At 38.1% G+C, this 72,089-nt stretch overlaps 1 long non-coding RNA gene across 3 annotated transcripts; it reads right to left on the reverse strand.

Moving 5' to 3' along the window:
• Positions 1-3,851: 3,851 nt before the first annotated feature.
• LOC132492674 (uncharacterized) lies at positions 3,852-46,975 on the reverse strand. Of its 3 annotated transcripts, none has more exons than XR_009532849.1 (5): positions 46,874-46,975; positions 26,026-26,152; positions 9,398-9,616; positions 7,792-7,880; positions 3,852-4,202 (listed from the first exon to the last, which is right to left on the reverse strand). It is a non-coding gene; the product is annotated as an uncharacterized LOC132492674 (long non-coding RNA). The 3 variants fall into 3 exon arrangements; XR_009532848.1 differs by having other exon boundaries at positions 9,398-9,619; positions 46,874-46,974; XR_009532850.1 differs by lacking the exon at positions 26,026-26,152 and having other exon boundaries at positions 3,857-4,202; positions 46,874-46,967.
• Between the last annotated feature and the right edge of the window lie 25,114 nt (positions 46,976-72,089).

Consider the following 72,089-nt stretch of genomic DNA (forward strand, 5'->3'; position numbering starts at 1 on the left):
AGAGATAACCCCACACACATATGGTCACCTTATCTTTGATAAAGGAGGCAAGAATATACAGTGGAGAAAAGAGAGCCTCTTCAATAAGTGGTGCTGGGAAAACTGGACAGGTACATGTAAAAGTATGAAATTAGAACACTCCCTGACACCATACACAAAAATAAACTCAAAATGGATTAAAGTCCTAAATGTAAAGCCAGACACTATCAAACTCCTAGAGGAAAACATATGCAGAACACTCTATGACATAAATCACAGCAAGATCCTTTTGGACCCACCTCCTAGAGAAATGGAAATAAAGACAAAAATAAACACATGCGACCTAATGAAACTTAAAAGCTTTTGCACAGCAAAGGAAACCATAAACAAGACCAAAAGACAACCCTCAGAATGGGAGAAAATATTTGCAAATGAAGCAACTGACAAAGGATTTATCTCCCAAATTTAGAAGCAGCTCATGCAGCTCAATATCAAAGAAACAAACAACCCAATCTAAAAATGGGCAAAAGACCTAAATAGACATTTCTCCAAAGAAGATATACAGATTGCCAGCAAACACATGAAAGGATGCTCAACATCACTAATCATTAGAGAAATGCAAATCAAAACGACATTGAGGTATCACCTCACACTGGTCAGAATGGCCATCATCAGAAAATCTCCAACAAGATTTATATGGGTGAACCAGTTGTGGTATATCCATACAATGTCATATCATACAGCAGTAGAAGGACAGAATTATGAGGAATGCAACAAGGATGAATCTCAGAAACACTATGCTGAGAAAAAAGCTAGACACACAAGAGTATGTACTTTATGTTTCTGTTTATATGACTTTCTAGAAAAGGAAAAATGAATCTATGGCGACAGAAAACATATCAGCAGTTGCCTGTATCAAATATGGAGTAGAGAGTGACTGCAAAGAGGAAAGGGAAAACTGCAAAGGGGGGTAATAGGAAAATTGTCTACCTTGATGGAAACAGAGTTACAAAATATTTACATTTGTCAAAATTCATTAAAGTGGACATTCAAGTTAGTATATTTTTTATATTATACCACAATATATTTCTTTTAATAAAATAATTATGAAGAGTAGGTAAGTGGGCAAAGGACCTGAACGCCAGCTTTAGCTATGTTAGAGCTGTCAAATCAAAAAAAGATCAAGTTGCCCCTAATTTAAAAACCAAGAAAATGCATAGAAGTTGAGGAATAGAGATTTTAACTTATTTTAAGAGTGAGTTTTCTAACAATTAGAGCTTCCTAAAAATGAAATAAACTTACTTTGAGTTGGCAATTTCTTTCTCAGTGAGGACATTCAAGTACAAGATGACGATCATTTTTCAGGTATGTTGTAGAAGTGCCTTAGAGATTGAAATTTGCATTAACCAATATTTAAGATGATTCAATAACATCAGAAAATATGCTATATTTATATATGCTCTTTTATGGTAGAGTTCTGTCTATAATGTTTTCTAAAATATCCTTTGAATTAATATTTCAATAGTAGTCTCCAGTGCTGCAAATGTAGGCCAGAAAGTTAGATCTGTGCACAGTCGATTTTTTAAGAAGCTTGTAATCTGGAAGAGAAGACAGACAAAAATGTTGTAGCAAAATGCAGTAAGTTTCATAATAGAGATATCCTCATGCTCTTATATGACATGGAAGCAGTGTCACATTCTTAATATGTCATCTTTTTCTGAAATACTTCAGTATTAATTTCTAACAATGATAATAATTAATTAAGGCATGAATTATTTACGGAGAGATACTAGTTATTCCTAAAATATTTGGAGATTGTTTTAACATGAAGGTATTTCTTAGAATACCTCCAGTAAAGTTCCAAAACGTGTCTTTCAAAGCCTAAATGTGTTTGTACGATCCTGAAAACCTCAAGGAAAAATGTGAATGTTGCCGATTATCCACCATTTAAAGTTTTCTAGGCTTTGGCATTTTTCTGTAAGTATAAATAATTGACTATGAACTATGCAGAGAGTTGTTTTACCTGAATTTCTTTGAGATCCATCAGAGGTGGCCATTAAAATGAGCCAATCTCCTCCATTAAAACTACTCACTGTGCAGGCTTCTAGTCAAGCATTGGTGGAGATAGCGCAGCTCAATTTAAATGTAAAATTCAAGGTAATGTAACTAAACAAGTTAGTCCTATCCTTTCCCCCTTACTTTCCCTTAGAGAGTTTTTGAAGTTAGGGATTTGTAAAATGAAAATATTAAACCAAATTTAATAGCAAAATGTCATTGATATCATTAGTGAAACCAAGCCCAGTTTCCATTTACCCCAAAGTATAAATTGCCTATCTGAGAAGCAGTTCAAATTTAAGTCATGTCAGATTGGTGGTCTTTCTGAGTTTCAGTTTGGAACTCTTATTTGAAGTCATTGTTTCATTCAAGAGCATCTCAATATCAATAGCAGGTTTTCTACTTCAGCAAAAGCCTTGATGTACATCGGTGCCATTGGGTCCAGAGGATAGCCTCTTTGTACGTTTTTTTCTCCCAGTCTCACTGCAATGTTAAAGTCACTGATATCACAGAGCACATTTCTAATCCTAACTATATGCCCTAATTTTGGCAGAAATCCACTCCTCCACTTTTATGCAATGTATTAACAACCAGAAATTTAATTGTATTTGTTGAGACTGTAATATCAACGTGAAGCATTCCTGTTTTGAAGCTCAAATTCTTAACACTTGCTTTCCCCTTTGCAAGAAATACTTACTCCTTTACTTCCTTGTCCCCTTAGGCTACCTACGTCATACTTCAGTTAAGAAGACATTTCACAAGGGATGCCTTTCCTCATCCTTCCAGGTGAGAAAGGCTCCCTGTTCCATGGCTCATAGTACCCTATCTATATTTACTACAATTAGTAATTCTTCTTTAGACTGCAGGCTCTAAGAAACATGGACAATGCTTGCTTTTCCACACCTTGTATTACCAGCACCTAATGCAGTGCCTGGGACCTAGTAGAAGTTCTATTAATATGTAATGATTGCTGAATGAATGAATGAATGAATGTGTTAGTAACAAGATAAATGCATAAATCGTATTTGTAAAGCACAATACAAAGTAATTTCATTAATATTCACCCACTTATTTGTACCTTTATACCCTTCTCTTCATTTATATATCTTAGAATTACTTTTATCAGCAGGGATACAGGATTTAATGATGAAATTTTGAGGAAATGTATTAGAAATATTTGTGAGTGAGTAAGCACTATGCCATGGTGAGAGAGAGAAAAAAATAAAAGCTATTGCTATATTCTTGACTCAAGTCATACTCAATATTATTTGTTACATATTATATTACACACACAAATGCATTCTCACTGGCATGGTATCACCTACATTATTATAATTTCCATTTCCTTCCCAATCCCTCTAAAGCCCATACCTGACCCTTAGACTTATTAAATTGCATCGTTTTAAACCACTTCTCCAATTTGTCAAGGTCATATTACGGTCATGTTGAATTTTGATCTTGACAAAGTATTAATCAGTCTTATCAACTAAAGAGAACTGTAAATGACTAAATCCACATGCTTTTCTATCATCCTAGACTTGATGAAAATATTAAATAGCCTCTGGCCTAGGATTGACCTCTACATATAAAACTTCTGTCCACTTTGGTTGAGGAGGAACTATAAATGAGTTTCATTGTTCTACCTACTTTGTTTCCAATAAATAGGTCTCTGGTGCTGATCTATTTTTATAAATTTGTGAATGAATTCGATTTGTAACATTTTTATAATATTAATATTTAATGTCTGATTTCAAGTCGTGGATGAAAAAATGCTAACATCAATGAAAACTACAACTTGCCCAAATAGAGTAATAATAGTAAGAACAGGTAAAGTAGATTTAAAACCTACTGTCATGTTTATTTACTTTCCTGAATTGTTCCCACTGTGCCACTTCCTTACTTTCTGAATATGACAGGTTCATGCATGACGTCCTCCTCTAGATGCTGTGCCATTAAGAAATCTCACTGATTATAATAGGTGATCATCTATGATGGATAATAAATATGCTTGTGCATTTTCAATCACAAATGCATGTCTTGCACACTGAAATGATTTTACTTGTTGCTTGATCACGGGGACTTCTTCCTCTGAATAAATAAGACTTGACTTTGCCTCTTTATGCAGTCATCTGTTCACAGTTCTGCCTCTCTCCAGTAGACTGTGTCTCCTTAAAGACAAATGAATATTCATTCATCTTTGATCCCCTTTGCTTAGCATGCATAGTAACTGTTCAACAAATATTTGTTTAATAAGTTAAACACCAATATGCCGTGAAGTAGGAAAATCTGGAGATGTGAGTGGTCAAGATGGGGGGTGTGATTAAAGGACCCCTCTGAATTCTAAGAACAACATACTTAGGAGGGAATGCATGAATAATCAACGGGGCTGACTACTTGACAACTAGTATGTATTCAACTTTCAAATTCTATATTATAAGCATCCCTGAGTGTAATTTGAAATGGATAGACAGGAATTTTTATTTTATTTTTTCTAATGAGGAAGCAGTGTAGGTCTCTATTCTCATGGCCTCTGTTGCTTCCTATGAATATTTCTCCAATATCTTGACATAATCATTTTCAGGAAGCCAAGAGAGTCCAAAAGAAAATGACAAACAACAGAAATTGCTTTCATTTTCTAGTGTTTGGAAAAACATAAAAATAGGTTTAAGTTTTTCAAACATACTTAGATTTCATGAGATTTTACTTGGTTTATAATCAATATGATAAGATGCATATATATGTATATAGAATCATCATTCATTTTAAATTGGAAATAATGTGTATCCCCATGGCTGATCTGCAAACTGTCAATAATAAGAACCAAGCTTATGTCCTCCTAAGTCTTTTGTAGCCCCATTTTAACACATTTTCTGAAAGTTATTTCACTTCAACCACTCTAGATACTTTCTAAAAAAACAATAGATGACTTTTTAAAATTTTCCTTTCAAAATGAAAATATTAAAATATGCTACAAATGGGTGCAATAATGGAAGCTACAACTTACCATGTAAGTTTGTTTGTAATTGAGCAAAATATGTTCCAATAATTTTTGCATTGTATTTGCCTTTCTCTCTGTAATTACTAACCCTTTTTCTTTCACTATGGAATGTGAATTTTGATTTCTCATCTTCAAATTTGCCTTTAAATACATTTCTACCCTTATTTTTCTTCCATCTGGAAGCTAAGTTTTCAAGAGAAAATTTCTTGCCACAAATATTGAATGTCTTCATATTAGGAATAATTCTAATGCAACTACTTTGTACTTGGAAATGTGCCACTGTGTTTAGGAAGGCTAAACACATACTTTTGGGTAAGTTCAAAAAAGATTACTCCAATGATTCAACCAAGTATATCTCAAGCATATTGATAAGAAATTTCAAACTAATTGTGTGTGATAGCCATCAATTAAAGACGTAAAATGAATGCCTGCTATTTTAAAACATAGTTAAGCCAAGGAAAAGCTGTGCATAACTAGCATGTTCTGTAAAGATAATTGGCTCACTAACTAAATTCTAACAGCCCATTCACATTTCTAGATTTTAATTGAAGAATGGATGGAAATAGTAAGGTGAGCTCATTGCCCAATACACATAAGCATGTGACAATTTTAATTTCTGCAGAGATGCCCATATTGTATGAAATCTTATTAATATTGTGATGGAATACAGTGAATCATGCTGTGAAAGAAGCACATATTTGTTGTACATGTGTTCACACACACACACACACAAACACACAGATACACACACATTTCTTTTCTCTCCTCTCTATTCTCATTTCAGTCCCATTTTTCCTCTTCTTAGATAACTGGTATCATGAATTGAACATAAATACTTTGAATCCATGCTTGAACTTTTTACTATATGCAAATGAATCCATGAAAAACACATGATTGCTTTGAGTTTTAAAAATCTGTATACATGTCATCATGCCAAATATGTAATCTTAAAAATCATTTATCATGTATGTAATTAATTATTTCGAGTGAAGTATTGCATTGCATCTTAAAAATAGTTTATATATGTCTTTTTTAAGCAGCATAAACTGGAATTTTTAAATTTATTTTTATTGTCTCTGTGATCAAATGTATTGTGATTATTGATCTATTTCTCCTTTATTTTTCCATGATTTATCCCTCCCGGTACTAACTTCGTTTAACACATTTTTCATTCTCTTTTTATGGTCTACCTTTTTATGAATCATATATGAAGTATTCATTTTTAGTGTTTTCTGAAAAATTTGACATATATTTCTAACTTGGAAAAAGTCTAAAACTAATTATCTCATCTTCCTCCTAAGCGGTTCATGGACCCCTCAAATTTTAAATCTGATCTCCAGTATTTCAGTATATTATCTAGTGTTTTAGTTTTACTTTGTACATACCCCCATTGGCTATTATTTTTTACACTCAACCGTTATTCAGATTCATTCCAACATTACAAATTTCTTTGCTGGTCACTGTTCAGTGCACCTTCCTACTTCTTTTTATGCTTATTTTCTTTCTTACTGAAGAACATTCTTTGTACAATGGTCTGCCTAAAACACATGAGAATTATGTGAGAACTTTTTAAAGCTCCCATTACTGAAACACCGCCTAGATCCCTTTGGTTAAAAAAAAAAAAATCTCCAAGTATTGGCTTCAGGCATCAGAATATTTTTTAATGCCTTCAGACAATTCCAATAGCTGCTGCTACTGCTTTAGTCATTTTGTTGTTGTTGTTGTTACAGTTTGTGGGTGGTAATTCCTCTTTGTCTATGAATGAAAATTTCTTTACTTCTTGTTCTTGAGTAGTTTTTTAAAATGAGGTGTAGAATTTTAATTTGGACAGCTATATGTGCTCAGTACTTTGAAGATATTATTCTATTGTTTTCCAGCATCTACCTGTTTTCTGATAAGACAACAGCATCTACCTGTTTTCTGATAAGACAACAGATATTTAAAGCCAGCCCTCAAAAACAAGGCTTATTATTTCCAGGGCCCCCTTGAATTTCTTGGTTTCAACTCCTCCTCACTATTCTAATGTTGAATTTGTTTTTTCTCCTTAAATTCTGAGACTGGGGATCCCCCCCATTTTTTGTAAGCTTGTTCATTTTCTTTTTATGTGTTGCTACATGTAAAAGCAACATATAAAAGAAAACACAAGTATAACAAACTGTGTGTTCATATTGCAAGAAAGGATTCTCAATATCAGTTCAGCCTATCCTATTGACTGAAAGCATTTACCTTGTTTCTTTTACAACTAACTTGAATATTATGAGTCTTACATCTAACATACAGTACTCTTCACCCTTCTTGGAACGTCTATGCTCAATAAGGACATTAGTTGATTTGTCACTAATATTGCTTTCCCTACATGTGAGTGCATTCAGAGTTCTATCCTGTCCCATATACATAGCATAATCTTATATTTTGTATCTAACTGGCATCAGTTTTCCTTTTTTTTTTTTTCGATTTACTTTTAAGGTTTACTTTTAGCAGGACTGTACTGAAACACTCTTACACCTTAATAGATCTAATTGTCTGGACTTAAAATAATAGATTTCTCTATCACAGGGGCATTTGTCTGTACAGATACTGATTTCTGTTCTCTGCACATGTTTTCATGTTATATGCCCAGTGTAATATGAAGCGAGTTAATTTATTGTGTTGCATATAGTAAAGAATCCAGCAGAATAATGTTATTTAGGGTTTTTTTCATTATTTCTATGAATAACAACAACATCAACAATAATAGTAATAGAAAAGATAATTTCTACCTATAGCAAGTCTCAGTTTTTTCTTAAATGCAGTAGAAGGCCCTTCACACTCTATTTGTCAGCTTGGCTTCAGGTTTTCATATTGTTGGCTAGAAGACAGATAAAGGGGATTATGGACAGAACTGAGCCTGGTTTCTGCTAATCTCCAACTTGAATTCTTTCAAGGGTTGCAAAATATGATTCAAGTATTTCACAGGCCTTTATAACCTTTGTCATCTGTCTGGTATATGTGCCATCATGGGTGGATTTGGAACTGACATTTTATATCTCTGATCTCAACTGTATAAATATTTGTTTAGACTGACTATCAACATAGAACACAGACATTCTCTTCTGATGTATGGATGATAGAATAGTCCTTAACTGGGCCCCTAAGGATGGGGCAGGCACAAACTAACAGAGGGCAATGAGGCAAATTTTCAATGAACTCAGATTTTATATTTTCCTTTAGGTAAAAGAGTGGTTGCTTCTATACCAAAAAACTATTTCTTATAATTTGGGTTACATTAAAAATATCTCATATATACAACCATTTGTCTGAATCTATAATAGTGACTTGGTTTTCTCAAATACATTATATATGGAGTCCTTTAGACTGGAATTAAATTAATCATGTTTTTTTTTTTTTTTCTATAGACTTCCCAGCTATTTTCCCCTAGGAAAACTCTCTTAAATAATCAAGAGAAATATTTTAGGCAACATTATGTAAATCATCACCCTTATTAGATGAATTAATATTCTTGAAGTTATAGCTCATTTCATGGAAATCAGATTAACCTGATGTTATGGGCATTGTCATTTATCAGTAAGTTATTTGTTAATATGCTCAGTATGTGACATAAAATATGTAACTTTAATAAGAGAATGGATCACCTCAAATAATTTAGCAAATCTTGAAAATGATAAGGATTAAAATTGTGGATGTATAAAGGACACAGAAGCTTGGAGAACTTTAAAACCATCTATTTCTCTCCTGTTTCCCTCACACAAGGAAATGAAGGCTGACACTTTAGCATGGTTTGGAAATCCTTCTAAAAAGTATCTGACTTTCTCTTAGAATTAACAAGTAATTTAAAGTTTTAAGAACTGCAGAACTGATCACATGAATTACCATAATTTAGTCAAGAATTTTTTTGAATATCCACCTTTTGACAAACATTGTACATATATATACCAGGTTGTAGAGATGAATAAAATCATCCTTAGTCTCAAATAACTGAAAGAAAAATCCCCCAAGATTAGTGAATACTGAGGAATTAAGGATGATGCTATGAGAAAATTTTTATAATGTGAAATTTATTAAGTTAAATAAAATATTGTGCTTTTGAGATTAGAATGACTTGGTTTTGTTCTAATGATACTGATGATAGACAGTGGTTGTATTTTGCAGAAGTTTTATGGGAGCAAAATAAAAACTTGATAATGTGATATAAATTTGGTCCCCCAAGGCGATTTTTATTGTTATTTCTATTGGTGTTGTTAATGAGAGAAATTTCTGTGAGCTATTAGAAAAAAAAATGTGGATATCAATATCTAATCAAAAAGAGGGACAAAATAATGGATAATTAGAGAATATATATAACCAGTAAGTTAAAAATATACTCACATGCTAAGGAAGCACAGTGGTGGAAGTTTTGCTCATCATAAAGCTTTAACAGTGAGTAGAAGGTATCTTGGTGTCTTGGGTGTGGGAAGATATGCTAACAACCAGTGATAGATCCGTTGTAAAATTTGGAACTGTTTCTTTGGTATTAAATTTCACTTAAGACCTGTGCTTCTGGACAGGATGGAGTAATAGGAACTGGATTTACTCTCCTGGCTTAAACTGCTAAAAGTAAAAATATATATATATTAAACAATACTTTTAGACATTGAACAACAAACAGCACAAGACAACGGCTGTATAAAGCTGTTAATTATAATGATAACCCATAAAAACCAGTGGCATAATGTTTTGTGTAATACAGTTAAATGTTGGTGTTTGAACAAGTCCCTGGTCACCTGTGAAAAATAAAGGTGGATTCTCTTCTCATACTTATTAACAAAATGAATTTCATAGGGATGCAGTATTTAAATATGTTAAAATACTACAATTACTAGAAGAAAACATTTTTGTTTTATTTAATAAAAGTTAATTTTTAAAATTTTTTATATTTTTATGTGTTGCATTTATTGCTTTAAGATTATACAAATATGTTTTGATATAATTTAATACATGCAGCATCAACTAGAGTATTCAGTACACAGAGTATTCAATGGGTATAGGCTTAGTAGTGGGACCAAATTAGCCCTAGACTAAATTGTTTCACTTGCAGCCTAATAAGGCTTACAAGGAAGCCTCAAAATGATCAAACTATTTCTTAACTACCTCTTTGAGCAAAGTTACAAATATTAAAAAAAATACAAATACGCCCTGCAACCAGTCAAGTAAAATTCACAATATCTGACATGCAATCTAGAATTACTAGGGATGCAAAGACGAAGGAAAATATAACCCATAACAAGGAGAAAAATTAATTAATGAAAACAGACTGAAAAATGGTACAATCAGTAAACAAAGACATTCAAACAGTTATTATAACTAATTTTCATAGGTTCAAAAAATTTAAAGGAAAGCGTCAACATCTTAAATAGACATACAGAGGATATAAAAATAACCCAAATTGAGTTCCTAGAGATGAAAAATATAGTTTCTGAGATGAAAAATAAACTGGATGGGATTAAAAGAGATGAGGCAATGCAGAAGCAAAGATTGACCTCCCTGCAAAAGCAAAATTTTGTTATTATAATCTGTCCCACTGAGTAGTCCAAATATAAAGTCTGAAATGCAAAATGCCAGCTTGGTCATCTTTTTCCATTTCAACTTTGCTTTACCCTTTCTGTTTTGTGCTTCCAAAAATAATTAAAGTATAAAATTATGAAAATTGTATTCAATGATATTAAAATTAAGCATCTATCCATTTTATGGATTGCCCTGCATAATGCAAATATCTAAAATCTAAACATTATGTGTATATATACATATATGTATACATACATATATGGATATATATCTCACTAGCAGAATGAAAAGAAAATATGAAAGTACAACACAAGTTGTGGAGGAATATAGTAAAGGAAAGTAAAATGATAGTATTTTTGTTTTTAGATATAGTTGCCCTACGCAGTGGAAAAAGGATATACGGATTAGCATATTTTATTTTCTGAGAAGCATGAATCCATTTAAAAGATGAATGGGCAGATGAATTTAAAGAATCATTAATTTAAATACATAATCAGTCTTCAATTTTTTTGTTACTGACAACATCCCCTTTAAGATTTTCAAAATGCTGAAAGGTGGGATTCCAAGATTTTTAGTTGCTATAGAAGCAATTATTAGCAAATCCTTTCTTCTAATCTCATTACAGAAAATAGTGCCCTTTGTGCCCAGAGAACTCCTATTAGAACAGATAGCTAGTGGGAAACAGCCACATAGCACAGGGAGATCAGCTGGGTGCTTTGTGACCACCTAGAGGGGTGGGATAGGGAGGGTGGGAGGGAGGGAGACGCAAGAGGGAAGTGATATGGGAACGTGTATATGTATAACTGATTCACTTTGTTATAAAGCAGAAACTAACACACCATTGTAAAGCAAGTATACTCCAATAAAGATGTTAAAAAAAAAAAAAAAAGGAACTGCATTTCGGAGCAGCTCAGAACATAGGGTGTACCACTCTGGAGCTATCCTACATTTCCTGTGTCTGATTAAATATTGTGTATATATGCTATGTATTTATATCTCCATCTAAATATACATCTGTATCTCCTAAAATACTCTCTCACATATAATGAAGTCACAGTTTCCAGATAGTTGTTCTGGTAGTCATTAGACAAAATATAGTCTCATTTTTTAAAAAAATGTGAAATGAGAGAAATGTATGAAAAACTTGATCCATCTTCTGACTGAATTTGTGGTATTGGTACCTTCAGAAGAGGAAATAATTAATTTATTGTAAATTATTTTATTCCTCGTTTATTAGAGAGGAAATTTATAAACTGAAACTGTTAGGGCTTAAAGGGTTTTTTTCCAGAAGATAATATCTGTGGTTCTCACCTTACGCTGAGCAGTATATCACTAGTAAACAATCAGAGAAATATGTACATTATTAAGTTATTTTATTTTCACCTGGCTTTTTAATACTATCATCTGATATACATCATATTAATTGACACTGCAATTTCTTCCTTGATTTGTATATTTTTTTCTACAAACACTTTGCATTCCAACTTCCACGTATCTGATTTACTCATCCCTGTGATGGTCTTCATCTTCAGACATCTTGCTGTCTGGGCTGTTCAACCCTGTGACAGTAAAAGCACACTCACTAGGGACTAGGAGTTTGAGAAGGACTTAGAAAATTGTTTGGAACCTGAAAAAAATGGCTCCAGAATATGAAAACAAATCTGCAAAATGGAGATCAAAACTTGTGTAATTAATATTTTCAATTAATATTACTACAACAGCAATGTTACTCAGCTTTCATATAGTTATCTATAAATTATATTGGATATGTGACTTGGGCACATTTTAATGCATTTGATAACATTTAGGGTAAAGCTTCTAAAAGGGCAATTGCCTAGGACTGAGGAAGGTTTAAAAATGGCCCTGCACAGAATGAACTAGAAGTGACTTCAGTGGGAGGCTGAGGCAGAGATGCTGGACCCGGAGAGTGACAGAGCAGGCGTACATTGGAGAGAGCTTTCCTATATAGGAGAGCCAAGAATGTGTTACTTATTGAGGGGGGAGCATGAAGGTAGTGGACCCTATAATGAGAATCCTAGGATTGCTCCTAGATTTCTAACTTGGATAAATGACAGGACGGTACTCTTTGGTGAATACTAAAGGAACAGCAACAGCAGCAAAAGTCTAAGAATGGAACTTTAACATATCACAATGCCACCTTTAAAGTAAATTTGGCATTCTTCCCTTTTTGAATGAATGAAAATACATTAATTAAAGACATACACGGGCTTCCCTGGTGGCGCAGTGGTTGAGAGTCCGCCTGCCGATGCAGGGGACACGGGTTCGTGCCCCGGTTTGGGAAGATCCCACATGCCGTGGAGCGGCTGGGTCCGTGCGCCGTGGCCGCTGAGCCTGCGCATCCAGAGCCTGTGCTCCGCAACGGGAGAGGCCACAACAGTGAGAAGCCCGCGTACCACAAAAAAAAAAAAAAAAGACATACACATTCACACACCTGCTAATATCTGCTCTTCTGCAATCGTGTTTTCTGTATAGTGTCTAAACATCTATTCCAGTTGAAGTAGTGCTTAAACACTTCAATATGCCTCTTTTCAGCCAAAAAGAAAAACTGTCTATGACTGTTTCAACATATTTTAAATATATGTATAATCATTGCCAACTTGTCTGCTTTGCAGATTCTAGTTTCCTATACAATATTTAATATCTCCCTTTATTGAAAATGTCATTGCTCAGTATTATGATTGTTTTTCATTTTTATTATATGTCTGAATATTAGACTTATTGATTAATCTCTTTATTAATGGAATAATCTCAGCACAATGTTAAATACACTTCTTCTCTACCATTATTATATGTTATTTTAAAGATTTTCCATACAGTTACTTTAAATGGGATTTTCAGAGTTTTCAGGCTTTTTGAAGTCAGTAGGATAGGCTCCAGTGAGTAAAAGAAATGCTGAAGAACAACATATGAATTAAACAAATTTAAGTAGTTAAGAAAGCACTAATCTAGTCATTGAGAAATGTATACTAATATTTACATAGTATGTATATATAAATCAATAGTTTCTAAATGAGATAATCTACTGAACAAAATTTCTTAAAATATGAATGAAAAGATGTTGTAAAATCTCTATATGATTAAAGTACAAAAATTTTTATAAGCTTGGAATATAAATAATAAGTGCATTTTTGTCTGGGAGACAAGTTGTTATCTGGGAAACCTCAAGACATTTTGTAGATTATTGAAATCACTTTACTATCAATCTTGAGCATTTCTCCTATCAACTTTATAATTAGTATTGGAAATTACCATGATGACTCTATTTCACTATCAGGAACACTGAAGAAACTATTTAAAGTGCCAAACATTGGTTTTAACAAATAAAAAACAATTCATCTGAAGAAGATGTTACAATGAGCTGAGGAATTAAAAGATCTCAAAGTAGAGAAATTTCACTGACTGCAGTATAAACAACTTGAGGGTAGAGAGTGTCTGTTTTTCCTGTTTGCCCTCCAAATTTGGGAACAGTTTTATATGCACGGTGCAGGGTAATAAGCAAATGTTTAACAAATGAAAAGTACTGAATTCATTACCTTGTGGTACAAATTAGGATTTCTTTTGTACTGTAACTAGAAGATTTTAACTTCAGCATTATGAATTATTAATGTCTTTATCTGATTCCCAGTTCTGTGTCAACCAAACTGATTTGAGTGATAATGAGAGGACTTCATGTTTATCCTGTCTTCTAGGATTTCACTTTTGCATATCTGTTAATTCATAATTTTGACATTTTTATAGCACAACCAAAGACTATAAAAACACACAGAGCAAGCACTTGCCAAAGAACTCTAAATAAAACACATCTCAGATATGAAATTAGATCCATGCTTGGTTATACTTCTAAGTGCTTCATCTAAAGAGAGACGTGCAACACTGCTGCATGAATTAGTCACCTAGGGTGACTTTTAAACCTACCAACAGCTGGCCCCTCTATCATATCTGATTTTATTCAATAGTCTAAGTGATAATAATTTTTTGATCAAGAACTTTATTTTACTGGTTGTAAAGGTGGGCACATGCACACGCACACAATCCCCAGTGCTTTTAAAAATTGTGGGACAGAATTAATCATAACTATTGAGTTTAAATGCCATTTATCAACTTATTAAAGTGCAAGCATGCAGGGAAAATAAGCTAAAGACAAGACTTTCGTTTTTCAATTTATTTTTTAAAAGTCTTGTAGAAATCTTTATGAAATTAACACAAAATGGTGGTACCAAAAATCTTTTTGCTTTGTTTATTCCCTAGTCTGTGGCAATGTAAAGAGTGGAAGTTAACCCGGAATTTAAGTTAAGGAAAGCTATATTGTATTAAGTTTAGCCAAAATTCTCTAACTTGCCATATTTTTTCAAATAAATAAACTTTCTATTCTCTTCCCTCTCTCCTCATCTCCCTTAAGGTATGTCAACTCTAACCCCGCCCCCCCATACACACACCTTGTTGCCTCTGATATTATCTCCTCTGCTAGAGGCGCTTTTGTACTTATTGCTACACGATAGTTCAACAATAAAATGTGATAAATGCAGGCAAAGGTGTTTCAAGAAAGAAGGTAAATGTCCTTACACATTTTCAACATAGAAACAAAAAGTTTACAAAACAGCAAAATTAAAAAAAAATAGTTATAGATAAAGTTTGCAGATAATGTTGTCATCCCTCTTAAAAGAAGAGGGATAAGGCACAGAAGAAATGTAGTGTTGAGGACAATGAAAATCAGCAGTTATTGCAATCTATTTATGCTGCATTCAATGGATTTAGAAGACAGAGGCTTGAGTGCTGTCGTTATTACTTGTTTGCCATTTGATGGTGGGCAAAATATTTAATTTCATTGGGTTTCTCTTTCTATGCCTCTAAAATGTGGATTCCCAGGCTAAGAAAATATTTCAAATCTTTTCTAGGTCTAAAAGTCACAGACCTTAGTGTACCCTTTATAAAGGCCACATTTTCACAAAAGATAGCATTCTTGTAAAACACCTTTATAGAAAGAAAAAGCTATATTTAGAAAGCCCACTCAGTGTCCAGGGTTTTCTGAAGTCGTACTGCTGTTTGTAACCAGGTGTAGGCCAGTAGCACAACACATTTGCTTTAATAACTGTCCAGATTTCTTGGAGTTAAAGGTAAGTTTTTCATTATTCTAAGTGTTGACCTAAGAAATTATTGAAAATAAGAATTGTTCTAATTCACTTCTTGAATTGCCCAGTTCTTACATGGCCTGACATGAAAGGCGATTTAAAAGATTGCATTTAAGTTTGGACATATAGCCTTCATCCTGCTGTTTCATCACAGACCTCTTACAAGATAAGCACGTGCAACCATTTTGAGTTTCTGAATGGGAGTGCTCCTTATAGTATTTTCCCCTTATAAATTTCTTGCCAACTTACTCCAATTTGAATGCAGGTAGAAATTTATAAATTTCTCCAAGAACTTATTTTTATTTTTATGAATCTTACTGATTTTGTTTTAATACTGAGGACTTTATCAAATTCATAGACATTTGATAGAATAAAAAGCAAAAGCATAATTCGGAAAAATCCAAAAACCTCAAATAGAAAATAAGATGCTATGTTGTTAGTAACAGAAATTAGCACAAATAGACTGAAAAACTGACCACCATTGTAAACTGAGCTTTTAACTATGGCAGTCGCCAGGAAAAGGAGGGTTACTCCTCTTTTTTTTGCCTTCTTTTAACAATCTCGAAAATTAAAGAAAGATTGAAATGACAATAAAAATAATTTATTTCCCAAACCATTTGAGAGTAGTTGCTAACACAATGCAATGTCTCCCCCAAATCCTCTAGTATTTCCTACAAACACATATCCAAATATAATCATGAAAATAAGGAAATTAACACTGACACATGACCACAGAGCTACTAATCCTCAGACCCCTTTCAAGTTTTGTCAATTATCCCCATCATGTCCTTCATAATAAAAGGATCAGCCCAGTGTCACATGTTGCATCTAGTTGTCCTGTCTCTTTAGTTTTTTAATCTGGAAAATTTTCTCAGGCTTCCCTTGAATCTCATGAACTAGAAAGTTTTAAAGAATATGGATCAGTTATTTTGTAGGATTTAGCTGTTTGTATTTGTCTCATGATTATTCAGGATATGTGTAGTTGGCAGGAATAACACAGTGGTGAAGCTCTGTTCTTCTCACTGCTTCCTATCAAACAATTTTGGCAAACTTTTAACCTGTAACCTTACTGGAATATCATGTTACTCATTTGATTAAGGTGTATCACCCAGTCTTCTCCATTGTAAAGTTATTTTTTTCTCCTTCATTATTAATAGTTTTTGTGGTAAGGCACTTTGTAATTATGTAAATATCCTGTTCCTCATCAAACATAATTTACTCAATTTAATTATTTAAACCAGTATGAATTCATAATAGACTCCTATTTTATTCAATTGACTATAATACGTTTCTGCCATTATTTATTTTGAGGCTGAGATTGTTCAAGATTTGTCCAGTGGAAACCCCTTCAGTTTGGCTTCTATATCCTTTGATGTTTCCCAATTATTCTGTGATATCTCCCTTCTTTTTTTTTTTAACATCTTTATTGGAGTATACTTGTTTTACAATGGTGTGTTAGTTTCTGCTTTATAACAAAGTGAATCAGTTATACATGTATCCTCATATCTCTTCCCTCTTGCATCGCTCTCCTTCCCACCGTCCCAATCCCACCCCTCTAGGTCACAAAGCACCGAACTGATCTCCCTGTGCTATGCGGCTGCTTCCCACTAGCTATCTATTTTACGTTTGCTAGTGTATATATGTCCATGCCACTCTCTCACTTTGTCACAGCTTATCCTTCCCCCTCCCCATATCCTTAAGTCCATTCTCTAGTAGGTCTGTGTCTTTATTCCTGTCTTACCCCTAGGTTCTTCATGACATTTTTTTTTTTTTTAGATTCCATATATATGTGTTAGCATACGGTATTTGTCTTTCTCTTTCTGACTTACTTCACTCTGTATGACAGACTCTAGGTCCATCCACCTCACTACAAATAACTCAATTTAGCTTCTTTTTATGGCTGATCCCTTACTTCTTGAAACAATAATATGTTCTAGGGTCATCTTATATTTTCCCTGTAGTGGTTCTAGAATCAGCCATTTCTCCAAAGAGCTTTAGTTCCTTCAGTTGGAGAGCTGTATTTAGAAACCAAGATCTGGACACTAGGTGTATTCATTGCTCTTGGGAAGCAGTGGTCCCAGGTACTCTCAATAGGCAGAGCTAGGGGATTTATGTAAATATATACATACACACATAGGAAAACACATATTCATAACCATTTACACATATTCACAAACACATTCATAAACATATGCATACATATAGTCTAGGTTTTTTCTATAATGTCTCTATATTGAAAATCATGTGTTCACATTAACATCCTCCATTCCCTTTCAACACCCCTTCATTCTAGTTTTTGCCCTTTTCATATTTTAACTCCCTCCACAGATATTAAAATAACACTGATTACCATATTCTTAATATCCTTAATTATCTGATCAATCTTCCTGTATTTAAGTAAATTCTTGTAGCTGCCACTTTCCCATCCACACATTTTCTCCACCTGGCACGGGTTAGGACAATCTGTACAGAGTAGTTGCCAAGGCCACTTCCTCATGTGGATGCCCTTTCACACGAATCAGACTTCAGCAGTCAACTCCAGGCTCCCTTATGCAGACATCCTCTCCCCTTTCTCAGACTCTGAGACCCAATGCCAAGTCATTTGGTTCCTTGAATGCCCACCTCCCCCATGCTGACAAAGGGTTATTTTACCTCACTTAACGGACTAATTTGTTCAAGAAGGGAAGGGATCACAACACTATAAAGCAGTTATACTCCAATAAAGATATATCAAAAAAAGGGAAGGGACAAGGAAGGGGATGAAGAAAGGGAGGTGGACAGGGATGAACAGGTATCTTTCCTTTCTAAACAATATTTGAAGAGGCCCTTCATTTAGAAGTTGCAAAGACATTATGAAGTATCAGCTGAAGAACTGAAACAATGACATATATTTACACATCTGTATCCCTACATCTATGACACACAATGTACACCTAATTTTATAGCAACCAAAATATAATTTAACAAAACTTATGATGCTTAGCCATACACTTTAATACTCAGCAACTTAAAAAAATGTGCAGTGCCATTTGGCTGTTAACTATCATCCATTTATATGAATGGATTTGTAAAACTCCTAGCCAAGAGTGCTTGGGATAGCGTCTCTACTGATCCTTACTGGATCCTCTTCTTCTTTTGTCACTCTTTTCAGTCATTTGTTGATTCTCGATTGTATCTCATTGGTGACTTGCATGACCATTGGTAATCATATCTGGGCAAATACCCCAGCTTGGTGTCTCTCAAAGGGCTGAGTGAAAACCACCTGCAACAGAATCGACTGTGGTACTACATAAAATTCAGGTCCACAGGCCCTGTTCTGATTTCCTGCTCAGAAGCTCTTTAGAGAGTAATGAGTATTTGGAAAATACCTTAGCTAATTCTCACACATTAACACTGAAACCATGGTGGAGTTTGCATGTCTACAATTCCTCAAAGTTCACGGTTTAAAACACATAGGTCTCACCAACTACAGTTCTTTTATTTTAGCTTCATCAATTCACATTTGTTATTTAACCAACTTGGAAATTGCCAGATGTGTGAATAGCTGCCAAAGTAAAATGTATCTATCTTTTGCAAAAATGTCTGCTACCAAATGTCTCTACAAAATGAAATGTAAATACCTTCTAAGATCTTGCTTGGAGGAATCTTACAGATTTTTTAAATCTTCCAGGTTTTAGGGAATAGCAAGTGCAAAGGCCCTGATGTTGGGAAAGCCACTGCAGAAAGAAAATCTGGATGTGTGTGTGAGAGAATAGTAGTAGTAAACGAGCTTGGAGAGTAGGGCAGAAGAGATACTGAATAAAGCATGTGGGACAGGTAAAAAGTTTAATTTTTATTCTAAAGTGATGGGAACAGGTTTTGGGAAATAATGTGATATGATTCATGTTTTTTGGGGATTATTCTGGCTATTGTATTGGTTATAGACTATAAGGATTGGGGCAAGAGGGGAGGAAGCAAGGAGGTTGTGGAAGAGGCTGCCTATTGCATTAGATGAGGCAAGCAATGATGGCTTGGAGTAAGTAAAGACGGCAAGAGTAAGGTGAGAGGTAGGTGGATTCAGGATGTATTTTCAAGTTAGACTGGCAAGAATTTCTGATGGACTGGACACAGGAATTGTGGGAAAGTGAGAGTTTAAGGATGAATCTAACATTTTTGGCCTGAGCAACTGGATGAGTTATGGAGCCAGGAAAAACGGGAGTGCAATGGATGGATCAAAGCAAAATATTTAGTTTTATTTGCTAAGTTTGAAATGTCTATTATGCATAGATTGGAGATATTTAGTGGGAAACTGGAATTAGGAGTCTGGAGGTTAGGTCAGTGCTTAGGGCTAGAAGTACGAATTGGGGAAATCATAAGTCATCTTCCCATTAAAGTAATGGGACTAGATTAAAACTCATGAGTAGTTAAGGTAGATGGAGAGTGAAGGGGGCCAGGAATGAGCCTTAGGGCATTCTAAAAGACGTTGAGGGATGGGAGGCATCACCAAGGGAGACTGCCAAGGAATGGTGAGTGAGGAGGGGAGAAATCTAGGAGAGGATGGTGTCCTGGTAGCCAGTGAAACAAAATATTCATTCTGGAAATGATGAGGTTCATTTCCCAAAGTTTCTTGAATTGATGATCATTTGAAACTTGGTATTTTAAAAAGAGCTTTAGCAAACAGAAAAGAGAATAATTTTCTATCATGAGTGATTGATTACAGTAGCATGGGGAATGGAAATGTTGTGAAAAGGGAATCAAGAATCTATGTAAAAGACAATTTTAAACAAAAGTATTCATTTAAAAAACAAGTACACAATATTTAGACATTATATTTTGTCTTTGTGTCAACAGCAGCTACAGCATGCTGTAAGTGAAAGATGAAGGATTACAGTTTAATATCAAATCAGGGAAAAAGGTGAAATAGTTGAATTCTTTGTAGATTTTTAATAGATTTCAAACCCCTATTGGTTTTGAATAATGTCATATTTCAAACATAATTTTCTAAATAATCATAACAATTTTAGAATCAGAATAAACCTTATATAACCTTATATAAAACTTATTTAAATGCACATATAGTTCATTTTTACGGGTAAAACTAGGACTCTGGTCTTCTGATTACCAGTACTATTTCTTATTGCAACACACTGTTTAAATGTATAGATGATTGAAAAAAAGAGCATACCAGTGATCTCTTAAATGTTTTACAAAATATTAAGTAATTACAATTAGGGGAAATAAAGCTCATGAGGATTAAATTACAGGAAGAGTTTATAAGAGGGCAAACAAGTAGGAGACGTTTTTCCACACAGATAAATATGAGGTTTTAGTAGACAATGACCAAAACTGCATTTATAAGGTCATGATACTAGCTAAATGAAATAAAGACAACCATCATGTAAATAACATATAATTTTGAAGGTGAATTTTGAATATGGAGACTGATACAGATTAACATCTGATTATAATAAAAATCAGACAGGCAGGGTAACAAGGTCTTCTTCATCCAATCACAGCTTATCAGGAATAAGGGAACCTCTTGATACTTTGGTATGTGCCAGTTTAGGACAATGAACTTGGTACAAAGTGAACACCTGATACAAGAAATAGTTTAGAAACATAAATATGATTCAAGAAATTCATGGATGGTGAAAGCTATGTTGGATTATTTCAAAAAGTTAGGGATGACTTGGTTAAGTAACTTCTCTTTTTAATAACAGAATAACTGTCACATAAAAGATCTCCCTATGCCATTGACAAAGATAAAATCCCGGGACGCCATGGCTTCACAGTCTAATAGTCTAGAGATACAATGTCCAGTATAGTGTCCATTAGTCACAAGTGGCTATTAAATACTTGAAATGTGGGCAAGTTTGACTTAGGAACTGAAATTTTAATTTTATTGAACTTACATTTAAAAATTTAAAAACACATGTGACTAATGGCTGTAGTTTTTGACAGCACTAAGAACATTTCCATTATCATGGAAAGTTCTATTGACCAGAGCTGACCCATAACCTTTTTACTTAATTTTACATTTATTCCTCTTTGCTAAGAAAATCCTCTCTCTTACTAAAAAACAATATTAGCAAGATGGCTAGATATAAGCTCAAGATGCAAAAATCTATTGGATTTCTATAATCCAGGAACAAAGAGAGAGCTTAAAAATTATTTAAAATGGAAAAAAAAAACTACCTAGGAATAAATCTAAATAAAAATGTGCAAGACATTTATGGAGAAAATGAAACTTTATTGAAAGATATTAAAGAAGTCTTAAATAAATGGAGAGGTACATCTTGTTTATGGATTGAAAAGACTCATCATAATGGTGTAAGTTTTCCCCAACTTAATTTATATAGTCAATACAATTACAATAAAAATACTTAATAGAGGTTTTACAGGATTGCCAATTCTGAAATTTATGTGAATGGTCAAGAACAGCTCAGACACACCTAAAAAATCCATTCATTCCAAAATGGTCCTGGAAAACTTAATTATTCATAAGAAAACAAAGAAATTGGATAATACAGACAAGTCGATTGTAAGTGCATTAATGGCTTGAATATAAAACAAAGATACACTAGAACTTTCAGAAGAAAATATACTATATCTGGGTAGCATTAAACTAGGGAAGGACATTTTAAGTAGAACAAAAAGACACTAAGCTAAAAGATAAATTTGATTTCATTAAAATTGAGAGCCGCTATTTATCACAAGACAACATTAAAAATGTTAGAAGGTATGAAATAACTTATTTGTGTCATATATAGCTGACCAAAGATTATTTGCTTGTATTTAAAAAACAATACAAATAAGTAAGAAAAAGATAAACAGTAGAAAAATGGACAAAAGATATTCTCTGGACTTCACAGAATAGGAAACATAGGCAACTGTTAAACAAATGAAAGGATTCTCAGCCTATCAGTAATTAGGGAAATACAAATTAAAATTGTTATGGACTGAATTGTGTTCCCTAAAATTCGTATGTTGATGCCCCATCTCCCAATGTGGCTGTTTGGAGACAGGGACTTTAAAAACATAAGTATGGTTAAATGAGGTCATAATGGTGGGGCCCTAACTGATATGACTGGTGTCCTTGTAAGAAGAGAAAGAGATAAGAGGGATGTATACACACAGAGAAAAGGCCATGTGAGGACATAGCAAGGCAGCAGTGGTCATCTGCAAGTCAAGGGCAGAGGCCTCAGGAGGACCCAAAACTGCCAACATCTTGAGCCTGGACTTCCAGCCTCCAGAACTGTGAGAAGATAAATCTCTTGTTTTTTAAGCCACTGAATCTGAGGTATTTTGCTAGGACAACCTGAGCAGACTAATACAAGGAACAAAAGACTAGAATGGCCATTCTAACTGGTGAAGCTATAGAGCAAAAGGGCTGAAAATTGATTCCATAACTTTGGAAAACATTTTGACATGAATTTTTAAAGTTGAATATTTGAATTCCCTACAACTCAGCAATTCTACTCTTAGTATGTCTACTCTTTTACTTATGTTAAATCTTGCACATGTGTACCAGGAAACATTAAAATAAATGTTCATGGAAGTACTGTCCGTAATAGGCCCCAAACAACCCAAATATCATTAATAGAATAATAAACACATTTTCTTGTATTTATACAAGAAAATATTATACAGTAGTACAAATGAATGAACACTAGTTAAAGTAAAGTGGATGAACCTTAGAAACATAATGTTGAGTAAAAAAAGCAAGCACAGAAGACTAAAGTATGATATCAATTTTATAAATCTCAATAATAAGCAAAATCAGATAAAAATTATGTGGATGTTCAACATAAAGCCAAGATCAGAGTGATTTCCTTGGTGAAAGCAGGAAGGTGGGATCAGGGTAGAGAACAGAGAGAAGACTCAGCAGTTTTGATTCTAGTTCTTAGTTTTGGTGGTGTGTTTGCAGGAGTTTTTATTATTTCTCATAACTTACATACAATTAAATATATTATTTTGTATATTATCTAATAATATTTAAAAAATCAAAATCCATTATATACCAAAGATAACCCCTAGACATTAATTATAGAGAGTCCACTTTGAAACAACATACATAGTTACTCATAAATCTTCTGTAGTTGAAAGCTTTTAGCTATGAAATTCTTCCCCCTTCATAGGAGGACTTTATGTTCCATAATGAAGGAAAATTGTTCCTACTTTAGGACAATTTGCCTTCTTTATTTAAGTGATACTAGTCCTTTGGCTGCCTAGAAATTTTAAAAACAACTGATAACTACATCTACTGCCTGCAAGAGAATAAAGGAAAAGGAGCATAGGAGGCAATCTCATACATTATTGATAAACACAAAGACAATATTGGTACAAAGCTATTTCTCCATATAGCAACTCTGAATTTTATTAATACATATATATATATATATATATATCAAACATTAATAAAAGAATAAAATCCAATATGAGTACATTTGCTCTTTTTTTGCAATCAGTTCCAGGATTCTATTTTAGATTATTACTTCATATCTGCGAGAGTTGGGTGTGTGTTTGTGTGTTTGGTTTTATGGAAGTTGCATTGTGCTAAATTTTACATTTCTTTCTAGAATTAAATGGCTTTTGTTATCCCTTGGGAATACTGAAGATAGCAACAACAGATTACTACCTACCGGTGGAAAAGTATAAATAGCAATTTTAGCTGCTAGTGATTCTGAAATTGCCCTTAACTTTGTCCTTCTAAAAATGCTCCAAGAATTACGTTTTGCAAATCCACAGATTTACTATCCATATTCAAGTCATTTACGTGGACAAAGAATGTAGCCTGCGGTATCAGTACAAAGGATGTTATAGCCATCAAGCCATCAGCCACTGAAGCCACCCCCAATGCTGCACCCTGAGGGGATTCAGGATGGAGAAAACAGGATACTGGCCCTAGATAATTAAAGTGCATATCAAGGGAATGATTTCCATGAGACCACATTCTTGCATCTCACCATATATAGAAAAGTGCTAAATTTATTTAATTAAGATGTCTAGTTTCTTTAATTAACAGTAATCTTTTGATGTTCCAACTACCTGGGTTTTTTTTTTTTCAAGAACCCCTAAATATCCTGTGCCCTCCCTTACCTCTTCAGAACAGTCCCTCAGAGCTATCTGAGAGGTTGTCTCCTGATTTAAGTCCTCAGTATGTCCTCCAAATAAAACATAATTCTCAACTTTTAGGTTGTGCATTTTTTTTCAGTCCACATTTAATTGTATGGCTCACGAAGGTACTATGCCTAGATGTAATGGGATGAGCTGTAAATTATTAAAACTAGATAAATTCTGTCAGCTCTACCACTAGCTGAGATCAGGCTTTCTTCTCTGGATACTTCTGTCATAGACCATGGTAGATATGGGGTCTGTGTTGGTCTTAAAATTATTCTTAGAATTGTGGGGACTCATTCATTCTTTCAGCAAATTTTATTGCTTATATTCTATGTGTCAGTTACAGTGCTGGGTCTTGAAATACAGAAGTCAACACACGAAAATACAAGGATAAAACACATTTTCTACCATATTAACTTTTTTCATTCATTAATTCATCCCTAAATCATTCAACACGCATCTTCTTATTGAATACTGATGAGGGGTCAAATGCTATGCTAAACACTGAGTATATAACTGCAAATGAGATGGATAGGCCCTGATTTTGATGTCACTACTATCGTTTGTCCTGCCATATAATGGCACAGCTTCATTATTCCCTTTACCCTAAGTTTTTATCACAAATTGCTAATGAAAATAAAACTGTTAGTGGAGTTTCAACATGCATAGGTAAATGAGAACACAGAACTCCCCTTTCGCATGCCCCATTCTTCTCCTAACTCCCTATGTAAACCCACTTTGTGCCAAGACCAAGAATTTGTGCCCCAATAAGAACCAAGCTGATTTCCTCACACTGACTGGGGCTATTACTCACTTAGAAGACATGATGCTTAATTTTGATAAGCAACTAGAAGACCATGGAGACAACCTATAAAAATGATTTGTATTGGGAGAAAATACTAAAAAGGGTTAATGTGCTGTTCCACATGTCTAACCTCCTGGGATTAAACCACAGGCACCAAGATCACCAAGTGTACTTGGCAACAATGAGCTAAAAATGAAAAAAAAAAGCATCATACTGTTATTGTATTCATTTTCCCCCAAGGCACTCTCTGATAAACACCACAACCTCTAAGGGAAATGAGAACAGCTTCCTTGTGGGGTAGGTTAGATATGCATCTTTTTCCAAGCAGTTATATCATATCCAGCTATCAGCACACCTTATTTAAGGTGATTGTAATGTATGAGATTAAATGTTCCTACCTGATTGGAAACCTTCTTGTCCTCAATTCATTGGCTATACTGGATTATTTTTCTTGGGTCAGACTTCCAGAATTCTACCAGAAATCGTTCCTTTGGGGAAACCAGGCCTTCCCAGAAACTCAGGAAACTGAAATGGAGACAGCAAGAGAGAAGGAAATTATTTGGACATATAGACCTCAATTGTTTGGTTTTAAGTAAACGTCCAAGCAAACATCTTCTAAATGGTATAATAACTTTAGGGAAATTCACGGTTTATAAGTTTGTGTACTCATAAACTGAACATATTATGATAAAAGTACAGGTTGCATTTTGTGTCTTCAACCCAAGCAAACACTTCAAAAAAGGCCCAGTTATCCTTTGTTCATTAAGACACAAAGAGAGGGCAAAAAGGGCAAGTTTCTAAGTCTTTTTCTTTAAAATTTACTTCCTTTCTTCAGCCTTCATCAAGATCTTCAGGAAGTTAACTTTACTAAAGTTAATTATTCATAAAATAAACATACGAACCTGCAGAAAACTATTTCACAGAGACCTGTAATGTACAATATCCATCGCATACATGCACCATGAGCTTGTCTTTTCTAGCACTGGCATACACAAAACTCTGTGTGTGTGTATGTGTGTGTGTGTGCACATGTGTGTCTTTTTTTTGTGATGGAGCCATAGGGAGAAAATAAATCTATTGGCTGCAATTCAGTGATGTAGAAAGATTTAAGGGTAAAGGAAAAGGCTACATCAAGTGAAGCAATAAAGTCATGAGGTTGTGCTTCCATAATAATAACAATAGCAGTCTTCTGTAACCAAGGGAGCAGGCTCCTCAAATTATAGTCACACCTGTTAGACCATCTGCCCATAAATTTCACACTATCATTAATGGAAAACAAACGGCACTGTCTCTCCTTCCCTTTATCCATTGGCCATTCTCATGTAAACGATTTTTCTCTTCAAGGTCGTGCTCTTTCCTATCTGTTTCAAAATATTAGGATTTAGGAGGGGTGATATATAATGTGCCATGCCTTGGTACTTGTACCAGTGATGGCTCTGTAAGGAGCACTGGATTGTTAGGAGGCTATAAATTGAATTCCCCTAGAAGCAGAACCTGAGGCAATAATTTGAATGCAAACTGTTCATCTGGGAGGTGCTTCCAGAAAACTCAGAAGTGGAGTGGGAATTGAGAATGGAGGCATGGAAGGAAGCCAACAGAGGTGCGTTACTGAATCAATTACTCCTGCAGGAAACTGCTGCCAGTACTTCAGGGGAGTTCTGTGAAACTCTATAGAACATGTCTTAGAGTTATCCCAAGAATTGGTGAGAAACTTGAAGTACTTATCTTCCAGTCCCCTCTGTCCTTGGTTGAAAGCTACACCCAGATACATTAACTCCTGTACATTTCTGGCCTGCCCTAAGGTGGATAATTGCAGGTGGTAGCATGAGTCTATCAGCATATACTGGAATGATGAGTGCTGGGGAGATGTGAGTGGAGCATTGAAACCATCTAATACAGTTGGGGCAGGAGATATTAATTATTGGCTTGCAAGTCCAAATGGGTAACCTTAAATTCCTGGGTTAATGGTTTTACTTTGAGGTATTTAAGCATGATGTATGAGTAAAAATTTCCTCTATTAAATCAAGTTGAAGATCCTAAGTCCCTAATCTTCTGGAAAACTGTGGGTATCTTTTTAACAGATTTTTGAAAAGTAACATGATTAAGATTTCAAACTGACCATTCATTCATTCATTCATTCACTCATTCAACAAACATTTATTGAACACCTAAAGTATGCCATGGGTTAAACTAGGCACCAGTGTTACTGTTACTAAAATCATTATCGTGCCACCTAGAAGTCAATGTATTGTGACACTCAAATAAGAAAATCCATAGTTACCGTAAAAATTATTACAGAGTGCTATAGGAAGACACGGTAAGACCTTAATTCATGCTGTGGAGAGTAGTATATGGGGGATATCAGTAGGGCTTCCTGTAGAAGGCAATGGAAATGAATATGTAACATGAAGGAAGGGTGAATTTTTGAGGAAAAGACAAGATAAATTCATGTTTGCCAGAAAATGAATGGTTAAGGATCAGTCCAGAAAGGAGTTCCATTCATAATCAGTATAAGAAATGTCACTGGGGCTTCCCTGGTGGCGCAGTGGTTGAGAGTCTGCCTGCCGATGCTGGGGACACGGGTTCGTGTCCTGGTCCGGGAACATCCCACATGCCGCGGAGCGGCTGGGCCCGTGAGCCATGGCCGCTGAGCCTGCGCATCCGGAGCCTGTGCTCTGCAACGGGAGAGGCCACAACAGGGAGAGGCCCGCGTACCGCAAAAAAAAAAAAAAAAAAAAAAGAAAGAAATGCTACTGGAGTGTAAGAAAAGAAGACAATGGAGAGGGTGGTAGAAGCAAGACCATGAATGGTCCATGTATGTAAACTAAGTGCTATGGTCTAGTCTTTGTGTTCCCCTCCAAATTTATACGTTGAAATCTTAATTTCCAGAGGTGATAGTAGTAGTAGGTGGGGCCTTTGGGAAATGATAAAGGTATTAGTGCTCTTATAAAAGAGACCCCACAGAGCTCCTGAAGTTCTTCTGCCATGTGAGGTTACAATGAGAAGTCTGTAACTCAAAAGAGGGCCCTCATCTGACCATACTGCCACCCTATTCTTGCACTTGCAGCCTCCAGAACTGTGAAGAAAAAAATGCCTGTTGTTTATGAGCCACCCAACCTGCACCATAATCTTACAGCAGCCCAATAGGACAAAGAGAGTTTGGATGTGAGATTTTACTCCAAGAAAGATGGGAATCCATTGAAGGATTTTAACTGGTAACTTAGAAGAGAGAAAAGTTTCATAACACAATCAGGTATTTTTATAAGAAAAATTTGTTTCATTTTCAGAAAGATCACTCTGGAAATACTGTGGCTAGATTTTTGGAGAAGGGTGATGGCAGTCCCGGATATAGAAAGATGAGTTAGTGGTCCATTAATGTAAGTCAAACAAGAAAGTGGATATAGAAAGCGTGAATTTGTGGCTGAGCGTTCTTTTCTTTTAGCACTTGAAAAATGTTATGTCAATGCTTCTGACTCCAGAGTTTTAGACAAGAAATATGCTGTCATTGGAATTGGTGTTTCTCAATAAGTAATGCATTGTTTCTGCCTGTCCACTTTCGAGATTTTTTTTGTCTCTACTTTTCAGAAGTTTAATTATGACACGTCTTGGCAAGGATATCTTTGCGTTTTTCCTCTTTGGGTTTGCTCAGATTCTTGAATTTGTGTTTATGTCTTCTAAAAAATTGGGAACTTTTTAGTCATGATTTCTTTGAATACTTTGTCAGTCCTACTTGCTCTGTTTTCATTCTGGAACTTTGATGATATGAATGTTAGTGCTTTTGTTACTGTTTACACGTTCTTGAGATCCTGTTCTTTCTCCCGTCTCTATCCCTCAGTCTATTTTTCTCTGTACATGTGGTGGATTGTATTGATCTCTTCTAAGTTCATGATTCTATGCTTTGTAATCTCCACTCTACTCTTGAGCAAAGCTTTTTGATTGTTGTATTTTTCAGTTCTACTGTTCTCATTTGTTTTTATTGTTATAGCTTCTAGTTCTTTGTTTACATTTTCTATTTTTCCCATTTCTGTCAAGGAACACATAATTGCTAATTGAAGCATTCATGTGACAGCTTATTTAAAATCCTTGTCTGATCATTTCAATACAGGTTTTATCTCAGTGTTGGTGTATGTTTATTGTCTTTTCTCATTTATTCTGTGATTTTCTGGTTCTTAGTGTCATGAGTATTTTTCCATTGTATTCTAAACATTGTGAGTTATTATATGACTCTGCATCCCATTTAATTTTATTATTACATTTTAGAAGGAAATCATCCTACTTGAGGTGTAGTATGAGGACTGGGGGGTTACATACAGATTTCCATTGGGCCCTACTGACGATACCCCAGCAAAAGTGGGCACTTACATTGCCTCACTGCAGACAGATCAAGTAGAAGTTCAGCTATCCTATTGGCCTTTCTGACACCTTCCCCCAAAAGTGGGAACATTAATATCATTGTGTTGCCTTTTAGTAGGAGTGGAAGTTCATCTCCCCAGTAGATTTCTTGACACCAGGGGAGGGGAGAAGTGAAGTGTTTGCTGTCCTTCCTCCCACTTCATTCCTTCTTGTTGATGCCGGGTGTGGGTAGAGGGTCAGCTACCTGCTGGCCCCACTGACACCAGGGTAAGAGGCAGAGAACTGCCAACTAGCCCTGCTTGTGCCACCTCATTCTGTCTTACTGCCTCAGGATGGTTATGGGGATTCAGCACCCCACTGGGTCTCACTGACACCATGTGTTGGGGGTTAGTGGGGTGCCTACTCCCTCCAACCTGTAACATCCTATTCTTATAGATGTCAGGCAGAGACGGAGGCTAAGTCCCACCATTGGACCCCACGACTGTGTGAGGGCAGCCCAGTGTTAACTAGCCTGTCAGGCACCACCTTTTAAAGTCTGTTTGCTAATGGAAAGGGGTGGAGGCTCAGCTCACCACTGGACCACACTGAAACAACCCTGGTGGGGAATCAGAGCGCTGCCTCTTCTGGAGGGCAGGAGTGGGGTGGTGTGGAAGATCAAATCCTAGCTTGGCCCAACTGAAACCACAGGACATAGGGGATGGATGCAATATCCCACTGGCACTTGGCTCGAGTAGTGTGTATATTATTGCCCAAATGGTCTTCTGTCTTTAGCAACCCCTTTCCTCATACTTTGGCTAGGGGGAACAGGGTTTTGTGTTTTTTTCTGAAGCTTTTTTGTCTGTTGTTCTGTTGGTGGTTATTGATTGGGGGTTCCTGTAATACCCTCTTCAGGATGTATGGGAAGCAACAGGAAACACAGGGGACTCATCACCATGTTATTCCTCAAGTCCCAAAGTCCCTAGTTAAGTCTGCCTTCTCATTTCCACCTTTCAGCGTCTTCCTATGTTTGTTTGTTGTTATGTTCAGGGTTTTAGTTTTAAGTGGGAGAACCTGGGAGAAATGGGCTACTTCATCTTCTTGGAAGCAGAGGTCTGGAGGTCTACTGATGTTAAAAAGTACTGCTGATTGTAAATTAAAATTTGATGATAAACACCTTGCCCTTTAAGAATTATTCTGCTAGATGATGTGGCTTCCCAAAGTTGCTACAATTTGATTTTCATACTTCTAAAAGTCAAGTGTTTTGCTGGAGTTGAAATTTAAAGATAAGCAAGAGATGAGGCTAAGATGATCTATGTGGTAACAGATTAAAGTTGGAAACATCAATATACGTTCATGTTTAGCTTAATATTGCTTCATATTACCTTAATACACATGGTTATGTAGAGAGATACTTATAGATATGTGCCTATACATGGGTCATGTACACACATATTATCTCTTTGCTCTGTCAGCTGAGAAGATCTAGAAGCAATGACATCCAAGCAGCAATTAGTACACCCCACACCCAGATCCTCCTGTCTAATACCGTTCTCCACTAAAAAGACCTAGTTATCCTTGAAGAAGTAGCTGATTCTAGGACTGGGGCAGTAAATATACAAGATTTATATACAAGAGCATCTTAGAGTGTCAGAAAGTTCCCAAAAAATATATAGGATGGGGATACCTCAGAGTGGCACAAGAGCCAACTGAAAAGAGTTCACAAGGGTCAGGACTAGAGCAATTTGAGGAACAAAGTAACTAAAGTAGAATTAGATTATAACCCAAAGTATAAAATAAAAATCCATGAGTTCTTCTGATATAAATAAATAATTGGATACATAAATAAATGCAGGAGAATAGATAAATCTCCAGTGCAAAGGAATTCCAAATAGTTTATGTAGTACTCCATCTTAAGCATAACTCCCTATTCCTTAGTTGTGGGCTGAGCATATTGACTTCCTTCCAAAAAGTACAGCATGAAAATGGGAAAACAGTAATCTTACGATGGAGAAACCTGAAAAACACTACCTCAGCCTGGTGATCAAGGGCGACCTCAGCATTCATAATGCATATTGATACTTTGTACACTTGATGTGATCTGACAGAATAACCCTTCTACTCTGTGGTCTTCCTCCCCAAAACACATAATCCCAATATTCTCATGAAAAATGCATCAAACAAATTCTAGTAGTGGGTATCCTACAAAAAACTAACTACTCAAAATTGTCAAGGTCATCCAAGGAAAATATGAGAAGTTATCAAACCCAAGAGGAGCCTAAGGAAACATGGCAACTAAAGGTAATGTGATGTTTTGGATGAAATCCTGGAATAGAAAAAGGACATTAGGTAAAACCTAAGGAACTGGACTAATGGATGGACTATAATAAATGATAATGTATCAATATTTGTTAATTGATTGTAACAATGTAACATACTAATATAGGTGGATCATCATAGAGGGAAATGGGTATAGTGTATATGGAAACACTTTATACTATCTTCTCAATTTTTCTGTAAAATTAAAACACTTCTAAAAAATAAAGTCTATAAAAACATCGTGTTTCTTGTTTTATGAGTATGTGCCTGTATTTCCTAAAAAATATGTAAATTTCCTTTACCTTCCTTGATACTCATATTAAAGAAAATACTAAGTAACCCTGAAAGAATTTGTAACTCCAATTCAACAAGCAATAATTCTTGGTATTAACTTTTTGGAAGAACTCACTGAATAAATCAAAGCAAATTGTCTTTAAAGGCTGAATTTCTTTTCAGTGTTTAATCTTTTCTATGATTAATGCATACCACAAGCATGATTCTGTTTCAAAGGGCAGAAAACGTTGATTGTAGGCAATGTCTAAAGTACAGTGAAATATTAACGCCTGATGCTATAACAACTTTAATGTATTTAATGTTTTCAAAATGATGAATTGTTATTTCAGTCAACAATGTATTCACTTTTATACATTTTCTACCCACCTTTTCCGAAAATACCCACAAGAAATGATACTATCATCTGATATTAGGTTCATCAAGTTAAATTAGCGTTTTTGGTAGCTGTGGTTGCCAATGGTACTGGAATGTGTGATACTTTTACAAATCCTCTCCATGGCAAAATCTGATCTTCACAAGGTAAATCACAGTAGGTGCCTAAAGCCAAATGACATATAGCTTTGTAGCTAGATTACCAAGCATTTTACTTAGAGGCACAATAGAATGTAGAAAAGGCCATTTCTCTTTCTGTCTTTTTCTGCTCAAAGGTCACTCACCATCTTACTTTTTATCAGCCATCTCAGAAGTTTTCCACAAAATTAGACTATATAATGTCACTTAATGCGAATGTAGCTCAACATTCTGTTTTAGTACAGCTAATCTCACATTATTTTATTGGTGCTAAATATGTAAATCATCAGCAAATTTTTGTACTTAACTTTTCTTTTGATGTGGACCACTTTTTAAAGTCTTTTTTGAATTTGTTACAATACTCCTTCTGTTTTATGTTTTGGTATTTTGGCTGCGAGGCATGTGGGATCATAGCTCCCCGACTAGGGATTGAACACACACCCCCTGCATTGGAAGGCGAAGTCTTAACCACTGGACTGCCAGGGAAGTCCCTGTACTAAACTTTTAAAAATAATTAAAATAAGCTATTCAACACATTTTCCCTTAAAAAAAAAAAAACGCAATTCTTCTTAGGCTGGCCCTGGGCACATATGTGACTCTGTCATTTTTTCCATGGACTATTTTCTTATCTGTTCTACTGTGTCACATTTGTTCTACCTTCTCAAAAAGAAGCATTTAAAAATTCATCTATGCATTCATGCATTCGTACATTTATTAAATAAATCTATTGAACACCTACATACGGCACAGAAAAAAAGGCAGAAAACTAATCTGGGTTGCACAGAAAGTAATGAACTCAGTTAAAATTTTTGGTGAAAACAGGTGTTAATCTACTGGAAATTACGTTTCATTATGGGGACTCACAGACTCAAGGAAAATCAAGACCTAAATAATAATAAAGTGATAAAAGCACTAGCCATTTACTGAGTGCCTGCTTGTACCTGACTCTGAAACTCTAAAATCATTACGGATGTTTTGAGGATTGTCTGATATGATTATAATGTCCATTTTACAGATGAAAATAACAAGGTTCAGAGACATTAGGTTACTTGCCTAAAGTGAAGTGGCCCAGAAACTACAGAACTGGAAATTGAACCTTAGACTTCATAATGCCAAAGTCTGTGCTTTTAATCACAGTGTGTGTGTGTGTGTGTGTGTGTGTGTGTGAGAGAGAGAGAGAGAGAGAGAGAGAGAGAGAGAGACAGAGAGAGAGAGAGAGAGAGAGAGAGAGAGAGAGAGAGAGAGAGAGAGAGAGAATGTGTTTAATAGAGAACTTCTGAGAAATGGCAAGAAAACTGCCAGGTATCCAGAAAACAATAATTTAGGAGCTTCTTACTATACAGGTAATTGTTAATCATATGGCTGGATTAAGCATCTCTCACTTTTGAACTAAGAAATGAAAAGCTTCCAGAAGTTGAGTCTAAATTTTACACTTACATAAGATACTTCATACAGAATGCTCAAGTATAATAACTAAAGAGCTCTGAAAATACTGGAAGCATTCATATTAGTATGGTTTCATATTGTGGATAATAGAGGATTTAAGAAATTGGCAGAGGCAACTGCAGACTCATTTGTTATCATTTCTGTGAATAACTGAATAAAATGCCAAAAATGAAAAAAGAATGGCTAGCAATTTTAGGTAGTTTGCTTAATCTCCATACTAGGAAAGACTGAGCAAAAAAAAAAAAAAATTCTCGAAATTTTATTTTGAAAGCACCTACAAGTGTATATGGTCTTTTTAAACCAAATAACTTGGAATTATGAACTGTCAAATAAGTCTAATCTTCTCTGATGATAAAATTGCTGACTTTATTTGAAACTATGAAATGAAAAATGAGGTAATAATCAGAAATTCTTAAGAAAAGGAGTAGAAAAAACAAAATTATAAGAGTTATGTTAAAAAATATTTTGAAACAAACATAAAATCCCCATTACGGGTACAGAGCTTTTAAAACCTTATTTTGGTTTTAAGTTTTAATAAATATTTATATGTTTACATAATTACTGTCATAAGGAAGACACAACTGTAGGTCAGCTTTCTTCATTCTTTATTAAGCATTATTCTATTTTGCTCCATCATCTTGTAATTATACTATAGTAACTGTGTAATTTTCTACTAAGTGGATATAATTTCCTAAACTGTTTTCCTACTGTTAACAATTAAAGGTGTTTCTAATTTTTTGTTATTGCAAATGACATGACAATGAGCATCTTTATATAATAATTTTCTGGATTATAAAGTATTTCTTGGCATAAGCTTCCAGAATTAGAATTAATGTGTAAAAAGCTATTAACATTTTTATCTTGCTAGACATTGCCAAATTACTTGTCAAAAGATGGAACCAAATTATATTGCAAACATCTTTGCCAACAGAAGACATTATATAAAATTTTTCATTTTGCTAAATTAATAAGTTGGAAACCTATGTTCCATTTCTTTGAATTCTTTGATAACAGAGTGCTGCTGGAGGCTGGGAGGGCAGCCATGTCCATGAAGGCTCCCCAGAGTTGGAGCGGGGAAGTGGAAAAAGGTAAAAAAAATACTAATTGTATTTTCCCTCAATTGTTATCTCTCACTCTCTTCTGCCTCTGTGTAACTTATATCCAGGTAGCTGGAGAAAAATCATGTGGCAGGGCAAATTGGTATTCCAATAAATTAATAATCACCAGCTTCAAATGGATTTTCAAGACTGGAAATAGTGCTCTGACTTATAGTATGTTCTTTCTAATTCTCCTTAAGGACTATTTTCTGAGAAGCTTTACCTGCCCTCCTCAAATGTTCCTCCATCCTCTCTACTCCCTCCATTCTGAGCCGGTGAGGTGCTTCATAACTCATTAAGAACACAGAAGTCAGTAAATAGTCCACTGCCAAATCCATTAATTCATTAGCATTTGCGTTGATCTTTGTATTCCCTTTTACTACAGGAGTGAAAGTTAAAAGTCCATGTGCACTACAGATAGCATTTCATTTCCTCTCATCTTCTCAAGTATTTCACAGCACTGCATTTTCTACAGCCCATCTACTCCTTATGAATGATTCTTGCCAAAATTCAACCTCATTCTAGACTAGTAACTCCAACTTAAAATGTTAAAAACTATATGTGTAACATGAAAGCCTCCCTCCTCCCCTAATCCCTGCATATCTTCTTTAGCCAATTCATGTCTGAGCTTTTCAAAATTGTTATCTTCATATATTGTTTCCATTTCCTCACGTCCCATTTACTCTATAAGTTACATCCATCTGACTTCTCTCACCGTAATCTCTTTGCCCACTGTCCTGAAATTTTACTTATGGAGGTCACCAGCGATCTCCATGTCAGTATAGCCAACGAATAGTTTTTGTCCTATTTCTAGGCTTTTTCCTTCTTTAAAAAAGAAAAAGAAAAACAAAAACCATTTTTTTTCTTCTATGCTTTTACACTCTCATCATCTTCTGTCTTGGTATATTTTACTGGCTTTCTGTGTTTAATCTGATTTCTAATATTCTATTAGTTTCCTTTATCTTGAGTGGAATAAACCAGTATATGAAGAATTATTCTCAACAGTTAGTTCTCATAATAACAGTACTAGTAGCAGCAGTCAATACTCTGTAATGCTTATCATGTGCCAGACACTATTCTAAGACACTGTTTAAATACATATATATAGACACACACAAATATATATGAGGTTTTCCTCCTCATAGGCCTATGAAATAAGCCTATTATTATACCCATGTTACAAATGAGAAAACTGAGGCAATGAGAGGCCAAGGTCCCATGATCAGTACATGGTGAAGCCCCGCCTGAGTTGATGCTGGAACTTTAGAGTAGACAGGATAAATAATGTCTCACAGATTGGCCTTAAAAGTGAGCAACATTTAATTAATGACTTGTGAAGTATCAGAAAAAAATGGAACATTTTAAATTGAATGGGAACTACTGAGTCATGTATCAGTAACTAAGAATGACTCTTATTGAATGAAATTATTTTTCATTATTCTTTTGAAAGAAGAATATTCTTGTGTAAGTGTTTCACAGTTGTTTTTTCATTCACATATTTATTCATTTATTGGACCCACATTTCCTACACACCTTCTATGTGCCAGTGTCTGCTGCCAGCTGTTTTGCAAAATCAGAAGAAAAGGAAAGGTAATTCCTTTTCACCATTGCCTCAGCCAGTATTTCTTCTGTAATTAAAATTGAAAGCTTTCCCCAACAGGTTCTCAGAGGCTCTCCCAGAGAAACAGATTTCTCTTTTCCTGTATAATTAAGCACAAATTGTAAGGTGCAGGGCTTGGCCATAGAGGGATGGATGATGGTCAGAGGTGTTCCGTGCAAGGCTGGGGGACGCTTTTGTGTTTGGTTAGCTGTTAGGAAATGCTAATTTCCTTTTCTCTTGCCATTAGGCACTAATTCCCTGCTGTGCCAGAATTTTTCTGCAGGCTGGGGCCAGAAAGGTGAAGGGAGCTGTACAGCACAAATGCCACAGAATCACCTGCACCAGGAAACTGCTGCTGGGCCAGGAAGGTGATTGTTCACCCAGCGTTTGTGCCAACAATGTACCTCACAACTCCTTTTCTTCTCGTCCTTGGGAGCAGGCCTAAGAGTAGGTACTAAATTCGGTCTCTGACTGTCTCAGGTCGCTAAGCGTGTACCCTACACACGAGGTTCCAATAGCAATTAAGCATCTAATCAAAATCTCCTAGCTCAGGAACAAAAGCCAAGGCTTAACTCTTTCCTGGGCTGCTGACTGCAAGGAGATCCGTGTTGCCTGCCCGTCAGAGCCACGTGTCTGCGTCCCCACATCTACTGCTCTGAAGGGGAGACAGCCCACAGCAAGCTCCCAAGCCCTACAGCACAGATACCCTGAAAGCTCGGGGAGGCCAATGTGTGTTCCTTCTGCTTCTCACAAACACAAGGCAAAACGGGCTGCACCCACATCACCCTAACACCTCTGCCTCTGCAGGTCTCATCCCAGAAACGCCCTTTCCTTTTAAAGAACCAGGTGGCCAGAACTGTGACCACAGATGACAATTTTTCTGCCATTTTATTATAGCCCTATGCAAAGAGCCTCTAGCGTGGCCCTATGACTCTGTTCGCCTGGTGTTGACACCTTGTATGATCACCACCTCCCTCTGAGCATAGACAGGACCTGTGACTTTTTTCTAAACAATTGAGTATGGCAAAGGTGAAGGGGTTTGGCAGATGTTATAAAGGTCCCAAGTCAAAAGGGTAAATCAAAAAGGAGATTATCCTGTGTGGCCTTAATCAGGTGAAAGCTCATAAAAGAGGCACCGGGCCTTCTACAGGCCAGAGACCCTCCTTGCTGGCTGAAGCAAGCAGCCACACCGAAGAAGCCCACAGGGAGGAACTGCATTGCCTCTAGGATCTGGGGTGGCCTCCAGTGACAATCAGCAAAAAGCTGGGGACCTCAGTCTTGGAGCAACCAGGATATGAATTCTGCCAACGACCTGAATGAGCATGGAAGTGCATTCCCCCCCAGGCTGATGTCCACGTGAAAATGTGGTCCACCCAACACGTTTATCAGAGCCTGGTGAGACCCCAAGCAGAGGACCCAGTGCCTGGACTCCTGACCCATAAAACCTGGGTTGTTTTAAGCCACTCATTTGTTACTCAGCAAACAGAGAACTAATACAATTCCTAAGCATTCAGATCCTACATTTTTAAATGACTGGTGACTCAGCTGTATTGCAGCCATGGTCTTCATCATTAATATCTTCAAATCACCAGCCAATTAATATATTCCTTCTATGCATTGCCCCTTGGGTCCATGGTGCATATTTTTTGAGACCATTGAGCTCTTGAGATCTTCTGTCAATCATTTCTCATTTCTTCTCAACCTTGCCTTTTTAGTCACTGAGAGCCCATATTGCAAAGAAAGATCTTAAAGTGAGTAGAAAACTACATTAAACAAAAAGATATGGATCCTATGCTTGACACACAAATATTACAAAAATATATTCTTTTTCTTTTAATCAAGCTTTCACATGCACAAAGAGAAAATCATATTTTATTCCTGCTTGTCTTAAGCCTCATGAAGCCTTCAGTTCATAAACTTCTAGAAAACTTTCAAAGTTCTCAACAAATATGTTTTGTAGTTCAGATCATCTTAGAAATCAACTGCCATATACCAATAGGATTTTTTCCCCATGGAGTTTGACAAGCTGAACCTATTTATATGGAAGAGCGGGCCAAGAAAGGCTAGGATACGTCTAAAGACTCCAAACGCCAGATATGAAGAATTATTATAAAGTGATACTTTATAGTATATTATAAAGTATGATGTTGGCACAATGATTTAAAAAATAATAAACCAACAGAATAAAAAGAGGTGCCCAACACAGGCCCATACATGTATTGAAATCTGATATATGGAAGATGGGACATTACAAATCAGAGGGGAACAATGTTCTATATACTGAATGGCACCCCATGATAGGTTCCCAATATAGGGGTGGGGGATAAATAAAACGGAAGAAATCATCATTTAGGAATTTAGTTAACTACCAAACAATGAAAAGAAAAAGAGGTAAAAGAAAAGGTATAAGCCAGTATTTTTAAACTATAACACAGTAAACAGTTATATAAATCATGTTATTCATTGTGTTTTGCAATCATTTATCATTTTAAAACAATCTAGGGTTAAGAGAGGCTGACTGACCTTTTAAAATATATTAATTACTGCCTATGATTCAGCTCTTAAAAATATATGCTTAATTTGTGATTGAGAAAGGGGATTCATTTTAAAAAATAGCTTTAACATGCCTTTGGCCTAACAAAAGCCAAACATGGGATGTATTTCAAAATCATAGGATTATGAAGATTGGATGCGAGCATGATGAAACAAGATTGGTCATGAATTGATAAGTACTAAAGCAAAATAATGGGCATCTAGGGATTTAGTATGTATGCGTGTGTTTGACATTTTCCATAACTAAGAAAGTATTTTTAAAAAGGAAAGAAAAAGAGTGTTTGGTAAAGCATCTCAAGTAAGAAAGTTAAACAATAAGTCCCCTACATACAAATGAGTTCCATTCCGAGAACGCGTTCCTTAAGTCCAAATTGTTTGCAAATCCAACAAAGTTAGCCTAGGTACCCAACTAACAACTCGGCTATATAGTACGGAACTGAAATAGGTTTATAATACTTTTCACACAAATAATACATACAAAACAAACAGAAAAAATAAAGAAAACATTTTTAATCTTACAGTACAGTACTCTGAAAAGTACAGTAGTACCAGCTACTTTACCTATGCTTTTATGCTTGCTTCTGGACATCCTGGGCTTGAAATAAGATACTGTATTACTGTCCTCTATACAGTTCTGTAAACTACACAAAAGCACAACCACTCGTAGAAGAAGCATGCACGTGACAATTTACCCCAGACACTTGAACTTACGTGATTGGACATGCGAATGCATGTTTGCATCTTTGAAAGTTCACAACTTGAAGGTTTGTATGTAGGGGACTTACTGTACAGAACTTGTGTGCTATTATTTTAAGAAAACACACATGTATATATGTGCATATATATGTGTATATATATATATATAGGCATAATAAAATGTGCATAAAAATTATGTTATATATATATACACACACACACATATATATACGCATATATACATAATTAACATAACTTTTGGGGGCAGGCAAGTCTACATTCTTACACAGTCATGTTACAGGTGAGGATCCTGATCTCTCCTGGGTGGTTATCTTCTGTTTGCCCTCCCAGGTCCCCTCTCCACCCTTCTCTGGTGAACTGGAAGGGTGAGGTTGACAGGATCCCAGCCCCTGAGACTTCTAGCTGGGTCTGGGCCATGGAGAGCATCAGAGAGATGTGAGGGAGGGAGGAGGAAAGTGAAGGCAGGGGATTTGTTTCCCTGGCTTTCTCCCTGCTAGATAGCCTCCAAGTGGGCTAACTATGACCTTTTACTGAAGGTTACCGTACCTCTCAAGAAGACCAATTCTCCAGGGGTCCTTTTTCTGCTGGGGTCCTGAAACTGATCCCTCTCTTCTTCCCTTTGGACATAGAGATTGTCTCAGCTCAGCTGCTCCTAGCCCCAGATTCTTGCACAATCCCTCCTATGGGGCTGTACTCACACCCTTGTAACAGTTTTGTGTGCCATCTGTTATCTATTAGGACCCTAATTACCACCCTCTTCATTAAACAATAGATGGTACACAGTTATTATGAATAGAGATGGGGAGATTATTATTCTCTACATTTGCAAATCATTCCAGTATTGCAGTTATGTCCTAGGTGATTCCCAAACTGGACACAGCAGACATAGGAATAAAGGAAAAGAGAGATGTGCAATTGGGGGGCATCAACTAGATACTTACTGGTCCACAAACCAGTTCCTTTTGCTAATAGACATGGAGGCAACTGAGAAGACAGTCCTTTCTCTGAAAAGCCCCAATTGTGAGAGCAATTCAGCTCTTCTAACTTTCCCTATATCTGAACCTAGACTCAGTGCTATAGGACTATTAGAGCACATCAAATATTGCACTATAGTTACCTGGATACATGTATTTATCTCCTCCAGTAGGCTGTGAGCAATTCAGGGAAAAGAGTCCGTCTCATTCAACTTTATATCCTTGCCATCTAGCACAGTGTCTGGCATATAACAGACACAGTAAATGTTAATTGAATGAATAAATGCCTGCTTGAATAAATGAATGCCAGTGGGGCCAGTGTGTTCCATAGCAGGGCTCTAAACAGAGGCTCTTCTCACCTTCCAGTCGCCATCTGGCTTCCAAAAGCAGCACCAAATCCAAATGTGACCTTGGTACCACAGAATAAAGAATCTTTCTCATCTGAATCACTCTGGCTACATCTGCCTGGCTACAGTCAACATAAGGTCTTGAGGCTGAGACACACCTTCATTTGTTAAAAGGGGGAGGGGAGCAGATGGCAAATGAAGGTACTAAAGCTCATTAATTCCTAATGGAGTTGTCCTCCTGGATGTAATTAGAACAACAAGAAGAGCCAAAGGAGGAGGGTTTGGGAAGTAAAGTAGGCAGCTGCAAGAGGTTTATGAACGGTATAAACCCTCAGGGAGCTTTCCATTAGAGAGAATAATAATGTCCACACTTCACAATGGCATAGTTCTCCTCAACCAGCAAAACACATCTGCATACATTATTTCAATAGCGTCTCAGGAAATGATTGTAAGACACAGAGGAGAGTTTTATTTTTCCAATTGTGTACATTTAAAAAGTTAAACTTCTCCTCAGAGAAGTTAAGCCACCTGCCCTGAGTAACATGGCTAGAAAGTTATAGAATAAGGATGGATTTCAAACATTCTGACACTGAATTTGGTCTCCATCCGTTCCATGGCTATAAATGGAGAGAGTGACCTTCAGACCAATTCTAAAAAGCATGTGACACTCCACCCAGCCCAGCTATTCCACAGCATGCTCTTTTCTTCCATGCCCACTACCAATCACTTAAAGACAACCAGTTGCCTTCTATTTTTGATTGGCAAGTGGGACACAGAAGTTCTTATGAGCCTAGAGTTTTTATTTCCTTATGTCCCCATGGAAGACCTCAAGCCAAGAGAGAAGGGAACTCTTCCTATTAGACCTGGTTAACTGACTCCATTTCTTCCCACTGTTCCCAACACAAAATAAATTTATTCAAATATGTAGTTGCATTGAAATTGAGAATTACATATTGTACTTTGATCTTATAGGAAGTGTGCAGCATAAATCTGAGATATCAGCATTAAATGCAGAGACTTTATAACTAAGGGCTTGCTAGTAAGCCTGGGTTTTCATACTCAGGTCAGTCTACCCTAAAAGAAGTACGTTACTTGAAAATTGACTCTTTGCATTAAAGTAAACTTGCCCCTTAAAGTCTTCTTCTTCCTCTCTCAAAGACACACAGCTGACTTAGTTCAGAAGCAAGCTGAAAAGAGTAAGGAAGATGTTCTATTTAACCAGCATCAATTGCTTATAACTATCCTGTTCTCAGCATCTTTTCCCCCCAAGGAAGCATTCAGCCAACATTTTTATTGGACTGATGCCCAGATTGCTCCATTAATTCATGCAACTACCTTTGTTGGAGTGCTCCAGGCATTATTACTCATGAATCCTACAGAGCACAAATATATCTCTAAAAATACTGTCATTTGTACTACATATGACCTTAAAGCATCTTCATAAATTATACCTTCAAAGCAAACTAGAGAGCACTGAAGTCTTTTGCTATGTTAGTCATCTTAGTTTCACTAGACCCATTGTCTTTTCTTTACATATGCAATGTGACTAAGTTGGTTTTACTGATCTGGGTCCTTCAGATTCATCAACTTTATCTTAAAGTGTATAAGATATATGATCTTTAAATCTGTAATGGTATCTTTCTGCTCTGTGGGTTTCATTGGTTCAAACTTATCTTCCAATTATGTCTTCCTGAGATGTATTCTAGCTATGATGGGGCCTTCTAGGCTGTGGTTTATTTCTGGTACTGTATCTATTAAGTAATCAAACCAGAAAAACAACAAAAATTGTGCTTTGGCTTCATATACATTAGACCATTTAACATGAAACCTGTCCATTTTCAGAGATTTGGGCAACAAATATAGTCACTTAATTATTAAATTAGTTACCTTATCCTAAACAATTGTCAGTAGCCCACCATGGTAATAAGAAAGTTCTTTCTCAAAATAATTACCATTTGATTTCCAATTGCTTATAAAACGAGCACTGTTTTCTACCCCAAATTTCCATGAAATCTTTTAATAACTATTCTTGTTTCATATTAGGAGTTTAAATGAATAAAGCATTATTCACATAAAAGAAATAAGTACTTTGATCTACTACATTATTTTCAAAAGGAAAGTAGAACCACAATGTATGATGATATCCTGAACATGATCTGGGACACAAAAAAATCAGTATTATCTGTGAAACCCTGAGCAAAATTTCTCTCCTTTGCGGACAGAAAGCAACAATGTCATTCAGCTATTTACATATGGCCCAGATACTAATGAGGAACTGTTTCCTGCTTTCTGTGAAGGAAAAGTGAACTATGAATAAATATCACTGGGGTCATTAGCACCTGCACACACAGGTAACTGGTGGCTTGCAACAAAATAGTGTCAGAAGCAAAATGGATCTGTAGCAGGAAAATCTGTCTTAAGGCATGATTGGGGGTAAAAGACTAACTGTGGATAAATATTTGTGGTGCCTGGCAAAGCTCTCCAAGTTCCAAGATGACGAAAGACCTTTCACACATATATGGAACTTTCCATGAGAGTTCTAGAGCCTTTCAACCTCAGAATATATCTGGCCTATCCTCTTTTCAAAAGGTAAACTGACAGGATCTTGGAGAAATGGGAGTTAAACCTACCCTTAGAGATCTTCAGAGAAGAGGAATTTCAGCTTCCTGGCTTAACTATGTTGCTTCTATCTAGTTTATTTTACATGGCACACTTATCATGCTTAAAAATCAGCCCAAGTCCACCTGTTATTTTTTTTTTAGCAGCATTCACTCATTTATTCAATAAGTATATACTGAGCACCTCTTATAGTCCAGGCACAACTTTACTAGCTGGGATTCAAGAGAGAACAAAAGAGACCATAATTCTTCCTCTTGTCGTCTTTATTATTCTAGCAATAAACTGTTCAATTCCCAGTAACATCCTTATTTCTTGTATGAAATTGGGTCAACTTCTTTGACCAAAGCTAGTTTTGTTAGAATTTAATTCCTTTAACAAAAAATTCAGCGACATGAAAACCAACATTAGTTTTGTACTCACAATTTGACAGCATTTGGGGCTGGTTCTTTTTTATTATTTGTCATTCTCATGTTTCCTAGAGGTGTACTCTGAACTGAAGAACAGTTTCCCTCCATCCTGGAAGGATACCAGTTCAACCACATACACATCCCTGAGGGACACAGGCGGAATGTGAAGAAAGAGGGGGCCTAGCCAGCCATATGGCCCATTCAACATTGGGGAAAAATGGAATTGCCTTTACATCAAGTTTCCTAGGGAGGATATAGGGAAAGCTTGCACAGAATTACTACTCCAGCTAATCTGTAACTCTTGCTACTACTACCATTGTCCTTTGACCTCACATACATTAGAATACTTGGTCCTCACAGCAACTCCATGAGGAACAGATGGGAAAACAGGCTGGCAAAGGTAAGTGACTTGTCTACAATTAACAGCTCTGACAAATGGCGGTGCTGAAATTCAAACTTATTTCAGGGGTCCGTCTCATGAAAAACCCATGATGTTAGTTATCTAATAAAACCATAGAAAGGGAGGAAAACCTAGGCAGAACACTCTATGACATAAATCACAGCAAGAACCTTTCTGACCCACCTCCTAGACAAATGGAAATAAAAACAAAAATAAACAAATGAGACCTAATGAAACTTAAAAGCTTTTGCACAGCAAAGGAAACCATAAACAAGATGAAAAGACAACCCTCAGAATGGGAGAAAATATTTGCAAAATATTTGCAAATATTTGAAGCAACTGACAAAGGATTAATCTCCAAAGTTTACAAGCAGCTCATGCAGCTCAATATCAAAAAAACAACCCCATCCAAAAATGAGAAGACCTAAATAGACATTTCTCCAAAGAAGATATACAGATTGCCAACAAACACATGAAAGGATGCTCAACATCACTAATCATTAGAGAAATGCAAATCAAAACTACAATGACGGATCACCTCACACCAGTCAGAGGGGCCATCATCAAAAAAATCTAGAAACAAGAAATGCTGGAGAGGGTGTGGAGAAAAGGGAATCTTCTTGCACTGTTGGTGGGAATGTAAATTGATAGAGCCACTATGGAGAACAGTATGGAGATTCCTTAAAAAACTAAAAATAGAACTACCATATGGCCCAGCAATCCCACTACTGGGCATATACCCTGAGAAAACCATAATTCAAAAAGAGTCATGTACCACAATGTTCATTGCAGCTCTATTTACAATAGCCAGGACATGGAAGTGACCTAAGTGTCCATCGACAGATGAGTGGATAAAGAAGATGTGGCACATATATACAATGGAATATTACTCAGCCATAAAAAGAAACGAAATTGAGTTATTTGTAGTGAGGTGGATGGACCTAGAGTCTGTCATACAGAGTGAAGTAAGTCAGAAAGAGAAAAACAAATACCATATGCTAACACATATATATGGAATCTAAAAAAAAAAAAAAGGTTCTGAAGAACCTAGGAGCAGGGCAGGAATAAAGACACAGACGTAGAGAATGGACTTGAGGACACAGGGAGGGAGAAGGGTAAGCTGGGTGAAGTGAGAGTGTGGCATGGACATATATACACTATCAAATGTCAAATAGATAGCTAGTGGGAAGCAGCCGCATAGCACAGGGAGATCAGCTCAGTGCTTTGTGACCACCTAGAGGGGTGGGGAAGGGAGGGTGGGAGGGAGACGCAAGAGGGAGGAGATATGGGGATATATGTGTATGTATAGCTGATTCACTTTGTTATAGAGTAGAAACTAGCACACCACTGTGAAGCAATTATACTCCAATAAAGTTGTTAAAAAAAACATAGAAACGAATTAAACTTTAACCATCATTATTTCATCCTATAGAATGACATAACCCAAGAGAAAAAGATAGAGGTGTTGAATATCACTCATGCATTTTCAGTTCCTTCTGTGAATCTTAGCTACTGTAATAAAAGCATTGTTTTGAGCATTGTTTTATATGCATCCTCATATAAGACCACACATGCCTGTATCGATTAAAATTTAAAAGAAACAAATATTAACTGCAGATATCTAGTTCACTTACCTTGAACAAAGTAGCTTCAGGTGCTTCCACTTTTGAAGCTGGATAAATATCAGACAGGAACGAAGTTCACTTTAGTTTGGTCCAGGAAGAAAAAAGATTCACAGCTCTGAGAATAAAGAAAGAATCAGACCTTGTCAGGGCATTTGGTTCTAATTAACTAGTGACAAAATGGTTCTACACTGCAACTATGTAAAAGTGGCTGAGTTATTTGAGCTAGGAAAGGTCAAAAACAATGATTATGATCAAGATATTATTATTGCATATACTTTTGATTATTGGGAGTGAATCTTCCTCTCTCTTTTCCTCATTAAAATTTTATGGTTGATCAATTTAAAGTTAAGTGAACAAGATAATTTAACATTATTTTGATAATGGAGCATATTCCTTGTAAAACATAAATCCCTGGAGGCTTTCTCAATTCCCCTTCTTCTATCCCCACAAAGCTGCCTCTGTCTAGTATTGAGCCATGGCTTTGCTCAAGAAAGCAAAACAAAACACAAATTATCTAGTGGTAGCAATCTGAATGAAGACCTGGCCCAGAGGACAAAAAATGTGATTTAACATAAAATAGGATGTCATGATCTAAACTACTCATTTGGCATTTACCATAAATCCCTGAGTACCATTAGTTGTCTTTTCAGATAAATTCAATAAAAATTTATTGACTGTTTTCCATGTACAAGCACTTTGCTAGATATTAAGAAAAAGGAGGTGAATAGAAGACCAGGCTCTCTTCTCTGCAATCTATCTTTGAAGAAAGGAATGTATGCAAACAATCCTGAATAATTTCAGGGATAGAGAGAAAAAATAGCATACTTTTGAAGAGTAATGCTAACTTGATATGATTATATTTTATTCTTTCTGATCTATTGTAAATCCTTGGAAACCAGAAATTTGTATTTTTCAGAATCTTTGCACATGTGAGTATTTTAATCAGTAGTCCTTTTTAGTGAAGGACAGAAATTGTGTATGTTCTAAGGTACACATGTAGCCTGATATCAGCTTCAGACACAGTTGGATCAGGCTTTTTTGTTTTTTGTTTTTTTGGTACGCGGGCCTCTCACTGTTGTGGCCTCTCCCGTTGCGGAGCACAGGCTCCGGACGCACAGGCTCAGCGGCCATGGCTCACGGGCCCAGCCGCTCCACGGCATGTGGAATCCTCCCAGACCGGGGCACGAACCCATGTCCCCTGCATCGGCAGGCAGACTCTCAACCACTGCGCCACCAGGGAAGCCCGCATCAGGCTTTTTAAAGGGACATAAGAATTTCTTTCTCCATTCCTTTGGTCTGGTTTTCTCTATAATTGGCTTCATTCTTCAAAGATCCTCTAATAGTGGGATTAAAGGTAGCCCCAGAAATACTGCACCTGGTTAGTAACCCTGGGAGAAAGACAGCTTCTCTTCCCAACAGTTTTAGTCCAAAGTCATGGAATTCATTCCTAATGGACTGTTTTATGTCGTGTGCCCATCACCACACAATTCACTGGGGCCAGAGAAATGGACTACACTGATTGGCCAGTCTGAGTCATGTGCCCACTGCTGGAGCTCTGCTGCTTCCAAAGCACATGACTGAGAGATGTAGGGAGAGACACCCCAAAGGGAAACCTAAATGTAGTTACCATAGGAAAGGTAATGTCTCCTGGGCAAGATAAATATCATGTGCCACCACAAAAAGAACTCAGCAAATATTTGTTAATTGATGTATTGATTAGTAAGTCTGGGATAAGTGAAATGATGATAAATACAATGTGTGAAGGGAAACACAGCCAAGATAAATTGTGAAATGGAGCTACAGAGGTGGGCAGTATCCTACGAGGCCTCTTGGAAACAAATCAACAAAAAGGAGCTGACCTTGACTGTTTGCACTGTTTGAGAAGAATTAACTGAGTCTATAATCAGTAAACAATCCTGAGGGCTTGGTAAGGTGAGTTCTGCCTTCTGTGATATGAAAATTGTGTCATAGGTATCAGAAGGTGAACATGGCTAACTGTCTGTGATTGCCACAAAACAAGAAAAATAAAATGAAATAGAAATCTTAAATCAGTCCTTGAATCACAACAGATACAATTATGAAAACTAGACTATATATTAATCAGATTTTCATGTATTACTTTAAAAGACTTCCCTAAAAAGCCATGAGGAAAAGGGACCTCTTATTTGAACTGTGGAATGATCTGAATTGGCAACAATATACCAGTGCTTCAAAAGAAAGTCAATTAGTCCTATAAAAACAGTGTCTAGGGCTTCCCTGGTGGCACAGTGGTTGGGAGTCCGCCTGCCGGTGCAGGGGACATGGGTTCGTGTCCCGGTCCAGGAAGATCCCACATGCTGTGGAGCGGCTGGGCCCGTGAGCCATGGCCGCTGAGCTTGCGCGTCCGGAGCCTGTGCTCCGCAACGGGAGAGGCCACAACAGTGAGAGGCCCGCATACTGCAAAAAAAAAAAAAAAAAAGAAAGAAAACAGTGTCTATAAAATATGTGTAACCTTTGATAATTCATTATATTTGCAAGGCAGAGGAACCTTTAAAAATGCATCATTTTTTTCCTAAATGACTGAATTTTCATTATTATACTACTTTAAACAAATTTTAATTAATGCATTAAAAGCTTTGAGTAGTTCTTACTTTAACCAACGAGCAACTAGAACAAGTTTCAAGAAGACTTCAAGTCCAGCCACATGCCTCCAAGAAAAGCTACACCTACAGTATCACAGACATATGGCCTCATGTGTCCATCTTGGCATGTCAGAATTCATGTCACTTGCCCAACTCCTTGCAAAAGTCCGTTTTTACATGGAAATGATTCATTTAAGATAATTAGAAAGCCATAAGTTTTCACTTATTCATTCAGAAGCAATTTTTAGTTCCTACAAGCACTGTGCTAGGAAATAGGATACAAAAATGAATATGTCTCTTGCTCCTAAGGAACTCACAGACTGAAGACACCCAGGGGAGCCAAAATTTTCCATACAATCTCATGAGCATGGGGACAGGGGGACATGCAAGGTAAGAGGGGCTACAAACCTTATCTGTACCTGATCACACTATTTTAAAAGTTGGCCATTCCGAACTAATTCGGAGTACGTTATCTCCAAAAGTTTATATGTTCCTAATTTCTCCATCATTTCCACTCTTAGGCATTCCCTAATTGTACCAAAGGTAGAGTGTGTTTTATATGAAAAAAACTGCTACAGGACAATCATTGACAGCGATGTACTAATATAATACCCGACCAGAGAAAGCACGCTTTGCCATGATAAATTGTTCAAACTATGAGGAGCAGTAGGGCTGAAATGAATCTAGTCGTGAACAAAAAAAAAGATTGAATGGAAACAGTTTGTATAAAAGGATACACTTGATATTTTCACTCTAGACATACAGATTAAGAGGCTGTCTATCAAGGTAAATCAATTTGAAATTTGAGACTGATTTTCTCCACCCTCAAGAAATGATTTGCAGGTATTTGTGGCTTTTCGTTTTGGTTTGACTATTATTTCATATTTTACTTGTAATTCTTCTTATGGAACACTAAGAACATTTATTTGTTCTTCGGTCAGGTTTATTGAGGTATAATTTACAGCCAGTAAAATTCACCCTTTCTAGCATACAGTTCTAAGAGTTTTGACAAATGGATATAGTCTTACAACCTCCACCATAATGAAGATAGAGAATAGGTCCAGCATCCTGAAAATTTTTCCCTGCCCCTTGGAAGTCAACCTGTAGCCCCCTGACAATCACTAATAAGTTTTCTGTCCCCATAGTTTGACTTTGTCCAGAAAGTCATATAAATGTAATCAACAAGTATGTAACATTTTGAGTTTGGCTTCTCTCACTTAGCACAAGGTGAGATTATCCGTGTTGTGTGTGTCAGGAAATGTGGACTGGCATATTGTCCTTTAGAGTTTCCCTTATTTTTCCAAAGCCAAAGTCAATATGCAAAGCCTGGATCTCTTGCCATTTAGTTTGTCCATGGTTAGGAAGAAACCGAGTTTTTACTATGGCTGTTTGTTTTCAGCATAGCAGGGAAAGAAGAAACACTCTCAGGGAATAATCATAATCTGTGGTTATTATAGGCACTAAGTCATATGTTTGTAAGACCCAAACTTTTGTTAGTCAAATGACTGGGCACTAAAATTAATTCGGAGACTCAAGGCAGAGTTTAAGTGTGGTTTTCCTTATTTTTTTCATTATTGCAATAGCAACGGAATACATATTTGTGACTTAATGGTACAACACATTAGTTTTCTTATCTGACCCACCTTTAACAAAATGGAATTACTGTAGAGGCAAAGGAATCAAGAAGGTAAATCTCTTACCAGGAGTAGGAGAGAACGGATAGAGGCCCCTGTGACCTAAACCTTAGTCATTCGAGTGCCACCTTCATAATTGTGCCTCTACCCACACATTACCCATATCATTATTTATTTAACAATTATATGGGTCACAGTTTTACTTAGATAAATTTATTTTCAACAGGACATTTTTATTCCTTACTCTTTTAAATGGAAATCCCTTGCCATAAATAAAACTATGAAAAATATCCAACAATACAAAACTCTACCTATATGAGTCAATGTACCTCCCCAAATCATCCTGAGTTCTTGAGTATCACTGGTGGAGCCCATGTACACACCCACACATGCTTCTGGAAACACAGCAACGAGAGTAGCTGTCCCATGCTTTAAATGCTTTCTCCTTGACCATGTATTCTGTGCACACCAAGGCAAAGAGTCTGCTCAGAGATAGAGTAAAGCATTAAAACCTGTTTAAAATAACAAAGTACGATATGTCTTTCTACCTATGTCAGGCATTGGAAGCCTGCAACTTATTTGTCAAACAGGTTACCAGGGCTGATTTTTATGGAAATACGGACCAGATGCACCTTCTTCCTCATCTCTTCAAAGTGGCCCTTCTGAGCAAGGCCAAGGCCAGTGTGATTCAGCAACACCCACGTTTGTTAGGGTATCTCCTTACCCTAGACTAAAAAATGGAACAGAACCTTGGCCCCAAAAGACTTAAAGAATTTATTCACCAATTCATATCTTTATGCTAGTATAATCATGTATTTGATGGTTGCTATAGAAATCTATGTAGACAATCATCACATTTTTAAAGGAAATACATCACTGAAATGTCTTCTGACCCGTGGTCACTATGCTCTTTGACAAGACAGTTGACCTTCACGATGTTAATCATCTCATCTGTTTGAAAGGGACTAAAATGTTTGCTCTGCTTCCTGTTTAATAAAGCTATCAAGAGGATTAATGAGAGAAAACCTCTAGAATACTCCAAGCTCTTTCCAAAAAGGCAGCAGTAAAACAGCAGGTGCCTCTTGTGAACATACACTTGTCTTCTTCATGGAAACTCATCCTGAAGGACATCGGGCTTCCAGCTTATATTTAATTGGCTGATTATGTTGACACTCTTGAGCTCCTTGCCAAGTTACAAGGAAGAGTTTTCTTGGAAGCCAGAGTTCCCCAACTTTCTCCAGCTATGCAGTTTAATTACATCTAGCAAAATGACAACAGAGCTCATAATTAGCCTGGAGATTAATTACTGCTGAATCAGTCCAAACACCACAGCTACCAAATTCAACACAGGTGCTTAGACGAAGAGAAAAGAGTTTTCTCAATACCTAACAGAAGGTGGATATGGAAGATGTGCTTTATGACTCTCTTCCCATGAGCTTAAACATACAACCTGTGCAAAATGTCTTGTGTCTTTACAGCCAGGATGCCCCTAAGTATTTTAAAAAGAACCAGACTCAAAAACATTTCAAATACTGATATCACATATCTTGAAATGTTCAGTGACTGGGGCATACTTTCTTTCTATGCAAATTTCTTCAACCTAGAGCTCCCTTTCCCCTTCCCCTTTTATTGAGGAGTCTAAAAATCCTACATAATTCATCTACTGTTTCTAAACTATGAATGAAAGAGTGATATAGAGAAAATTATAAAGCAAGCGAAAAATCATGCTGTACCTCGTGTTCATCCTGTGACCTCTAAGAGTGACCATAAGCCTGTAGGGTGGGTACCACACTCCCAGAGAGTTATGAATGCATTGTCAGATCAAAGGCTTGAAAGCCAACAACCGCCCAAGGGAACCTCCTATTTTCTCTCTGAGAATCACCAAAAGAGGAAGAAGCTAGATTAGGTAGGTAGAAGAAGGAAGGAGTTGATCCCATTTAACAAATGTTATCCATTTCCTACCCCATCTATGTACAGGTCACTTAAGGTATGTTTAAATATATGCACACCTAGAATCCAACAAAGACAAATTCAATCCCCAAGTGATTCTAACGTGCAGCCAGAGTTGAGAACAGCTGGTCTGGAGTAACCAAAAGGTTGGCCAGATGGTATAATTGCATGAGACTCAGGGAATGGACAGAACCAGGTAATGGAGAAGGAAGAAGGAGGCCAGAAAGAATGAAGTGACAGATCAGAACTCCAGAAGCTCATGTTCCAAAGAAGCTAAAGGTGTGTGGCAATAGACGAACACTCAATTCTTAAACCGTGTAAGAAACAAGTACACCATCCCCTAACTAGAGGCTGATGAGATTGTGTTGAAGAAGCACTTTTAGTGGATTTGTAGGATGCGTCTGTTTGCTGGTTTGATTTTCTGTTGGCTTGTTTGTTTGTGTGTTTAGAGGAGTTAGGGGTTTTGCTGCAAATTTTAAAAAATCATCCTAATATTGACTAAAAAGAAAAACCGTGTTCATACAACCCAAAGGGAAATCCACGGAAAGGAAGGAGGAAATTGACATCTAGAGAAGGCCTTGTGGAAAGATCCAAATAAGGGAAATGTATACAAATGCACAGCCCTGATGCTTGTACCTTGCTTACACCAGGACTGAGGGGAGCCGCTGCAAAGCCATTTGCTTGCACAAGGCTGGAGGAGAGATTACATGGCTGCCAGGAGAGGAATGTTGTCAGAGCGAGTTCGGAACCAGCTCAGCCATGCTCTCCAGTGCTGGGAGGCCCGACCACTGTGCACGCAGCCGCACCACCATCCGTACAGGGCTGCTTCTCAGTGCTGGGCCAAAGCCGAGCTACACCCCCGCCCCCGCCCCACGAGAGGAGGAGCAGGCAACGTTCTAGAACACAGCTCTGTCCACTGGAGGGCAGGCGTATAAGAGCCACGAGGCGACCTCCTGGGACAGCCTCTGTGTGGGGGCACACGTGCCCACGTCCACACATGGTAGGAAATGGCTCTCAGAGAGATGTGTCCCCTTCACTCTCAGTTCTTGAGGTGGCATTGCTCAGGTTGGCTTGGTGCACCTGTGATTTGAAATCCGAAGACACGTGTTCAAGACTCAAGTCTACATCTCACTTCCTGGATGACCACTGGCAAATCATTTCTGTGAGCCTTAGTGTCACCATTTTGTAAGTGGAGGTAACAGAATTTTAGAGTTCATCTAGTCTAAGCATATCATTTTACAGTTGAAACTGAGAACCAGAGAATGTGAAGTGAATGCCCACCTTCAGCCAGCTAATGGATGGCTAAGCAGAATTCACACTCAAATTTCCCAGCTTAAGTTCAGTTTTCTTCCCTAAGCACTGCAATCTTCTGCCTCAATACTTCCCCTGACTCATAGGATGGGTTTAAGAAAGGATGTTAGGAGGGTAAGAGCTTCTGATTCAAGATGACGGACTGAAGACACACATCACGTCCAATGCCTCCCGAAAAGCCCACGGGACTTATGGAAAAGATTTTTAAAAGAAGGAGAAAGGGGAAGAAGAGGATGAGAAGGGAGAAAAGGGTACCAGCAGTGAACTATGAACTGTGAACAAATCCTGGAAGATTGCGAGCACATTGGGATCCGATTGGTAGAGAAAATTTTTCAAAAATAAAAAACCAGTTTAAGTTAAAAAGGGTGCCTTCATCAATAAACATTATTAAATATATTATATTATAAATAGGATATATAATATTAAATTTAATATGAATGTATTAACTATATATTTATAAATAATATGTAATATTAAATATATTTTAATTCATATATATAATAGACTACTACTATGCAGCCTTTGGAATTCACAGAAGTAGGGAAGATCTTTATATACTGACATGGAAAGATATTAATTATGTAATGTCAAATGAACAAAAGATGTCAAAACGGTACAAATACAAACCGATTTTACGTGTGCATGTCGTATGTTCCTATAGTAAAAATGGCAAATGCTTACAGTGCTTGTTATGTAAATGACAAGCTATAAGCACCATTTTGTACATAAGAAAGAGAAACATGAGAAACAGAGAGGTTAAGTAACTTGCCCAAAGTCACAAAGCTACAATTAAGTGGAGGGGCTGGGACAAATCAAGGCCATGTGGCTCCTGAGTTGATGTCTTTCCCAGCAACTCTCAGCCTGTCAGAACAGCATAGATAGCTCTGAAAGGATACACATCCAGGTATGAGTTAGGGAGGTGAGGATTGAAGACTCCATTTTACTTTTACGCTTCCTATTGTTTAATAGTCTTCAATAAGAATGTGTATTTTTTTCACTTCGTTTTAAAACTTATTATACTGGGGCTTCCCTGGTGGCGCAGTGGTTGAGAATCTGCCTGCTAATGCAGGGGACACGGGTTCGAGCCCTGGTCTGGGAGGATCCCACATGCCGCGGAGCAACTAGGCCCGTGAGCCACAACTACTGAGCCTGCGCGTCTGGAGCCTGCGCTCCCCAACAAGAGAGGCCGCGATAGTGAGAGGCCCATGCACCGTGATGAAGAGTAGCCCCCGCTTGCCACAACTAGAGAAAGCCCTCGCACAGAAACGAAGACCCAACACAGCAAAAATAAATAAATTAATTAATTAAAAATTTTGTTAAAAAATTATGCTACCATAAAATTGGCTCGTTTTTGAGGTACACTTTTATAAATTATAGCACATGTATGGGTTCATGTAACCATCAGCACAGTCAGGATACAGAGCAGTTTCATTACACCCAAAAAAACTCCCCATTGCTCTCACTTTATAGTCACACACTCTCCTGGCCTCAAACCCCTAGCAACCACTGACCTACTCCCCATCACTATATGGATGACCCTTGAACAACATGGGTTTGAATTGCGCAGGTCCACTTATATAGGATTTTTTTTTCAATGGTAAATTCTACAGTACTACACGATCCAAGGTTGGTTGAATCTGCCAATGCAAAACCGTGGATGAGGAAGGCTAACTCTAAAGTCATATTCTGATTTTTGACTTGTGGGGGGTTGGCATTCCTAATTCCCATATTATTCAAGGGTCAACTGTAGTTCTGATTTCTTGAGAAAATCATGCTCTATGTAGTCTTTTGAGGTTAGCTTCTTTCACTCAGCACAGTGCCTTTGAGATCATCCAAGTTGTTATGTGCATCAAAAATTTGTTCTTTATACTGCTGAGTAGAATTCCATCACATGAATGCAGCAGTCTGTTTATTCACTTGCCCACTGAAGCCCACATTTAGGCTGTTTCTAGTTTAGGGTGATTATGAATAGAGCTACTCTAAGCATTTGTGTAGAGTTTTTATATGAACACGAATCTTCATCCCTCTTGGGCAAATACCTAGGAGTGTGCTTGCAGAGCCTTATGATAAGTATATGTTTACCTTTATATGAAACTGTCAAGCCATTTTCTAGTGTTGCTGTACAATTTTGCATTCTCACCAGCAATGGATGACAGTCCCTGTTGCTCTACATTCTCACCAGCATTTGGTATTTTTAATATTTTAATTTTAGCCATTCTCATAGGTGTGTAGTAAGAATATATCACTTAAATTGTTAAAAAAATGGAAAAGAATTGAACAACATTGGCAAGTATAAAACAAATAGGTTATCTCCTAAGCTGACGGTGGGAAGAAACACAAATAACTGTTTTGGAAAATTCCATTCATCCATTAAATATTTCTTGAGCACCCAATATATGTGTCTGCTGGTCTCCTCACAGGCATGTTTCAAAGCCTTAGGAATGTTCATGTACTTTATGATTTTACTTTTCATTTTGTCATCCCTATTTTCTATTTACTTATAATACCCACAGTTTCTGTCACACAACACAAATGTAGTTTTAAAAAAGTAGAGTTAAAAAAAGGTAACACAATTAAATTAATTATTATTTATATTAATAATATGGTATTTGGGAAAACATCGTCCTCTACAGTTACACAAGATAAAAGGAAGTCCAGATAGAGTGTACTCAGCTATAGAACTTTACCTGTTTGTTCCACCCTGAATCTATCTATGTCTTGTCATCTATCGAAAGCACCGTAACAGGTAGAAGAGTTAGTTTATTCCCTACAAATGCCTTGCGAATGTTTGGCAATGAGAAATTAATTAGAGAAGATATAAGGGCCAATTGATTTTCTGGCCGCCAACTGTCCACTTTGCGGATTATTTATGGAAGCCAGAAAATAGAAAAAAGGCAAAGACGTGTGCCTGGGCTGGAAGGCAGCAAGGGGCTGCCCAGGAATTCAATTACAGTAATCCCTGCTGGCTCAGGACTTCCTTGCATCTTTGCCGTGTCCTCCTCACCAAACCTGGGCCACCTGGGCCAAGAGACTGAGTGTAATGCATTAGCGTCCCAAAGACCTCTTTCTCCTGGTTTTGTATAGATTGTCAACATCTTCAGTAGTACAGAGAGAGATGTGAGAAAGTCCATTTTGAAAATAAAAATTCATATTACGAAAAGGCTGACCGGGCTTCCCTAGTGGCACAGTCTGCCTGCCGATGCAGGGGACACTGGTTCGTGCCCCGGTCCGGGAAGATCCCACATGCCGCGGAGCGGCTAGGCCCGTGAGCCATGGTCGCTGAGCCTGTGCGTCCGGAGCCTGTGCTCTGCAACAGGAGAGGCCACAAGAGTGAGAGGCCCGCGTACCGCAAAAAAAAAAAAAAAAAAAAAAAAGGCTGACCAACATGGCCCCAGACTGAAGGAAAAAAATCAAGAAAAGAAATTATTCTCAGAAATTACATTTACCCAAGTAAAGTATATTCAGGAAAAGACCTGCATTTCTCCCCAGGGTAGTCTCGTGTTGGTCCCTGACCCCAATTCTCCTAAACCAGGGGAAATTTAACTAATCGGTTAGAAATGCTTTTCATAATTCCTTTGTGTAGGGTCCTAATCATAGAGGCCTAGAATTTTAAGTTGGTTGAATATGTGATTGTATATTTTAGTTCAGATGTCATAGATGGGACACAGAGGCTTCGAGAAGGGAGCTGACAGCAACGTCAGAGCAGAGCCATGACCAGAAGGAAAAGTTTTCAGATATCCGGTCTATAACATGGGTCCAGCTTGTTTACTTTCCATCACTGTCCTGCCTCTTCAAGGAGAGCTATTCAAATGCATTGCTTTTGGAGATTCCTGCCATCACCTATGACAAATGGTGTTTATAATGACATTTCCTTGCAGAAATGCCCCTCAAGAAAGCAGAAGGAGCAGGAAGGGGAAGAGGAAAATCTTCCAAATGCACGTGAAAAACAACTGCAAAGTAGTTGAGAAAAACATTTTTTCACTAAAGTAGGTTTTAAGCACAAATAGCTCATTCTTAATGAGATCCAGCTGATCCTAAGCATTTTACAATTTTACTACATCATTTTCTAGTATTCCTGTCACATGGATCAAGATGCATAATACAGCTACAAATTAAGTTCAATTCCTCAGTCAATTTTTAAAGGAGTGAAATTCAGCCACAATACTTCAGCTATCACTATTTATCCAAGAACTACTGGTATGGACTTGGCCTTCCATGTACTTTCTATGAGTAAGGATAGAAAGGACCCAAGAAAATGAAAGAGATTTCTGGAAGCAAAGGTAAGTAATGGATTTTCCATTTCCAGGGAGTTCATTCCTTAGGTATATAAGAATACATTTAAGTTATGACTACTCAAAATCCTATCTGATTTTTGTGTTATTATCCATATTTAAGGTCTGGAGCATCTAAAAATAGTATGTCTAACTGAGGTGACCTGTCCTAGCAGAGTGATTGCCAGTGCTGGTTAAATCCTCCTGGTTCAGCTGCCTCTCCTTAAGTATCTGAATGGATACTTTTATTTCAAGACTTTATAATAATCACAACTAATAATTATTAAGCCCTAACTAGATGTCAGGTGCTCTTTTAAGCAAATAACATGTACTAATTCATTTAATTCTCAAACAAACCTCTGAGGTGAGTACTACTGTTATCCCCATTTTAAAGCTGAAGAAACAGGCAAGTGAGGCTAAGATACAGGTGGTCAAAGTCACACGGCATATAAAAGCCGGGAAATGAACCCACGCTTGTGAAGAAACAAAACCTATTTACGAACAAATTATGTAGAGTTTATTCAAGAGTTAATTTAAGTGCACATGGGAATAGATAAGGATATGCAGTAAATTACTAAGAATTAACGTGGATGACCGTGGTCTGGGTTTATTGTTAACTCCACCTCACTACAAAAGCTATGAGCAAAAATTGATTAGAAGCAGATCTTTATCCTGGACCACACCCCTGTCTTGCTGCCTGGTGCTGAGTGTCCCTTCTGCTTCCAGTAGCTCCACGTCTCACACTCAGCCATGCTGCCCTTGTTTGGATCATTCGGTGCCTTTTTTCATAGCAAGTAAATATACTGCAAAGAGTTTTAACTCCTTTCTACTACTGCACCATTTCAGTCCTTAAATCAGAGAGCTTTCTTGCCTTAACTATAAAAATTTCTTGTCCATGACACAAATGAACATATCTACGAAACAGAGACTCACAGACAGAGAACAGACTTGTGGTTGCCAAAGGGGAGTGGAGGTAGGGGAGGGAAGTATTGAGAGTTTAGGATTAGCAGGTACAAACTAGTATATACAGAATGGATAAACAACAAGGTCCTACTGTATAGCACAGGGAACTATATTCTATATCCTGTGATAGGGACTTCCCCGGTGGCACAGTGGTTAAGAATCCGCCTGGGGGATTCAATGCAGGGCACATGGGTTCGAGCCCTGGTCCAGGAAGATCCCACATGCCGCGGGGCAACTAAGCCCGTGCACCACAACTTCTGAGCCTGTGCTCTAGAGCCCGCGAGCCAGAACTACTGAGCCTGTGTGCCTAGAGCCTGTGCTCCACAACAAGCCACCACAATGAGAAGCCCATGCACCGCAACAAAGAGTAGCCCCTGCTCACCACAACTAGAGAAAGCCCGCACACAGCAACGAAGACTCAATGCAGCCAAAAATTTAAAAAAAACTAAATAAAATAAAATTTATTTTAAAAAATCCTGTGATAAACCATAATGGAAAAGAATAGATATATGTATAACTGAGTCACTGCTGTACAGCAGAAATTAACACAACATTGTAAGTCAACTACACTTAAATAAAATTTTAAAAATTAAAGATTTCCTGTGAATTTCTATTTCTCTAGCTATTTGTTGCTATCTTCACCAGCACTGAATGTGTAATTCCTTCCACTGGCATGCCCTCTGCAAATGCCTTCTGAGAAGCTGTGGATATCCTCTGAATTGTATAGGTCTCCCTGGCTTTGATAGCACTTAGATGGGCATCTATAGGGCTGCCCATAGGTCAAGAGTTTTTTAAACTGGAATGTTCACATGAATCACCTGCAGATCACATTAAAATGCAGACTCTGACTCAGTATTCTGGGGTAAGGCCTGAGATTCTGCATTTCTAACAGGTGATTTCTTCCAGGTGACATTTATGCTGCTTCAAAGACCACACTACAGGCAAGGACCTCACAGACTTTTCTCTTCTTTATCAGTTTCTTTTATCCCACTATTACTGCCCCAGTATCCTTCTTCCATCTCCTGCTTTAGCCGCAACAGCTGGGTTATAGTATTTTCACATGCAACAGATGTTGTCTCATCAGTTTTTTTTTCCTGTTTCTATGGTCACCAACATGTATGTTTCTCTGTTCCCCTAAGAATATAATTGACCAAATAATCTAGAAATTTTCTCAAGGTAGTAATTCAGGGCAACTGAAAGAGTGAGGGAAAACATCACCAGTATTACCCTTAGAAATATTTAATGCATAAATGGATAGGCTTTGAAGTTACCCTCTTCTTAGCTCATATTTATTCTCTTCTAGCAGCTGAAAGTCTAACTTAGGAGGAAATGGAAAAGAGATGAGGAGGGCTTTGCCCAAGAGAGCTTTCATCAGTAAAGTACCAAAGTAATTACTGCACCTGACAAATTTCTACTCCTTGTTTTAACCCAGTTTTAATAAAAGAAAGATTCAACAGTGGTTTATATTACCTGGCATTGCCTTTAATTTCATCAAGCTCCAATATGAAGACTTGCCACGTTTACACTAAACTGCTTTTTCTCCTGAAGTTCATTTGTGAAGGCAGCTGCTGGGGCTTTAATCATCTTTTCTTCAATCTTTCATTTCTAACACACTGTGAGTGATAATGGCTCTCCCAGGCGCCCCCCTGCAAACTAGGCAAATTCTCCTTCACGTCACTCCCAGGTAGTCCGTGGTAGAGAAAGCATCTACTAATTAAGAACTGAAAGGCCATTTCAAATGATCTGGCTATGAAGACTTAGCATTTCACATTCACGGCGGGCCACATCCAAACGTTAAGGTCCTCCGACCTGCTGGACCAGATTATATTTCTCCGAGCTTAGGAACAGCAGGCAAACTCTTGGCATTTCAGAAGTTCCGTTGAAATCTAGGGTAATAAAATGCTGCTCATGTTTGAGAGCACAAAGCCCTTAGAACAACCTTGTCAGTATTAAGCAGATCACAGGAGCTCAAATCTCAATCATGGAGGCCCTACTGTGTCAAGGAGCACTTTGGAAAACCTTCACAATGGTTTACGCCACCAGGATAATTCTTTTAGCATTGATACTACTTAAAAAGTTCCTTTCATGGGCTTCCCTGGTGGCGCAGTGGTTGGGAGTTCGCCTGCTGATGCAGAGGACGTGTGTTTGTGCCCCGGTCCGGGAGGATCCCACATGCCGCGGAGCGGCTGGGCCCGTGAGCCATGGCCGCTGAGCCTGCGCGTCCGGAGACTGTGCTCCCCGGCGGAGAAGCCGCGTCAGTGAGAGGCCCGCGTACCGCAAAAAAAAAAAAAAAAAAAAAAAAAAATAGTTCGTTTCCTATGACTTTCTCTAAAAACCTGTAGGCAGCAAGCTGTCGCATGATTTGAAGAGTGTTTAAAATTCAGTCTAGAAAAGTTCCGGTTCAAGATGGCAACATAAGAAAATCCTGAACTCACCTCCTCCCACAGACACACTGGGTCCACAGCTACATACGGAAAATCTTTCTCTTAAGAAAACCTAGGGCTTCCCTGGTGGCGCAGGTGAGAGTCCGCGTGCCGATGCGGGGGACGCGGGTTTGTGCCCCGGCCGGGGAGGATCCCACATGCCGCGGCGCGGCTGGGCCCGTGAGCCATGGCCGCTGAGCCTGCACATCTGGAGCGTGTGCTCCGCAGTGGGAGAGGCCACAACAGTGAGAGGCCCGTGTACCGCAAAAAAAAAGAAAGAAAGAAAGAAAGAAAACCTAAAGTCCAAGTCCGGCTGAATGACCACTACACATCTGGCAAACAAGAAGGAAACCACATGGAAACGGGCATACAATCTCGATATAAATGCCACCCCCAGCTCACCCCAGTGAGCCACAACCAGGAGAAAACTCAAAACCCGGAGCTTCTCTCCAAGAAGGAAAGAGTTTGAACCCCACACTGGACACCTTACCTTTTAGGACCTGCACCTGAGAGACGAGCCCCCAAAAGCCCTAACTTGGAAAACCAACAGGGCTCACATCTTCAGACGCAGAGCTGGAGCTATCTGAGAGCCAGCTCTTAAAGCGGCCCTGTGCTCAGATGTACCCGCCCCCGGGCCCAGCTCAGAGGCAGCCAATCAAGCCCTGATTTAACGTGAAGGAGGCTCACCTGTTTATATTAGTCTTGACCTGATTATATTAGTGTTGACCTGAGGGGCAGGCATCTAATTTAACACAAACCTCTAGAAGCCTGCTGGAACATTCTCCAGGGATGGAGACTGGTGGGGCCATCTTCGCACTCTCCCTTTGCTGTGCTCCAGAGCACCAGTGTCTTCTCCCAGAAGGAGCTCTTTCCATGTGCCTGGTGCCCAGATCTCTGTGGCTGCCACCTTGGGCAGGGGAATACCTCTTGACCACCTGGCTCTGGAGGCAAGTGGAGCTTGTATTCCTGGTCCCCTGGGACTGTAAAAATCAGTGTCACCCAGAAAGGAGCTCATACCCCAATTTTTGCAGCTGATGCCAGAGTACACATCTCCATCACCTGGCTCTGGCAGGCAGTGGCACTTACACTTGTGGGTCTCACACAACCAAAGGAGAAAGAATTCTTAAGCAGCTACCACCCCCGGGGCACAGCAAGAGGCAACAGACCCAGAAGCCTATCTTTCTGTGAAGAAGACCTATTAGCTTATCATCATGGCTGTGGCCTGAGGGGCAAGCTTCTAATTAAACACACATCTAGGGGTTGACTGTAATCCTTTTCAGAGGCCTTGGAGGGCAGGCACTGTCTTCATGCTCTCCCTCTGCTGCCCTCCAGAGAGCTGGTGTCTCCTGGAAGGAAGCTTTACACTTGGCTACTGCCTTGGTTTTTGTATCTGGCGCCCCAGTTTTTGCAGTTGCTGCCTAGGGGATGCCCCTTGATTGCCTGGCTCTGGTGGACAGGGGGACGTGCATTTGTGGATCCTACGGGATTGTAGCAAATCAGAGAGATGGTTCTTGGCAGGCTGCCAGCCCAGGGACTGAGCCGGAGGCAGACTGATGCACATACCCCAGTCATCTGTGAAGGAGGCTTCTTGGCTTATCCTGGAGCTCCAGCCTGAGGGGCAGGCTTCAGGTTCAGCAGACATGTAGTGGATTACGGAGCTGCTCTCTGTAATTACGGAATGAGGAATGCAGGCTGTGGATGCCATCTTGGCACTCTCCCTCTGCCTCGTTCCAGTTCACCAGTATCTCCCAGAAAGAGCTTATATACTTGTTTGGAGCCCTGATTTTTGTGACTGCCAGGTCACCTGGCCAGCAGAGCTTACACTTATGGTCCTACAAAACATGTATCTGTGTACGTTTTCATACTTTAAAAAGCCACTGCCTGAGGGTCTGGCTTCTAAACAGCTTGAATCTAGGGGCTGAGATCCTCCCATTAGGGATGCTGACAGGTCTTGGCACATTCTCAATTACTGGGAGTTATTAAAAATATAATGGGCTGCTTGCATAAGCACAAAGGTTTGAGAGACAAAAAAGCATTGGGGCAGGGTTGAACAACAAGCTTCATCTCCTACACAAGGCCACTCCTTCAAGGCTGAGAGAGGCGATTGTTTCATCTACTGTACAGAAACCAAAACAGAGGGTCAAGAAAATGAAGAAACAGAGGTGTATGTTCCAAATGAAAGAACAAGATAAAACCTCAGGAAAAAAAAAAAAAAGCCTTAATGAAATGGAGGTAATAGGAGAAGAACAACGGGATAAGCATCTCCAAATAAGGGGTGAAAGTGACAGTGGCCAGCTGATAAGAACCATCCTTCCTGACAATTTCCTCTTTATCCCCATCTGGAATGTGGGTAGTCAATGTCCTGGGAGAGAACTGGACCTGGGACAGGATTATAAGGGAGGATCCTGGGACAATGAAAAACCCCCGATCAAACTTCTACTTCTTTGAGACCAGCTTGAGGTATCATCCGGTCTGCTTTCCTGGGGGCTCTCTGGCTTCCACAAAGGAGAGCCAGGTGTGCCATAAGGCGGCGTGGAGGGGAGTTTTATAACGATGAAGGAGTCACTCCAACAAGAGGATATAACATATGTAAATATATATGCACCCAACACAGAAGCACTTAAATATAGAAAGCAAACGTTAACAGACCTAAAGAGAGAAACAGACAGCAATACCATAGTAGGGAATTTTAAAACCCCACTTACATCAACGGATAGATCATTCACACAGAAAATCGATAAGGGAACATCAGCCTTAAATGACACATTAGACCAAATGAACTTAACAGGTATATATAGAAAATTCCATACAAAAGCAACACAAATACACACTCTTCTCAAGTACACATGAAACATTTTCCAGGATAGATAATATGTTAGGCCAAAAAACAAGTCTTTTTAAATTTATTTATTTTATTTTATTTATTTTATTTATTTATTTTTGGCTGTGTTGGGTCTTCGTTTCTGTGCGAGGGCTTTCTCTAGTTGCGGCGAGCAGGGCCCACTCTTCATCGCGGTGCACAGGCCTCTCACTGTCGCGGCCCCTCTTGTTGCAGAGCACAGGCTCCAGACACGCAGGCTCAGTAGTTGTGGCTCACGGGCCTAGTTGCTCGGCGGCATGTGGGATCTTCCCAGAGCAGGGCTCGAACCCGTGTCCCCTGCATTGGCAGGCAGATTCTCAACCACTGTGCCACCAGGGAAGCCCCCCAAAAACAAGTCTTAATAAATTTAAGAGGACTGGAATCATATCAAGTCCCTTTTTTCCAGGTACAATGGTATGAAACCAAAATTAATTACATGAAGAAAGCTGGAAAATTCAAAACTATGTGGCGATTAAACAACATGCTACTAAAACACCAATGGGTCGGGGCTCCGGCTCCGCCTCCCGCTTCAGCTCCAGCTCCTGCTCAGCCCAAAGAGCCTCCACCGGCCTCTGCTTTAGGAAAATCAGCCCGTCCTTATGCTTCAGCCTGCAAGGGACCAGAAGACCATAAAGGTTTAGGAATAAAAATGAAACCCAACACCCACAGGAATAAAAGTCTCAATGTCCATCCAGTCATAAAACCCAGTGGAGGTGCTGGGGAAACTGCCCAAAGGAGACAGCATTACAGACAGAAAAGAGAAGGACAACTAAAAAATCCACCTACTGGGAAACGCTTGTAAAAATCGGTTATTTTTAGAGCTGTGAAAACTAGCTTAGTGCTAGTGAGAGAGGAGGCCACCAGCTGAGATGTCGGGCAAGTGCTACCAGACTCCATCAGTCCACAGGTCTCTCCCCCAACACCTGCAGCAGGCAAGGTGCTTCTCCTCCCTCCTGCTTGGCCTGACTGAACCCCGTTTCTCTCAACGGTCATTTTTGGGGGTTGATTACAAAGCACACGTCATGGATTCTAGATTTTTAAACGTTAAAAACTTTCCCCTAAGAGAGAACAACAGACCTTAAAGATGATCTCTTTTCACTCTTTCGATTTAATAATATATACCTTTTGACATTTCTCAAGAAAGAGCCTACAGACCAGACATTGTGTCAGGCCTATCTTTCCACGTAGCGTCTATTTGAATGCAATCAGCAGCCGAGTTTGTAATCCTAACAACATCCTATGTAGTTAGAACCTCACAATTACAAAGTGCTTCCACATCAATGATATCATTTGCTTCTCACAGTAAACCTTAAGGAAGGAAAGGGAGGTAATGTTACCCCCACTTTACAGATCAGTAAATTGAGACATACTGTCACTTTGTCTGGCTTATTGGATTAGACAGCAGCTTCCTTGGAAGGCACAGAGGGACTGACTCTGAGGGGGGGCGCATAGTAAACTTTCAGATCGTGGCAGCAATGTGTCTCTGCAAAACAAGATCCTGAAAAGGGGGTTTTCGGGTAAGGATGTGGTAATGAAATACTAGAGCGGGAAGACAAACACTACTTAGGTCACGCTGTTGCCTATGGAGAGCTCTGGGTGAATGGCTTCCTTCCCTAACTCTCTGCTTTCTCAGTCCTATCCATTCTTCAAAGCCAAACCCAAATCCCACAGATCCAGGAGCCGTTCTTGAGTATCTAGCACAGAGAAACCATAATAACGACACCTTAAGATTTCCATGTGCCTTAGCTCCTTACATCATGATAAGCTTTCGAGGTAGGCTTCGTAGTCCATTTTACAAATGAGGGAAGTGAAGCTCAGAGGGGTTCAGTAACTTTTCAAGCTGACACAGCTAATAAGCAGCAAAGTCTGGATTTCAAACTCCATCACATCACAGCGGCCTCACCTTCCTGTACATGTATCACATCTTGTATATTGCCTGCCCACGTGTCCCTTAGTTCATCAGCCTTTTGTTGTAAGTTCTTTGAGGGCAGAGAGCAAGCCTTATACTTCTTTGTAACCACCCCCTCCCGTACTTAGCAGAGCCCCATGTACACAGTAGGTTCTCAATAAGCATCATATGTTAAATATCTATTTGGTAGGAACAGTAGTTACGGGATTTTTTTTGGTACTCTGAATGTCAGGGTCTCTGCTGTATATAATTAAAACAAGAGTGAACATGGAAAAAAAAGAACAAAACAACCAATGGGTCAAAGAAGAAATCAAGAGAGAAATTTAAAAATACCTTGAGACAAACAAAAATGGAAATATACCAAAATTTGGGGGATGCAGCAAAAGCAGTTCTAAGAGAGAAGTTCATAACAATAAATACCTACCTCAAGAAACAAGAAGTCTCAAACAACCAAACTTCACACTTCAAGGAAGTTGAAAAAGAAGAACAAATGAAGCTCAAAGTTAGTAGAAGTAAGGAAATCACAAAGATTACAGCAGAAACAGAGACCAAAAAGACAATACAGAAGTTCAGTGAAACTTAGAGCTGGTTCTTTGAAAAGATAAACAAAATTGACAAGTCTTTAGCTAGAGTTACCAAGAAAAAAAGGGAGGACTCAAATAAATAAAACAGAAGTAAAAGAGGAAATATCACAAATGGTACAACATAAATACAAAGGATCATAAGAGACTACCATGAAAAATTATACACCAAGAAATTGGACAACCTAGAAGAAATAAAAACTCCCAGAAATATACAACTATGAAGAGAGAATCATGATTAAGTAGAAAATAGGAACAGACCAATTACTAGTAAGAAGACTGAATCAGTAATCTAAAAGGAGGTCAACATCATTAGTCATCAGGGAAATGCAAATCAAAACCACAATGTGATATCACTTCACACCTGTTAGGATGGCTATTATCAACAAGACAAGAAATAACAAGTATTGGTGAGGATGTGGAGAAAAGGGAACCCTTGTGCACTGTTGGTAAGAATATAGACTGGTGTAGCCGCTGTGGAAAACATTATGGAGGTTCTGCAAAAAATTAAAACTATAACTACTATATGACCCAGTAATTCTACTTCTGGGTATTTATCCAAAGAAAACAAAAACACTAACTCAAAAATATATATGCACCCCCATATTCACTACAGCATTATTTTACAATAGCCAAGATATGGAAACAACAGAAGTGTCTATCAATGGATGAATGAATTAAGAATTTTATATACATTATATATATACACACACACATACACACACGATGGAATATTACTCAGCCATAAAAAGAATGAAATCTTGGGCTTCCCTGGTGGTGAAGTGGTTGAGAGTCTGCCTGCCGATGCAGGGGACATGGGTTCGTGCCCCGGTCTGGGAAGATCCCACATGCCGCAGAGCGGCTGGGCCCGTGAGCCACGGCTGCTGGGCCTGCGCATCCGGAGCCTGTGGTCTGCAACGGGAGAGGCCACAACGGTGAGAGGCCCCCGTACCACACACACACACACAAAAAAAGAAATCTTGCCATTTGCAACAACATGGGTGGACAGCATGATGCTAAGTGAAATAAGTCAGACAGAGAATGACAAATACCATTTGACCTCTCTTATATGTGGACCCTAAAACAAACAAACAAAACAGAAAACAAGCTCAGATACAGGAAACAGATTAGTGATTGCCAGAGGCAGGGGGTGGGGTGGTAGGAGAAATGAGTGAAGGGGGTACACATTTATTTTTAAACGTTTTTACATTTAAACAAAGAATCTGTGTTACAGGTCTATGACATAGCTTCATTAAAGGAAAGGGGGGAAATTTATCTGAAAATGAGTAGACATTATAAGACTGAGGACTAAAGGAACTATATGAATAAGCACTCTTCTCTTGTTAATAAAGTGGTTTCCCTCAGTTCTCAATTCTGATACCCCTATACACGTGTACTGGGTTTGAGCAAGTAATCAAAGAGATGATGAATAATGGTTAAAAAAAAAAGAAGAGACAAATTTTTTAAAAATAAAATACTATTAATTCTGTGGAGGTTTATTAATAAAAAATAATGTTTAAAGGGGGCAATGTTGCTCATTCTGGTTCTGAATGAGTCCTTCCTCTCTATAAAAAGCAACAAACTTTGTGACTATATAGTGATTGCTCCCTGCCCCCAGGTGCCAGGGTTGGGGGCTGCAGGATTCAGGGCACTGCAGGCCTTTTCTTCTTTGTCACACAGCCTCTCTTGCATCTTCTCTTCCCTCAGTTTCCATTACCTCTCTCTTTCCTGGTTATCTTCACTTTTCTCTAACTGCTCTTTCTCAGGTCCTCTGCCGGCCCCTGGTCTGTTTCCCCAGAGCTTTGTCCTTCACTCTCCCATTGTGCAGATTCCCCAAGGGACATCTTCTAAACCCAAGATGCCCATGTCGTCCACCCTGTATGTTGAAGACCCCTACTTACATCTTCAGGCTGCCCTCTCTGCTGAGCTCCAGAACTGGACCCCAAATATATTTAATCACAGGTGTTTATAAAGTTTCTACTATGTATGACATAACTGGGTAGAGGATATATCTACCTGTTTAGATAATTCAAATTTGACATATTAGAAACTGAATAGATCATCTTCTCTGTTTCTGAATGGCATCATCAATCACCCAAGCCAGAGAGGGAAAGAGAGAGAGAGAGAGAAGGAAGGAGAAGGAGGGAGATGGAGGGAGGGAGGGAGGGAGGAAGAAAGGAAGGAGGAAGGAGAGGAGGGAGGGAGTGAAGAAGGACGGGGAAAGGAGGAGGGAGGGAGGGAGGGAGGGAAAGAAAGGAAGCAAGCTCAGTGCTCAGCCTAGTTTGTGGTCAAGAAGTTACAAAATTTATACTGCGGAAGTATAAGTCAGTAATTGAAATGCAATTGAGATATGGCATCCATGATGTCTATGGAATAAAAACACTCAAAAGTACCTAATTCCAAAATGCTAGGACATTTCTAACATAGAAGTGTATTTTATATGTTCTCTTAGGACTGCTTTAAGGATTGTGGCTAACTTAAGTCTTCTATACCAGGAAGCTGACCAGATTCCCCAAGCAAATGCCTCGTACCTCCACACCCAAAGCACTGGGTTCAGAGCACTGCACACTAAAGAAATGACTCCCACCAAATGCTCATTCCTGACCAGGCGAAAAATAACTCTCCCTATTCCTGAGGTCTGATAGCAGGTGTTTCAGTGAAATGCCAAGGAATGAGCCAGGAAAGAGACACATCATATTCAAAAAAGCCTGTGCCAGCAAGGAGAGCGGGGGCAGGAGATGGCAACAAACTGGGGACTTACAGGATCAAAGAACACAGAGACAGAGCAGGTGTGGAAGGGAGATGCTTTCCTGAGATCCGTGACCTTCCTTTGACCATACACATCAGAGAACTGTTCAGATGAGGTCAAGAAACTCAACAGTTGGTATTCAACGTACCAACTTGGCCAAATGCATCTGTCAGTGTGACCTGAATTGCCTTGGGTTTCACCTATTTGTGGGCGTAAATAGAGTTCGAGAAATGGTATCAAGCAAAAATTTCCTGGTTTATAGTTCTGTCTTGTTGGAGCATTTTGGTCCCTAAGTACACACACACTGAGCATCCTCAGAGATGTCTGCATGGGTTTCAAAGACATGTTCCATTTGTCCTTCCACTTTGGCAGCCCCTGGAACGTCAGGTGTCCGCTGAGGTGTCCGAGGCTCTGTCACACTGACGCTGCTGTGTGCCCCCCATGAAAGAGCCTCACTCTGTAGTCTGCCAGGAGACCTGGAAGAGTGGTTCACACCCGGAAGACGGCAGGACAGCCCTGTGCGCCCGTCACTCTCCTTAGGGCCGTGCTCCATGTCGAAACACAGAGATGCTCCTCTTTCCTTGGGACACAAACCTAGTGCAAGGGGCTGAACAGAGGAACAGTGCCTTCTTGCCTCCTTCATTTCTCCATCTCTGCATCCAAGTAGTTGAATCAAAATTATTCCAAAATCCAAACTATTTTGTGAAATGCTTATATGTCATGTTGGGCCTGATACTTATAAAGTGGATAAAAGGTCTCTTCTAAGAGCTTCAGTGTTGAGAGAGAGCACCAGAATGGTAAGTCAGCTATAGACGCAGCGACTACGTTTTCAAGGTTTAGCGGACAGTTCCTATTTCAAGTAGTCTGCTCCATAAATACACTTGTCTTCAGACAATGTGAAAATAAAATGACTGGAATACTGTGGAGCAAGGAGTACAGTAAGGTGCAGCAGGGTTTCATGAATTAACTATGCAGTAAGGACCTAGAGGTTCTTTTAACCATTTTTCTTTTCCTTTCCATATATGAAAACAAACTGCTAAAGAAGATGAACTTCTGGGACTTCCCTGGTGGCACAGTGTTTAAGAATCCACCTGCCAATGCAGGGTACATGGGCTCGAGCCCTGGTCCAGGAAGATCCCACATGCCACGGAGCAACTAAGCCCGTGTGTCATAACTGCTGAGCTTGTACTCTAGAGCCCGCGAGCCACAACTACTGAGCCTGCGTGCCACAACTACCGAAGCCTGTACGCCCTAGAGCCCATGCTCCGCAACAAGAGAAGCCACTGCAATGAGAAGCCCATGCACCACAACGAGGAGTAGCCCCCACTCGCCGCAATTAGAGAAAGCCCATGCGCAGCAACGAAGACCCAGTGCAGCCAAAAAAAATAAAATAAAATATAAATTTAAAAAAAAAGACTATGAACTTCTAAGTGCCCTTTCAGGCAAAGGCACTATACATTCTCATGTGTGAATTTGATAGTAAATGCATCCTATACTTAAATTCTTTCCTGGAGAACTGAACACAACTCTATACCCATACAAATCTAAGGTTGAGAGCAGTTCGGACATAACCTGGGCTATGCGGGTGTAGCCTTTCTTCCCATGCACAGACTGGTCAGACATCCAGGAGGAGAAGGGGGTATAGGATGCTGGTGGAGGAGGTGGCAGCTCTCTTTCCTCCCCAAGACAGAGGGGGTTTACTGATGACATGGACTCTTCTACGACAGAGTTCTCTACATTTTCTAAAAGGTACTTAGCGATTAAATGAGACAAAATTTAAACATTTCTTTGGCCCTAATTAGATGTATCCTTAAACAAATCCCCAAGAAACAAACAAGACCCTTCAGGGAGCAAATACTCCCCTCACAGCACACTTTGTGATCCTCATTCGGAGTGAACTCACTATTAACCTTTGACATTTATTGCTGATTAGAGAAACTGTGAGTAAGGAGA

This window comes from Mesoplodon densirostris, chromosome 6, assembly GCF_025265405.1.
Source record: "Mesoplodon densirostris isolate mMesDen1 chromosome 6, mMesDen1 primary haplotype, whole genome shotgun sequence".
Taxonomy (NCBI): domain Eukaryota; kingdom Metazoa; phylum Chordata; class Mammalia; order Artiodactyla; family Ziphiidae; genus Mesoplodon; species Mesoplodon densirostris.